Raw genomic sequence first — 71,121 nt, 5'->3', positions numbered from 1 at the left:
GCATACATGATGGGATTCCACACAGTTTCCATCTACAAAATTCACTCACAGGCATTAGGTAGCATAGAGGTATAGTAGAAGACACTTACCCAAGGTACCACAGAGTAGGACTGAACCCGAATCCCTGCTGTTGCGAAGCAAGCTTATTAACCACACAACCAGAATGTTTATCTCACGCATGGCTGTGGGGTAAGAAGCTTGCTTCCCAGCCACATGGTTCCGGGTTCTGTTCCACTGCGTGATACCTTGGGCATGTATCTTGTGAATGTATTTTGTAGCTGGAAACTGAAAGAAGCTTTTCATGTGTATGTGTGTTTGTTCCCCATCACCACTTAACAACCAATGTTGGTGTGTTTATGTTCCTGTAACTTAGTGGTTTGGCAAAAGATATCAATAGAATAAGTATTATTCTTAAAAAAGAAACAAGTCCCGAGGTCAATTCATTTGACTAAAAATTCTTCAAAGCAGTGAGTGTCCCAGCATGGCCACAGTCTAATGCTGGAAACAACTAAAAGAAAACGGTATAAATACCCCTCACCCACCCATACATATATGGATTTTATTTAATTGAAACTCAGACAGCTTGGAAAGCTAAATCTACTTTGGAATAGATGAGTATGGAAAAGTATCAAAGCAGATAATCCAATTCAAGCCATCTTACTTTCTCTTCCACTAAAGAGAGCATTTTATGCTTCAATGACTTCAATCTTTGTCCAAGATTTCCAAACAAGTCTGGTTACGCTTAATTCACAAAAGTCTCACACTGTGAAACAAGTGAACTATTTATAGTTTTCTTTTTAGTTTGTTCATTCATAAATTTTGTTGATCAAATTAACCTTTTCCTCTTTTTCTCGTTAATATACCTCATAATTAACTGAAAATTACTATTTAGTCTTGTTAGGTGTGGGACTTAGGGAGTGATACTAAATTGATTTATTACAAAATATGCCAAACCTGGGCGAAATACATTACTCACACCTTATTTCAATAACCAAAAGAATATTTGCATTAAATATTGATCTCAAATATTTTGGCACAAGGCCAGCAATTTCAGAGGAGGGGTAAGTTGATTACATCAACCACAGTATGCAACTGGTACTTAGTTTATCAACCCTGAAAGAGTGAAAGGTAAAGTTGACCTCAGCTGAATTTGAACTCAGAACATAAAAATGGATGAAATGCCACTAAGCATTTTGTCCAGCCTCCTAACAATTCTGCTAGCTGGCTGCTTTATCGGTGCTAAATATTAGCAAGCTCTCATGCCAGGAAAAATGCCTAGCAGTATTTCGTCTGAGTTCAAATTCCGCCAGGGTCGACTTTGCCTTTCATCGTTTTGGGGTTGATAAATTAAGTACCAGTTGCATACTGGGTTGATCTAATCGACTGGCTCTCTCCCCCAAAAAATTTGGGGCCTTGTGCCTAGAGTAGAAAAGAAAATTAAGCAAGCTCAAAACTACACACACCTTGCTAATTTGCATAAAATATTAGCAAGGGAGCTTCTATTTATTTCTTTATTTTACCTAAAATCCTCATCATCTAATATTCATTTTTCTTTTTCCATGCTGGCATGGATAGGATGGCTTAGTAGGACCTGATGAGTTGCATCATGCACCAATGTCACCCTTGGCATGGTTTCTACAGCTTGATGCCTTTCCTAAATAAATTATTTTAATTCATTTCTGTTCAAAATGTTTTATTTATTTCTACTAGAAAAATTAGGGCTTAAATTTATTTTTTATTCACAACAACATTCAGCATGTATATCTAGCACAAGTACTCTTAACTATAAAAACTGTTGTAATTCGTATTACCAGCCACTAGAACCAAACTAAGACTTTCCAGTTTCAGAATAGCTGCAAGTTGCTCGATTTGGCTGTACCAGACTTGCTCCTACTATGAGTAGCCGGACTTGCTCTGCTGAGTCTGCTAGAATATAGGACAGAGCTCAAATAGGTGTTTTAGTAATGTTGGTAATGGGGTCAGCCATCATTGAGCAGACCAATGGCATGTTGCTAACCAATGGAACAACCAAACGTGATCCACAAACTCATTTGTTCCAGGGCATATTGTGTTCCTCTCTAATGACTCAACTGAGGGAGCCTTTGTGTGGTCACTTGACCTGCTAGAAATAACAACTTTAGAAAAAGCTGGAAAAACACATTGAACAGAGATATATGGCTATCATGGTCATCATTTAAGGTCCATTTTTCATGCTCACCCACACAGAATGAGATGGTTTGGTCACAAACGGAAAGCGTCCAATAAGGATTCACTCTGCACTCAACACCTCACACAAAACCAGCATCAATACTAATCAACAATAACATCACCAACACCAAGTGGTTTCGATTCCCAGACCGGGCGTTGTGTGTGTTTATTGAGCGAAAACACCTAAAGCTCCACGAGGCTCCGGCAGGGGGTGGTGGCGAACCCTGTTGTACTCTTTCGCTCCAACTTTCTCTCACTCTTTCTTCCTGTTTCTTATCCCCGACTTCCTACGCAACCGCTGAGCCTGGATGCGCATTCATCCATCCGTCGATGCTCTCGGTGTCGGGGGTTGACCTGCTTTCTCTTCTGCGGGTCTTACGAATAGCAAAGGACCACGTTTCGGACTTCTCCCACTACAAGGACGAAGACCGCTTCGCTCAACAAACAAACAATCACCAACAACAATATTATCAAAACTGCCGATATCAACATTATCAACACTAACAGCACCACTATTAGCAACATTATCAACAATAGTGCGTTAAGCCAGTCATAAACTACGGCAGGTGTGAGTTGGATCCCGAAGCATTTTTGTCAAATCACAAAATTAACGCCCACGACCCAAACAACTACCATTTTGTAAACACATCCAGACCAAATTAAATAAATATACAACTTCAAAACTCTATGTTCAAGCTTTTCCCCAGATGACCCACAGATTAGGCAAAAATATCAAAATAAACATTCCATCAATTCCCTTTCAAGATTCATTCTCTTCTGTTGTCAACCAACGTCAATCAATGAAGACCGAAGAAACAAGACTCATCACCCAACCCCACCATGACAACAACGTTTGAATTCGCAGACGGAACGGATCAATTTGAACCTGCAGACATTCCCAGACAGCCACGCTGCACCTCTAAGGCGGCAGCATGTCGTGGTTCCAGACAAAACTGAAATCTGCCATATCCAAAGTGCTGGTTCGATTTAACTGACTTCATTCCTTAGATTGATCTGTTTTAAGCCAGTGCTGATTAGATTCACATTTCCAGCAAAAATACCACCACCATTATTACTACTACTACTACTACTACTACTACTACTACCATAACTAGGTTTGTGTGTAAAATATAAACTGTTAAAGACATGAATATCACAACTTCCTGTGTTTTCCTTCTGAGGATTTTTAAGCATAAAATACAATAATGGATGAGAGGATAGACTTATTAGGAGGGAGTTATACAGGCATGGGAAGTTGGAATGTTCATGCTTTTTCAAGGTCATTAACGACGCAAATTATAGACATAAAGAAGCCGAGCAGACAGTGAATGAGGAGAAAGCGGAGAGGGGGCCGAATGGAATAAAATAGGAGGAAAGAAAGAGAGGAAAATGAGAAGAGAAAGAATGAGAGGGTGAAAAAAAGAAAGAAAGCGAGCGGGGGGGGGGCAGGGCCAGACAGACATGAGGGGAGAAGGGAAGCCAAAAGCTCCATCATAACAAAGTGCAGACAACGTAAACAGTGGTGGATTCCTTTGCTTCGAATTTAATCTAGCAGTAGGCAAGTGGCGGCATTAATGGTAGGGTGGTGCTGGGAATCTATACAGATCAAAAACCATGTCTAGCTTGCATGGGAATATGGTGATTGAGTAATACCAAAACAGACAAGGGAACAGTAAGGGGGGGGGGAATACGTCTACGAAGCAATCACCATGGCAAAGTCAATAATAATAATAATAATAATAATAATAATAGGAAAAAATGGGGAGAGAAACAGTGTATATATATGTGAGGCAAGCAAATGAAGCAGACAGTTGATCGCCTTCTTTCGTAGCAGAATTTATTCAGACTTGTTATAATACAACATGTGACCAATGACTGCTGCAAGAGGAAAATAACAACAGAGACTAAAACATTGTATTAACGAACCGAGCAAGCCACTAATTTCTTTACTTCGTTCCCTGGAAATAGTAGAAGCTTTTGTTTTTGTTATAAACATGTAAATTATAAAGAAAGAAGAAAATAATAACAGGAAGGTTCTACAACATTGTCAGCCTGAACTTCCTTTCCTTGTTTAGTAAGGAATTGAGTTAATAAACGGGGAAATGCTGTAAATAAGTCCGTTTATTCCTTCTGCAACGAAGGAAAATAAACAGACACAAAAAAAAGTAGTGAAATATTATGTGGATGAGAGGGAAAATAATGAAAATAAGCAAACAAGCGAGATTTGAAAAGGAGGATTAGGATAAAAAGACGAAGTAACAATTCTCATGAGTAATGTTAGGCAGTGTTAGTAGGTTTATAAAGCTAAAGCAGGCCTTCGTTGCTTACTTGTAGACGAAAAGTAAATTAACACCCAAACAACAACCTTGGTTGGTTTTAGAACAGAAAAAAAAAACAGACAAGAAGAGGTTATGGAAGAAGAACAGTTGAATTAATGAAGACGGTGCGTGTTGGTGGCTCGTAATTTAAAACCAAAACAACATCAAGTTAATCCAAAACTGTAAACTTGGTCAACTGTAATTGTTATGAACATCAATGAAACACAAAATATATAGACGTGTAAATAGCTATATGCGTGCGTGCGTGTGTGTATATATATATAGTTACTTCTATGCAGTTTCTCGGTGTGCATACGAATGCAGTTGTGTGCAGATTGAAGTTGTTTTGTTGGAATCATCAGAAACATACATACATACTTGCTACAATTGATTATATATATATATATATACACTTACACATACATGCACAATATCCTTTTTTTTCTCTTCTTTTTTCAATCAGCTTATGCAAAAACATTTTGGTTCGTTGGGAAAACCACAGCCAAACATCCCTCAACCATATCTCCATGTGTGTGTGTGTGTGCGTGTGTGTACACAACGATGCGGTTGAAGGGAAATAAAGAAAAACAAGGAAATGCACGAGAATACAGAGAACATTTAGGAATCACTAGCGGGATAGCTACTCAAGGGTTTCTGGATCCACCGGAAAAGCCACTTACCTAAGGTGTCATACACATGCAACAACCAAATAACCAGCTGCACACAAAATACGTTAACAAAGTCCGCCATGATAGCTTACTGAAACTGGCGAAGGGTTCTCCCAGAATTCATTGCGCGGCTGCCGTGTGAGCTTCCGGCGTCGGCGGCAGCCATTCTTGTCAGTGTTTTGTGCCAGACACTCTTTTCATAGACAATAAATTAACTGAATATATTCCTAGGCAAGATACGTAATCTTAAAGATATAATAGAGCTGAAGAGAATAGCAGACATAGAAAGCAAAGTTGAACGTAATATGCTAATGCTAGCGTTCACCCTTCCCCCGTTTAATGATCCAGGTTTGCTAAGATATTGGAAATTTGTCCATATCTGAATAATAGGAAGCAAACATATACAGTTCTTATTGTTTTTGTATTATTTTATTGCATTTGTTTGTTGCCTTAAAAACAACTGTAGTTTTATTATGTATTTTGTTTCTTTTCCAGAGGATACCGAATGCAGTTTGGAAATGACAAATGTAAAACCATTTACTTTGATACCAATATATTACTGGTTACTCATTTTATACTCTTCAAAGAAAAATCATTCTATGCAAAATCTGAAATGTTCTACTTTTGCTATTTATAATTACCATTCTCTCCATGAATTTATCAACTTTTTCACTCACTACTGCCAGTTATCCTTTATAATCCAAGTTTTTTTGGGTTTTTTTACATAGACTATATTCCATCTAGTATCAATAAAATGATAAATAAATAAAAAACAGGATCTTTTCAATTTGATGGCCAGATTTTTTTAGTAATTTTTTTTAACTAAACATTTTGAAACTTCAGATAGTGGTAGAGTGTGTCACATAGAACAGGGTTTACTCTAACGTTTTTGACAAAATTTTGTATTTTAGAAGTTATTTCATGTTAAAGTCGTCATATTTGGGTAATTTTAACCAATCAATGACGTGTATTCAGCTGAAGAAAATTACTGCTGCTGTTTGCGAACAAGAAATTCCGGGCCCACTCCCCTAACAAAACCCTTCTTTAATTACCAGAGATGTTTTTATAACAACATAGGTTTGCTGTATCAGGGTTCATTTGAGGCTAAATAACAACAGAAATTATTATTGAGACAGAGCCTGTATGTGGTTGCATGACCTGCTAGAAAAAGTAGCCAAACTTTTTTTTATGTACAGAATAGGAAAGCCTCTATCCTGTGATATACATGTAGAGTCCAGTATGTTTAGGAAGAAAGACAGAATGGTCACAGTTGGGACGTCTTTGATCATATCTGTTCAATCAGATCCAACTCAGGACTAAACAACAAGTGACGAAGAGAACAAGACAAGAGAGCCTTTACCTGGTCGCTCGAGTTGCTAGAAAGAGGAACCAAATCTTCCTGACAAAAAGAAAAAGAAATTACCATCTTCAAAAAAAAAAAATAATAATGCAAGTTTATATTAGTTTATAATGTTCGCTTAATAATTCATAACTTCTAGAAAAGAATAAGACAAAGTGGTCATGGCTGGAACGCCTTTTCTCACAGATCCATTACAATCAGAGCTATCCTGTGGTTAAAACAATATTCTTCACTGAATGATGAAGCAGCTGAAGTTAGTTGAAAGAATAAAAGATAGCAAGAATCCATATTCCAAATATTGGGATTCCCTTGACTAGCGTAAAATTTATTCAGATTTTCGTATGAAAGGATTAGAAAATGTTTTGGGAACTCGGTACATATTATGGCTAATAGCCAGTGTTGTAGTTAACAATAAAAACTATAACATTAGTAAAAAAACAAAAATTTTTAGTCTAATCACAAAAAAAATTGCAACCAATATGCTTACGAATTTTCTTTAGATATAAATGTTATTGAAAATTTTGTTCAGTCCATTTCAGAGTCAGTTTTTACACATCAATAAGCTGTTAAAGAATTTCATTTCATCAAGTACTTATCTTTTAATTGTTTCAGTCATTGACTGGCCATGCTGGGGCATCACGTTGAAGAATCTTTAACCAAATGAATTAACCTCAGCACTTTTTTTTTAAACCTTGCTACTGATATCAGTTACACACACACACATACGACGGGCTACTTTTAGTTGCCATCTCCTAAATTTGCTTACAAGTCTTTGGTTGGCCCGAGGTGACAGTAGAAGACACTTGCCCAAGGTGTCACACTGTGGGACTGAACCCAGAACCATGTGGTTGGATAGCAAGCTTCTTTATGTCATGAAATTGGCCATGAAGGTTGTACATAGAGGGGACAGCACAAGGTGGGGACAAAAAACAGAACGAATGGAAAAGATGAATTGAATATAATGAAAAATTGGTATGAAGCCATTTGACCCCACCTCCGAGCGACTTCACTGAACCTGTTAATACAACCCTTTTTTTTTAAAACATTAATTTAACTACCATTGGCAATGTCTTTGTGACAGCTAGTTTCCACTTTTTGGGAAAATGTCTATGTCCAGTTCCTTTAAAATGTAAGCATAACTTACCCTTTTAGGTATTTTGCTGGTGTCCATTTTTGAACCCATCAATTGAAATCAGTTTCTTCTTTGTGATTTACCAATCTTGAGAGGTACTCCGGGTCCACCACTGCACAGCAAACATCCTCAGGCAACCCCTCCTGCCCTTGTTATGTCCGCTTCTATTGCTTTTTCCCATGTCTTTATTCCTGTTATATAATATAGCAAATTTATCCATGGGCCAGGATGGGGAAATTTGGGGCTCCTGTGTGTTTGTGTTTATGTCAGGTGGGGTATGGGGAGGGTTGTTGTCTGTAAGGGGTGGTTGGGGTAGAGTGAGTGTGGCTGGGAGCCAGGTGGGTGTGGGATGGGAGGGATCCTTTACCATGTGTGTCCTCTTTCTCCTCTTCCTTCTCTTTTTTTCCCACCGTTTCCCAGTTGGTGTTTACCTCCTCTTCCTTGACACTGGGACTGGTTTTTGTCTGTGGTGCTGCTTCACTCTCCTTCTCATGCTTTTCCTCAGCCTCCACAAGCAGTGAGGCACCAACCATCTTCTCACTCTCCTGCCTTTCCCTAGCATTCATAGGTGGTTGAGGACAATCTGCTCTAATGTGGCCTTTCAGGCCACATCTATAGCACCATGGAATCTTCCCTTCCACTCTGACTTTCAGCATCACATCTGCGACCGTGATTGTCTCCACCATACTTTCAATATCTTCTGGGTTAATCTGTACCACCATGTCCAGGCTCTGCCCTTGCCAGTTTCTGTAGGGTGTTCTGGTGGCCTGCAGGACCACCACCTTTTCCTCCATGCCTAGCAGTATAGCAGCAACCAGCCAGGCTACATACACTTGTGGGGGAATGTCTTCTACCCTAACCCTGGAAGCATGTCCGCCAAGGTATACAGGTAGAAGCACCACTTCTTTGGTTTTTAATGGTGTGGCTGAGTTCAGTCTGGCGGTAGCTATCTCCTGAAACTGCACTTCCACCATTCTGTGCTTTCTTCTTCTGGCAAGACAGGATATCTCTTGCCAGACTGGCCTCAATGCCTTTTCACCCTGTGCCTCCGACACCACTTCTGTTTTTCTTGTTGCCACCACATATGTCCTGTAAACAATCATTCTCTCTTCCTTATCCTATAACGCTTCTTTGGGTGGGGGACACTTTCACGTCGTTCCCCTCCCTTTTAAGTATTTCCTTGAACTTGCTCAGCTCTTCCAGACTTATGTCTTCAGTTTTTCCATTTGCCACTGCAGCATAAATCCTTGTTTCTATTGCTGCATCAATCTTGTTCAGACATTTCACCATTTCTTCCTCAGACACAAATTCTGAAGAAGAATAATTCAAATCCTCACGACTCATCACACAACGGCCCTCCATTGAACAAGAGGGAAAACGTCACACCCACCAAGACAGCAAAAAAACATGTGTGTTACAAAGAAAGGCAGCGGTTGAGCTAACCAAAACAGTAAACCAGAAGCATGCTTCTTACCACACAGTCACGTTTGCACCTATACTTGTGAATGTTTATATTTTTATGAACAAAAACGTTTAGATACAAAGTTTAACATCCACTTGTATAAACGGTACTCGTTTAGTTACTCTGAGTTTAAAAACAGTGGCAGTCCTAAAGTGAGTTTTGTGAAGGAATGGGTCTCAGTAATGTAAAATAGTAGCTCTCAAAGGGCATGGTTTAGCCTTTCATGAGATGAAAATATGAGACATCATCAATACTAGATGTATGGATTGCCCTTGTTGCTCAACTGACCTTCATCTTTCTTCCAGAGGAAGAAAGGCGGTACTTGTGATCTTTCCCAGAATTCAAAGACTAGCGGGTGAAAAACAAGAAATAGACCTTGAGTCAGTAAGAAACAGTCACATCCTGATGCCATGTGAGCCTCAGACCAGTGACCTGGTTCAAATGCTTGCTACAGAATAGACTTCACTAAGGGAACCCAATGAGGGAGGTGTTAACCTTTTTGATACCAACCTGTTTGAGACTTCCCCTGGTTCTACAATACACACACTTTATGTCTTAAAGTGATCTAAATTAAATTTCATTAGTATTTCATGTTAATAAGACAGCAAGGTGAGAGAACCATTAACCCACTGGGCAAAATGCTTAGCAGCATTTTATCCATCTTCATGTTCTGACTTCAAATTCTGCAGAGGTCAACTTCACCTTTTGTCCTTTTGGGGTCAATAAAATAAGTACCAGTTGAACTTTGGGGTCAATGTAATCGACTTACCCCTTCACTAAATTTGCTGGCCTTGTGCCAAAATTTGAAACGAATATTTCATGTTAATGTTCCAAACACCAGCTTAATAATGTCAAAGTTAATTTACTAAATTATTTTCATTATTTTCAAAATCAAGGGAAACAAAGATAGTGTATTTCAACAGAAGAGTGGTAATAAAAGGATTAAACAGGGCAATCGTTTAGGTCACTCAAGAACAAGTTCTTTTTAAAGGATTTCTGTCAAAACCTACACAAGATTTTAATACACTCATAAACCATTTTCATTTTTATGTTTTTCAGTACTTGACATCTCAATTTATAAATGAAATCAGGTTCAAAATGGACAATTTACTGAAGGACCACTGATCCCTTGCTTAACTGGAATATTAAATATTGCAATTAACCTTTCAGCATTTAAACCGGTCACATCTGGCTAAACTATTCTGCCTGTTTTATGTTGAAACTGATCAGATCTGGCCCCTTACACCTACTCCACAATGTCATTCTAAAAACAGATAATCCCATCATCAAAATCTCAAAGCCACAAGATGACTCAAGATTAATTGAAAGTAATGTGAATAAATAAGCATTACATTTGATAGGGTAATCTGAATGCTAAAGAGTCGGGATTAAGATAATCTGAATGCTAAAGGGTCTGGATTAAGGTAATCTGAATGCTAAAGGGTTAGGATTAAGGTAATCTGAATGTTAAAGGGTCTGGATTAAGGTAATCTGAATGCTAAAGGGTTAGAATTAAGGTAATCTGAATGCTAAAGGGTTGGGATTTAGGTAATCTGAATGCTAAAGGGTTGGGATTAAGGTAGTCTGAATGCTAAAGGGTTAGGATTAAGGTAATCTGAATGCTAAAGGGTTAGGATTAAGGTAATCTGAATGCTAAAGGGTTAGGATTAAGGTAATCTGAATGTTAAAGGGTTGGGATTAAGGTAATCTGAATATTAAAGGGTTAGGATTAAGGTAATCTGAATGCTAAAGGGTTGGGATTAAGGTAGTCTGAATGCTAAAGGGTTAGGATTAAGGTAATCTGAATGCTAAAGGGTTGGGATTAAGGTAATCTGAATGCTAAAGGGTTGGGATTAAGGTAGTCTGAATGCTAAAGGGTTAGGATTAAGGTAATCTGAATGCTAAAGGGTTAGGATTAAAGTAATCTGAATGCTAAAGGGTTAGGATTAAGGTAATCTGAATATTAAAGGGTTAGGATTAAGGTAATCTGAATATTAAAGGGTCGGGATTAAGGTAATCTGAATGCTAAAGGGTTAAGATTAAGGTAATCTGAATGCTACAGCAGCAAAGTAACTGATAATCTTGATATAGGATAAAATGTATTTGTCTTAGTGACCCTACATATTGGTTTCAAATTTTAGCACAAGGCCAGCAATTTCAGAGATGTGGGTGAGTCAATTACATGAACCCCAGTGTCCAACTGGTATTTACTAAATTGATCCCCTTGAAAGGATACGTGTGTTTGTGTCTGTGTTTGTTACCTATCACTGCTTGACATCTGGTGTTGGTGTGTTTACATCCCTGTAACTTAGCGGTTCAGCAAAAGAAACCAATAGAGTAAGTGCCAGGCTTAAAATTAAAACAAATACTTGGGTTGATCCATTCAACTAAAAATTCTTCAAGCTGGTGCTCCGGCATGGCCATAGTCTGATGACAGAAACAAGCAAATGATAAAATGTTTAAACGAAGGTAAAAGGCAAATAAAACGACGGATTTGGTTATGGCTGGTGAAGGCGAAACAACAGCCAAACTCTAATTGTCCTTTGTTTACAATGAAGGACACAACCAAAATGGTGAGTCTCTATTTTTCTTTGGCTTTTATTTCCTAATCTCTGTTTACTTCTGCACCTCTTCCTCTTCTCAATTTCTTCTCACTCATTACAGGAAAGGAATTATATCAGAAAAGTTTGGTGTCTTATCCGGACCCCAGCCTGGTGCCAGATATGGTGGACACCACAAACAAAACTACATCTGCTAATATTACATCATCATTGTTTAACGTCCGCTTTCCATGCTGGCATGGGTTGGACGATTTGACTGAGGACGGGTGAGCCAGAAGGCTGCACTAGGCTCCAATCTGACCTGGCAAAGTTTCTACAGCTGGATGCCCTTCCTAATTCCAACCACTCCGAGAGTGTAGTGGGTGCTTTTACATGCCACCAGCATGAGGGCCAGTCTTGCAGCACTGGCAACGACCACGCTCGAATGTTGTTTTTCAAGTGCCACCAGCACATGTGCCAGCAGTAAGTCGACGCTGGCAACGATCACTCTCGAATGGTGCTTTTTACGTGCCACCTGCATGGGAGCCAGTTAGCAGCCCTGGCAATGATCACACTCAGATGGTGCATTTAACATGCCACTGGCACATGTGCCAATCAGGTGGTACTGTCACTACTACTAATGGTGGTGAGCTGGCAGAATCATTTGCATGTTGAGTGAAATGCTCAGTGATATTTTGTCTGCCATTAGGTTCTGAGTTCAAATTCCGCCTAGGTCGACTTTGCCTTTCATCCTTTCAGGGTCGATTACATAAGTACCAGTTACACACTGGGGTCGATGTAATCGACTTAATCCCTTTCTATGTTCTCTTTATTGCCTCTTGTGGGCAATAAAGAAATATATATTACACCACTACAACAATCCAGGCAAAATGCTTCGAGGCATTTTGTCCAGATTCACATTCCAAGTTTGAATGCCATCAGGGTCAACTTTGCCTTTCTTCCTTTCAGGGTCTATAAAATAAGTACCAGTTGTGCACTGGGGTCGATGTAACTGACTTACTCGCTCCCCGGAATTTGTGCCAAAGTTTGAAACCAATATTACACTACTACAGATATAATCCCATCATAATTGTTAATGTCACACTACTACAGCAATTGTCACTCCTCTATCAGCACAACCATTCCAACTGATGAGTCATTACTGTGATACCACTGCCTCTTTGGCTGTCTTTGGCAGAGAAATTGATACCATTCATTATTCTAGCTACCATCATACGACCACAGTCACCCTTCCAGCATTCTACTACAGCAGTGGTTCCCAATCTGTGGTCCGCAGACCCCTGGTGGTCCACAAATGTAGTACTGGAGGTCTATGAACATGTTAAGCTGACAGACCTTTCAATATCCTCATTTGAATAAAAAGGGGTCCTTAGTAGTGAAAAGGTTGGGAACCTCTACTCCAGTAACCAGCATCTTATAACCACAAATACATTAAGTACCACCTCAACCACCTCATCTCACACAAAGTACCACACTCACTAAAATAACCTCACATAATACTACGACAGGTACTACAACAACAGAATTACAGTTGCTACCACACAACAATATCATAGACATTTTCATGTTTCTCTCGCATAACTAACTGATCATTACAATACAGCCAGGGGCCATCATCACTCTGCTACACGTCCCACTGTAACCTTTACTAAGATCATCCCAACTATTAACACACCACTACAGCCATATCAGAACATCCCAAACAGTACTACCACTGGCACTATATTCCCATATATACAACCACCAGTTTCATTCACAATACTGAGACGACCACTGCATTGCTACAGACAAAACTCTGCTCATCACTGGATTACTACAGTTCCCATCACAGTTTTATTTGCAACTGCAATTGTTGCCCTCACACTGCAGTCTCTGTCAAACATCTACAGTCATTATCACACAACAACTAAAGGTGGCAAGCTGGCAGAGTGGTTAGCACGCCGGGCGAAATGCTTAGCAGTATTTTGTCTGCCGTTATGTTCTGAGTTCAAATTCTGCCGAGGTCGACTTTGCCTTCCATCCTTTCGGGGTCGATAAATTAAGTACCAGTTACACACTGGAGTCGATCTAATCGACTTGATCCATTTGTCTGTCCTTGTTTGTCCTCTCTGTGTTTAGCCCCTTGTGGGTAGTAAAGAAATAGGTATTTCATCTGTCTTTACGTTCTGAGTTCAAATTCTGCCAAGGTTGACTTTGCCTTTCGTTATTATAAATTATAAATTATTAATATATTATAAATTATAAATTAAGTACCAGTTGTGTAGTTGGGTCAATCTAATCGACTTGTCCTCTCCCCCAAAATTTCAGGCCTTGTGCCTAGATTAGAAAAGATTGTCACACAACAATAGAAACTCTATACACTGTTGCTGGATCATGTAAACCACCAGATAACAGTGACCTAGCATACTTTTGATAGCCACTAATACCACCAGCACTACCAACCCATTTCTGTAGCCACCACCATCAAGAGATATCTCTGCAGTTAATCACGAGAAAGAAGTAACAGTGGCCCCGGCCTTTTCAGCCCCCCATTGGTGGTGGGAGAGGGTGATTGGGACAACTTGCTGAGATTAACTGTTCTTCCTTTGCTTTAATTAATTTTGGAAATAACGAAGAATTTAGTAAAATAAAAGTCATTCGTCTGCTTGTGCAAAGTGGTGTACTGGCAGAATCATTGCTGCCGAGCAGTTTGTCCATATTTACATTCTGAGTTCAAATTCCACTGAGATTGACGTTGCTTTTCATCCTTTCAGGGTCAAAGTGCCAGTTGCGCACTGGGGTTGATGAAATCAACTGCCCTCTCACCTGAAATTTCAGGCCTTGTGCCTATAGTAGAAAGGAATTAGTTGGTGTTTTGGACATAAAATTAACGTGAAATTTTAATTTACATCGTTTTAAAACAGGAAGATTGAGTCATAGAAGCAGTGGGTGGGTGGGTGAGTAGGTTGATATCAAAGGTGGGGGTTAAAGTAGTGAATAAGTATTTCTAGGGGCTTGTAGGAAAGATCAGGGAATGACTTTAGGAAACTGCTGGAAAGTGAGATACAGTGGGAGCAGGGAAAAAGGTGGGGTATCAGGAAGACTCAGGAGTACTCTAGTATAAAGTATAATGGTTCCATGGAATTATATTGACAACAATTGAAGGATGTTTCTTGCCAATGTGACACAAGAGATTCATTAAGTAAAGACAATACTTACACACTTTATATTCGTTGATTTTACAGACTTATGGAATAAATGGTATGAGTTATTACTGATGTGACTAAACTCAGAAGGCTGAAAGGCTAAGAACTTCATAAGAAAGGGATGTGGTTAAATACCACGAAGGATTTCATCCACACGCTTCCCCTTATGAATGGTCCATAGCTGTTCTCTCGATCTGAGACTTTTCATATAAAGCATGGATGGGTGGTTAAGAAATTCACTTCCCAACCACATGGTTCCAGGTTCAGTCCCACTACATGGCATCTTGGGCAAGTGTCTTCTACTATAGCCCTCGGCCAACCAAAGCCTTGTGAGTAGATCTGACAGACAGAAACTAAAAGAAGCGTCACAGGTTTGTTACAAATGAACATCATTGTCACACAAAAAGCGTTTCTCGTTTCCTATCTTCCACAAAAAATATAAGCAGCCATGAGAAATATAAGCTTGGAATCAGGTATGGGATGGTAACTGAAGGAGATTTAGTCATAGAAAAGTCTGCTTCAATAAATTCAATCTGATACAAACGTGGAAAAGTGGACATTAAAATGATGATGATGATGATGGATGAAGTAGGTAGCTAATTTCCATGATGGAGCAGATGTTTAGATTGCAGTTCCAGATGACCACTTCAGACCAATTATCTAAAAATCTGTTCTTTTGTTTCTAGGTTTCAGTTATGTCTAAGGTTCATCATCATTAATATCTGTTTTCCATGCTGGCATGGGTTGGACAGTTTGAAGGGAGCTGCACCAGGTTCCATAGCCTGCTTTGGTATGGTTTCTATGGCTAGATGCCCTTTGTAAGGCAAACCACCCCACAGAGTGTACTGTGTGCTTTTTATGCGACACCAGCACCAGTGCTTTACACGTGGCTCCAACACTGACAGGATCAACAAGTTCCCTGCAAGATAAGAACAACTGGGAGTAGGGATTAGTGTTGAGGGGGTGTGGTTTTGTGCCAGGTTTCATATGCATAATGAAGACTCTCCTGAAGATGATGTTTGTGAGTGACACAATCGAATAGTGTTATCAGGTGAGAGTGTTGGTGGAAGAGATCAGTGATGGTCCATCATCATCATCATCATCATCATCATCATCATCATCATCATCATCATCACCACCACCACCACCACCACCACCACCACCACCACCACCACCACCACTTAATGTTCATTTTCCACAGTATGTAGCACCTTGGGCAAGTGTCTTCTACTATAGCCCTGGGCTGACCAAAGCCTTATGAGTGGATTCAATAGATGGAAACTGAAAGAAGCCTGTCATAGTTATGTGTGTGTGTCTTTATCTGCCACTACCACTTGACAACCGGTGTTGGTGTGTTAGCATCCTTGCAACTTAGCTAACTTAGTGGTTTGACAAAAGGAACTGATAGCGTAAGCCCCAGGATCGATTCACTTAACTAAGAATTCTTCAGGGCAGTGCTCCAGCATGGCTCCAATCTAATGACTGAAACAAATAAAAGAGTAAAAGAAAATATTGAAACCATCAACATCAAAATAAAAATCAAATGGAAATTGTAACTGTGATCCCCGTGCCAGTGGCACGTAAAAAGCACCATCCGAATGTGGCCGATTCCAGCGCCACCCTGACTGGCTTCTGTGCCAGTGGCACATAAAAAGCACCAACCGATCGTGGCCATTGCCAGCCTCCCCTGGCACCTGTGCTGGTGGCACATAAAAAGCACCCACTACACTCACGGAGTGGTTGGCGTTAGGAAGGGCATCCAACTGTAGAAACACTGCCAGATCAGACTGGAGCCTGGTGCAGCCTCCTGGCTTTCCAGACCCCGGGCGAACCGTCCAACCCATGCTAGCTCGGAAAACGGACGTTAAACGATGATGATGATGAATCTCCAGCTAGTTTGCTCACCTTCTTGCTTTGCTTATATTTCTTCGCTTCCCATTCTGTTGGTTGCAAGAACTAAAAGTGATCGAAATCTGTGGTACAAGGCCAGTCGTCAAGTGATAGAGAAACACTCATGAGTTTACTCTAGTTGTAAAATGTGCCACTCGTTGGGGTCCACCCCTGAGGGCTGAGTCTATAACCCAGAAAGTCATGTAGACTTACTCACAGAAATTTATTATAGATTATGTTAAAGCAGCGAGCTAAACCGTTTAGCCTCCCAGGGTAAAATGCTAAGAAGCATTTTGTCAGTCTTTATGATATTTATATATTAAATGCAAAATGCTTTGTATAATGTCATAAGGTCATCTTCATTGTGAAAGAGTCTGACCAGTGCCTCCCTTTCCAGAGTCTAATGCTGAAGAGGAGATAGAACTACTCTGAAATCCATGTGTCCATCTCTCTAGGTAGGAAGCATACCAACCTGATCTAGTGTGTTTACACCTATTTGTCAACAGCAAGAATTTTTCTCCATGACAAAATACAGAGGCTTTCTTCTTCTTCATTTAACATTCACCTTCCCTGCTGGCGTATGTTGGACAAAAGGTTCAAATATGTATCAAGCATATTTGGACGGGTAACAAGTTTATATTTGTGCATATCACTGGTTAATGCTTCTAATCTGAAATTTTTTGTGTCATATTAACAAAATTTATTTTTGTGCAGAAAGTGTTTATTTCTAAATATTTTCACCGAGGAGGACTTTTACATTTCACCACGAAACAGAAATAATAAAACGAATGAGTCTGCTGAAGACGAGTGTCTTGGATGTTTATTTCTAAATATGATGCTTGGAACACAGATAAATAATGCTGTTTCCTACTTTTATCCATGTTGTTGCTGTCATCATTACTGGGTTTTTTCTGAGAACATTTTTTGAACCAATCCTATGACTGGCACCCGGCAGATGCCAGGACCCCTGGACTGGTGGTACATAAAAAGCACTATCCGAATCGTAGCCGATGCCAGCGTCGCCTCGACTGGCTTCCGTGCCAGTGGCACGTAAAATGCACCAATCCGACCATGGCCGTTGCCAGCCTCGCCTGGCACCTGTGCAGGTGGCACGTAAAAAGCACCCACTACACTCTTGGAGTGGTTGGCATTAGGAAGGGCATCCAGCTGTAGAAACACTGCCAGATCAGACTGGAGCCTGGTGCAGCCTTCTGGCTTCCCAGATCCCCGGTCGAACCATCCAACCCATGCTAGCATGGAGAACGGACGTTAAACGATGATGATGATGATGTTGTTTGCTGGTGTTTATTCTTTTACTTGTTTCAGTCATTTGGCTGTGGCAATGCTGGAGCACCACCTTGATTGTACATTTTTCTTTTTCTTTTTAAATTTGCAAGACCCTTTCCTTTAAAGGGGTTTCAGAACCTGTTTCATAGCTTCTCTGACAGCATCCACACACATTAGGAGAGATTTTCATGATCTGAACACAAACACAATCCATATCACATTCAGTATTAAGCTTATCCTGTATCTTTTATCTTTTACTTGATTCTGTCATTAGACTGTGGCCATGCTGGGGCCCTGCTTTGAAGAATTTTTGGTCAAATGAATTGACCCAGTGCATATATTTTTTGTAAAACCTGGTACTTACTATATTGGTCTATTTTGCTGAACTACTGACTTATGGGGATGTAAACACACCAACACTGGTTGTCAAGTAGTAGGCAGAGTACAAACACATATACAATGGGCTTCTTTCAGTTTCTATCTACCAAGTTCACTCACAAGGCTTGGGTCAGCTCAATGCTATAGTAGAAGACACTTGTCCAAGGTGCCATGCAGTGGGGTGAACCCAGAACAATGAGGCTGGGAAGCAAGTGTCTTACCACACAGCCACACCAACACCTACATATTTAAATATTTTTTTAGAAAGATTTGGTTGAAATCTCTTAAAGGCCAGGTTACAGTGTAGGATTCTTTGCACTTGGTATTTAAATAATACAGCTAACAAAAGAGGTGACGTAAAAAAACATCACTATGAAACTCTGCTTATATCTGTGGTCGAAAAAGTAGACAGGAAAATAAACTGGCTTTACTTTGGTTAATATCTTTGTACACTGACGAACATGAGAGTTCTCATGAAGAAGAAAAAAGTGCCTGATCTTAACTCAAACAAGCAGAGATTGGGTTCTAATGGTCCAACTGCCAAGTGCACCTTGGCTTTTCTTTCTTCTCTGCACACAAGCGCCACTTCTTTTGCCATTTAGTTCATTACATCCTTCACTCATCTAAAAATCACTTCATGCACCAACAAACTAAGAAATTAACCAACAATTTTTATCTACAATAACTTCCATTTCTAAATAGAACTTATTTTCACTTTTCCTCACCGTTTTACATACTGAAAAAAATTTTCTTTTTCAGAATCGTCATCTCCATATTTTTAAGGGTGGAATCTCCCACTCCACCCCTCACATTTTTTTTTCGAAAAATAGTTAAACTGAAAATTTATAAAGCTTTTTTCTTTGGCAAAATTGAAATATCTGATGTTGGAAACCTTCAGTTTGTGATCATAGACCGAAAGATTGCCGTGTACTGTATACACACTAATAATTAAAGTTCACACAAAAAATATTAAACAATATATATTATTTAGCAAAGGTCTTCCAACCATTTGGTAACCAAATTTGTTAACGTCAACATCGTTCAATATATTTACTTAGACAAGTCACAACAGGTAAACTCGAAAGTCTATCATTTCAATGAAATTTTATTAAAAATTTCGGTGATGCTCATTTTCGTCTTCACCAAAACAATTTTACTTTTTACAGTTGAACTTCAGCTTTGTCAAACCCCCCTGCCCCCACCCAATAGAGCTACACGTCGCTTTTATTTGGACAATATTTCGTTAGAATTATTTCAATACTTTTTTAAAAATAAACGTTTAAGAGTTATCTCAATAACTATTTCAATAATTAACGCTTCTATATTTCTTTAAAATGTCTATTCTGTACCATCCTTTGAAGGATATTCGGCTGCCATTTCTAGCAGGTCAAGACCTGGAAGTAGGCGTTAGACAGGAAAAAAAAAATTTAAAAAAACGGAAAACGAAATGGTTTCAAGAAAGTGAGACCCTGGACTAGGATCAAAATTTCAAGGTGGAAAATTATTCACAGGATCGCATGGTTGTTACCCATTTTAATAACACAATGAAATGGTCCAGAACTGAAATATAAAACTGATTTTGGAAACGGATTAACACAAACGCAGCCAGTGTGTGTTTACATAGGTCCATACATAATATACACACACAGGTGTACGTTCTCACTAGAATGTAGCACTACTTACCTATCCAAGAAATACGCCAGATTATCAATAGAAAGTGGGGGTTTTTTTGAGGGGTCTGAAGGGGTCGCGCCCATAGCTTCTACATGCCTTTTACCTAATCTAGACCAATGCTCCGCAACCGGTATGCCGCGGCACAATGGTGTCACGAGGCGATGCTATGCGCGCAGCAGTGTAACCCGAATATAGTTTTTCCTCAGTTCAGGGGTGCCGCCGAACTTTGAAAAAAAAAAAAAAAAAAAAAAGTTGCGGAGCACTGGTCCGGACCACTGAAATTGATAGGTTATTGAACTTCGATATCAACACCTACTGGAAAGACAGAGATCTGGGCATACTGGATCAGTGGTTGGCCAAGAGGGTTGGAGTTGGACACAAGGCCAAGAGATTAAAAAAAAAAAAGACTGACACTCCGTCGGTTATGATGACGAGGGTTCCAGTTGATCCGATCAACGGAACAACCTGCTTGGGAAATTAACGTGCAAATGGCTGAGTACTCCAGAGACGTGTACCCTTAATGTAGTGCTCAAGGAGAATCAGCGTGACAAGGCTGGCCCTTTGAATTACAGGTACAACTCGTTTTTGCCAGGTGAGGGGACTGGAGCAATGTGAAATAAAGTGTCTTGCTCAAGGACACAACGCATCGCCGGGAATCGAACTCACGACCTTACAATCGTGAGCTGAATACCCTAACCGATAAGAGAGTTGAAAGGGATGGGAATGGCTGAACGGGAGGGGTGCGAGCCCAGCTGGTTCCGTGGAGCAGAGAGCATTAGAGTAGTGGTTGTGAGAGGAGACAGAGCTAATCCGCGGGGGTGAACGGCTGGAGGAGGTTTTTTGAATTATTTCGTACCAATCGGAAAGTTGATCCCTTTGTGGATGCGGTTTTGGGGGCCTACGCACAATAGCAATACTATCTTAGATATGAAAGAAACACTACGTTAAGGGCCTCAGCTGACCTTTGGAGAACATCCATATTTGCTGCGAATTTAAATGAAAAGAAGTGAAATAGAAGCAGAGCTTGTATTATTGGCACAATGAGCCTCTCGGAATACAAAGCTTGTCAACCCACAAGTTCACATTAAGAATCTTGAAAATTTAGAAACAGATTTAACGTCGTTAGGGACCTAATACCGTGTCCCTTTGGAGTATGTGATTTATTAATTTTAAAGCGTTTGTTTTATTCGACGATGATCTATCAAGGACAAGGCTTCCCTTTTAAAGGAGTTTTAAGAAATTTAGCTGCCATTTTATAGGTCAAATGTTTGTTCTTGAGCCAAGAATGTGGTGTTTCTTAGACTTTCATTTAATTTCCTTTACTGGACAATCAGACTGTCTTTAGGACTCAGCTGAGGGAAAGGGTTGCTAGAAATAACAGCCAAATCTCATCTATCACACAATGCTGTTTTCAAACGCAGGACAATTGAGCCGGGATTAGTTTGCAAAAGCTGGAACCAAGGGTTGAAATGAAACTGGAAAAGTTCCCTTTAAACAAGTTTGGCCAAAGGAGAATCACAAGAAACCCCATGGTTTCTGTAAAACCAAGTGTTAAATTCTACCAAAACAGAAAAATTTATAAATTTGAATGCGAAGACAGATTTAACGTTTAGACTTTTTTTTTTTTTTAAATCTGAAATTCATTTCAAATTTATGAACCGTTTTTCTTTTCTTTGTCTTTCTGACGCAGATTACAAGTTCAAACTTTTCTTATTAGGAAACTACCAGCTTCACAACTTTGGTCTTTATTTCAGATATCTGTAGGTCAGCAAGTCTAAGAAGTGACCATCACGGTCAAAAATATCCATTTTGTACACCAACCGAGAGCAGAATATATACTGCTTTCAATCCCATATTAAGATTTCCGAGACACTTTTAGGGCTCAAAAAAGATATCTAGGGTAGAGTTTTACTGCTATTTCTAGCATATGCAAGTTTCACACCACTAAATCTACTCTCACAAATTACCTTTCATATCTATAGCAGCACTGGCTTACAGGAAAACCCGGTTCGCTACACACAAGTCATTAACAGACCAGACTTATTTATTGAAGGCTAATGTTAAGAGATCAGTAATCATTATTTGTACTATTTTCACCGAGGAGGACTTTTACATTTCACCACGAAACAAATAATAAAACGGAGTCTGCTGAAGACGAGTGTCTTGGATGTATATTTTTTGTGGTCAACTTACACATCTCAATATAATTTTCTAGTAAGATCTGACCTCCCTAAAAACACCTTTCATTACAGGTGAAACAATGTTCTTTAAGTAAATGAATTTAAAAGTTCAGCGTAAAATACACTGAAAAGCTGAGTTTTTCTAAATTTTTGTTCCTGGCTGAAGATCTTTATATTAACCGATAAATAATATTAAGGTTGAAAAATTCAGTTTTTAATTAAAAAAAAAAAAAAAAATGTTAAAATCAAACTTCCACCGCCAAACACATTCACAAACTATTCTTTTAGGGTTTGAAAATAGATTTACAATAAGTTTTAATTTTCACTTCCTCAACTTTGTAATTTTTTTTTCCTTTCATGAAATTCCGGTGGATTATCAAAAAGGTGTGGACGACGATTACAGGTGAACATTTTTTATTAATAATAAAAAAAAAAGCTGAATGATGCAATTTATGAAAAATTAAAAAAAATTCTAGCCTATTACATATCAATTTTCATAATATTGATGAAAAAAAAAAACCCCAAGAAAATATCGTTTCATTAAATCGCGAATAATTGATGGCATAGACTGGCTTTAATAAAAAAAAAATTCGTTTCACTAGTAACTCATTAAAGACAATATTTCGATTTAAAACAAGACCATGACAAACCGAGGGAGGGCTGTTGTAATATATATATATATGGTTTGATAGTGAAAGATAAACTAGAATGAAATATAGAACAGTTATCTTGTAAGGTAGCCAAGATAAATTATTAATATCAATTAGATTATTCTAGATATCTATCTATAGGTCGAACCACCTTTAATCAGAAATCTCTTATAAATATCTCCGTATATCATTCAAAAAGAATAAGTCACACGAAAGCTTTTTTCATTTTAGTTCAGCACTGTAGAGATATTTTAACAGACAAACTAAATGTGAAAAAAAAAAAAAAAAAAAAAAAAAAGGGATTTAAGGATAATGAATCAAATGTATTAATCATTTATTGACGGGTTTTAAATAACGAGCACAGAGTCCGTCTCCTCTAAACAGAATGGAATGAAAAATCGTTTTATTACAATATTTTATGTTGGTTATTTACAAAAGAGACCTTCCTGTAAATATACATTCAGAAATAAAGTCATTGTTCACACATGAACGTCTCTCTTACCTCCGACAGACGGAGTAATTAGTTCTATCTTTAAGCGATGGAATTATTCTTCCTGCGACTCCAAGAGTCGTTCCACAGACCAAAATCATTCCTCAACTACAAACGCATAAATCAACTCGAGATCGTCCATAAATACAGATGGTCCTAAAAAAAGAGCCAAATATTCGATATGCTGTAGTTCCAAGGGAGAGATTAACTGGAAGCCTTCTGGGTCTTCTTGGGGAGAAGAACAGCCTGGATGTTGGGAAGAACACCACCCTGGGCGATGGTCACTCCAGACAAAAGCTTGTTCAATTCTTCGTCGTTGCGGATGGCCAACTGTAAATGACGGGGAATAATTCTGGATTTCTTGTTGTCTCTGGCAGCATTTCCTGCCAATTCCAACACTTCGGCAGCCAAATATTCCATCACAGCAGCCAGGTAGACTGGGGCTCCGGCACCAACACGTTCAGCATAATTTCCTTTGCGGAGAAGACGATGGATACGTCCGACAGGGAACTGAAGTCCAGCACGGGATGAACGGGTCTTGCTCTTTCCCTTCACTTTACCTCCTTTACCACGACCAGACATTTTCTATAGAGATTCAATGATGTAACTAAACGGTACGAGTAATTACGAATGAAACTACCACGAAGCTAGCAACAAGAAGAATACTGCCTACTTGGCTTAAATAAGCATAAAGTGGCTCAACTCGCTATCTGTTACGTCATCACTATTTTAACCAATTAAATTGAAAGCTACAATCGGTCACATGATATCATTTATTGGTGTAAGACGTTTAGCCAATAAAATTGCTTTGTAAGAGTAGACTCGTCTGGAGCCTACCATAGTTTATATAAATACTGAGAGAAAGCTGTTGACAATATATAACTACAATGCCACCAGCACCAGCTACCGCTTCGAAAGGAGCCAAGAAGGCTTCGAAGGCCAAAGCTTCACGTCCCCCCGGAGACAAGAAGCGCAAGAAGAAGAGGAAGGAAAGTTATTCCATCTACATCTACAAAGTAATGAAACAAGTCCACCCCGACACTGGCATCTCCAGCAAAGCTATGTCCATCATGAACAGTTTTGTCAACGATTTGTTCGAAAGAATCGCTTCTGAAGCCAGCCGTTTGGCTCACTACAACAAACGTTCGACCATCAGTAGCCGTGAGGTGCAGACTGCTGTCCGTCTGCTTCTCCCTGGTGAGTTGGCCAAACACGCCGTCTCTGAAGGTACCAAGGCTGTCACCAAATACACCAGCAGCAAGTAGATAAAACTATTCTGTCTTTGACAACGGCCCTTTTCAGGGCCATTTAACATTTCAAAGTTAGTCGACTTGGTCTAATTATCATTATATGAGCTGAGCAAAGTCCGAAATTTTTTAAAGCTATTTGAACATTCATCTATATTTGTTTTTTTTCCATTCCTGAAATGTAAAATATTTGAAACCAATAATCATAAAATTTTATTCATCTACAATGAATTCAGATCATTTTAAATGCTATCTTCAACGTAGTCATAAAACTGAATCTATCATTGGAGCGTTTTCTTTATTTCCTGGCCTTTCACGTTTTGAGATCAAACCCAGCTGTGTTCGACTTCGCTATTCATACTTCTGGGTCGATATAACGAACTGTTCTATCCTAAATTTTTCATCTCGAATACTTTTTTTTATGTATAAACTGAATCTTAGTGACTGAAAAAAACTATTTTTCTATCGATGTGATAAAACTTGATGTATCTGTGCAAAGACACTCCTCACTTCTTCTGAAAAGTTGAATAGCGATGTGGATAAAAAATAAAATTGGAGGTATTTTTATCTCCTATTTTAACTTACTATTTTTGTTAAGTTTTCATTTCTATAAAGCATTTTCAACCACCAGTTCCCTCAACCCGCTGCAATAATGAAGAAATGTCTAGCAACATCACGCCGGAATATAGACGGCAGTGGAATAATTACTTTCATTTTACAAATTCTCTACATAAATATAGGTGTAAGTGTGGCCTGACACTACAATACCTTCGCTAACCTTAATACTGGCAAAATTCTAGAACTGTTAATATAGAAATCGCTTATTTTAATGACGTTTGTATATATATTTTTTCCAATTGAATCTGGGATTACTATGTGCCCTCCACCCAACCGGTTACTTAATAACTCTGACATGTTTTTTTTTTCCAATTTTCGGTTGAGTTTCGGATCAGGACACACTAAGAATTTGAATTTTTCTCCGTTTTGACGGATTTTTTCATCCTTATATGAACATTTTAACTCCATCCTCTTCTGGGCCAATTATTTTGGCACTACATACTTAAAACCATCTAAATTTTCAAGCGAAAAGGTGTGATTTAAGGGAGATTTGGCTGTTGTTTCTAGCACATCCCACGACCACTTCCTCGTTTCTTTGTTACTCTCACATGTATTGATGTTTTTTTTATATTTTTCAATATTATGCCTTAAATTGAGCATTATCTCGACTCCTACCCCTCCACCGTTTTTTCTCTAAATATTCCAGACATTCAAGTTGAGCTCTTGACATGCTAGGAATAGCTAAATTCCACTCAAATTGTTCTGTCTTGAGATATTCCTGATAATGTAATCTAAGTTGTAGAGTTCCTGAAAAAGTCAGTTTGAATGTCTTTGAAGGCAACTTGGTGCTAAATAACTACAAGTGGAACAGTATACTCGGGTTTCCTTTTTTTGGGAGATGTGATAAAAAAGATATGCAGACCTGTCTTCAAAGCATCCAAGGTAAATGTTGATTGCATTTTATCAAAGCCAAATAAGGTTTGAGCACAATATGTAATGTTGCCAGTGACCGAGTTTGATATTGGCTGTAAAAATAAAGCGAAAACGAAGCTATGAACGCTGCCAGCCGCCTGAGAAGAGGATCTCCAATAAAGGACTGACTTGGACAACCTGTCAAACCTGGCAAAAAGGGAATATGAAAGTTCTTGAAGGTGATTTGGCAATATCTGGCAGTTCCAACTTTTGAGTTTAAAACCTACTGAAGTCAACTTTATTTTTCTTTTAAGGAAAATAGATTTTAACATTTTTACAGGAAGAAAAAATATAAGCATTAAAAGTAAGATTGAATTGTTAAACAAAAAACCCCACCAAAGAAAAAAAAAAGGGTGGGGAATTAAGCAGTGGAAGATGAGAGCAATGGGTTCTACACACTGGAACAAAGGGTTAATAAGCCTACCATTCCAAGGTCTTGGCAGAGTGGTAAGAATTTCAGACCAGATGCCTTACAGTATTTGCTCTGGTGCTTTGTGTTCTGAATTGAAATGCCACCCTGGGATTATTTCAGTGATAAGTTTAATGCCTTGGATACTTTTAGCAGAGCCCCCTCAGTTGCAAGTGGTTCTAATATGAGGAAACTGCCTTCCATCTCAGTCTTGGAAGCTTGAACAGGTGAAGGGACTATCACTTTTCCTCTTGACTAAAAAAGCTTTCCTGGAGTCATAGTTTGCAGTAGAGAGGATTCTTTTGTTTTTCAAGTCCCTGAAGAAGAGCTTACGAATAATCCAAAGAATTTGTATTTATTACTAAAATCACAAAAGTAAACTTTTTACATTATAATATTATGATTCCAGTTGAAGATGTTTGTTGCTGCTGCAGATGAAGTTATATTGGCATGTCATGGCTAGTTTTCTGTATTGAGAAAAATATTACAATTTGAGATAAAATTTTGGCTGCAAAACTGTAGACTTTGAAGCATAATCAGTTCTGGTTGAATGGTAAAGTATAAAACTGCAAACATGTACAATGACTTTTTGGCAAAGAATGTGAAAACTAAGGCAAAATCTTGGAAGATATTCTAATGCTGCTGTATTATATGAAATCACAGTGTTTGCCAGTATTTCTGACATACTCTCATTTATGGAAGGGACCACAGGGTGATGATTACTTTACAAATACTAAATTGGAATAAAAATGTCTAAGACAAGGGTAGAGCTATAGAGACAGTTCGATACACTTAAAATATTTAAACCACAGATTTACTTTGACAACACTGGTTGGATCATCATCATTGTTTAATGTCCATTTTCCATGCTGGCATGGGTTGGACGGTTTGACTGGGGTCTAGGCTGCACCAGGGTCCAGTCTGATCTGGCAGTGTTTCTACAGCTGGATGCCCTTCCTAATGCCAACCACTCCGAGAGTGTAGTGGGTGCTTTTTACATTCCAGGCCAGAGTGGGCTGGCATTGAACACGATTAGTTGGTGCTTTTTACGTGCCACCAGCATGGGGATCATGATGACAATTTCCATGTTGCCCTATGATCCAAGGTACTTTTCAGTGGGCTGGTTATGCGACACTGGTGTAGGTTACAGCTGTGAATTCACTTTATTTGCCGGGTCTTCTCAGTCACAGCATACCTCCAGAGGTCTCGGTCTCTTGACATTGCCTCTGTGAGGCCCAATGTTCAAAGGTCATGCTTCACCGCCTTATCCCATGTCTTCCTGGGTCTCCCTCTACCCCAGATTCCTTCCACTGATTGGGAGTGGCACTTCTTCACACAGCTCTCCTCATCCATCCATAGTACATCACCATACCAACGCAAAAGTCTCTCTTGCATGCCACATCCAATGCTTCTTATGCCCAACATTTCTCACTGTATGACAGTGAAACATATATACATGACAGGCTCCTTTCAATTTGTGTATCAAACCTAGACACAAGCCTTTTTTTGGTTGGCCTGGGATTAAAGAAGGCACTTGTTTAATGTGCTATGCAGTGGGACTGAACCTGAAACCATGTGGTTGGAAAACAAACTCAACACACCTGCACCTATTTAGCATAATTATGTTGTAGCTCTGAACTGAAAAGGAAGACTAAGAATAAATTTTTCCACAGTGATGACTGAGCTCAACCAGTTCACCCAACTGAAAGCAGGCTTTTCTTTGAAAGGACAGCCTGATCTCTGAAAAGGAGTTTCCATAAAATTTCATGTAACAAATGCCACAGCACTTTGAGAATTCTTTGATGTCTGAAAAGCTATTCATTTAGAGTATATTAATTGAGAGGAATTAACACAGAGTAGAGATGAAGATAGCCATAGTGAAGAATCTTTTGATACCACTCTTGGGTTTTATGATACCAACTTCGTTTTGAAGTGGTTTGAAAACCTTTCAAAATTTCATGCTAATTTGTTCCATTCAACATTTTACTAAATTCTTCATTTTCAAATTGAAAATGATGGCATTGTATTTCAGCAAGTGTAAATCTGCAGTCTTTTTTATAAAGGAAGGTGAATGCTGATTCCATACAGAAGGAATTTCTTTTGTAACCCCCACCTCCCAGTTTGTAGAAACAAGAATGAAGGCAAGCAATTCAGTGGGTCGCGATTGTAAGGTTGGGAGTTTGATACGTGATGGCGTGTTGTCTTTAAGCAAGATGTCATTTCACATTGCTCCAGTCCACTCGGCTGGCGATAACCTGTAATTAAAAAAGCAAGCCTTGAGAGAGTCTGTGTTATGGTGAATCTCACTCAGAACTGTTGAGGATACACATGTCAGTGGAGTATTCAGCCACTTGCACGTTAAAATCACGAGCAGGCTGTTCCGTTGATCAACTGGAACACTCGTCGTCGTAACCGACGGAATGCCAGTTTGTTTTTGTGTTTAAGAAACAAGAGAATCGATCTGCAAATTGACTCAAAGTGAATTCCAAATCCGACTACTTCTCATAAGTTAACCTATTTGGATGACATAACTCCTGGAGATGGGAAATAACCTGCAGAAGTGTTAAGACCTAATTACTAAAACTTTTCATCCAGTTTTCAATGAGCCAAATTGTAAAAATGCAGAAAACTGGAATCCTTGTATAAGAAAAGTGGTTTGGAGAAAATGATTAAATAACTCGGTTCTTTGGTGGTTTTAAGTGAAAGGGAGAGCAACATGAAGTATTTTAAACATAAGCGCAACTAAAATAATTAATTTTGAATTGTAACAACTTCGATTTTATAAGAAACTTTGAAAAGCCATATAAATGGTACCCTTATGTTGATGTAGACAAGGTCTTCATTTTGGGAGATGGTCAGGTTACCTACCTCCCACGTGCCCAGCCTAATCTCAATTATGAGATAATCTGATGGCTAGCAGGCTTAAAACTGGTTTACTTGTTCACTAACATGGATCGGTATTACATTAAACTGCTCAACCAAATCTATTTGAATCGTTTTACTTTTATAACATTTGGTGATTTGCTTATGTATTCACCACATCAACTATTGAAGTATGAAATTCAGTCGTATTAAATGGCGTTTTATCCAATCTAAATAAACTAACCAGCAGCTCTTGTTGCTTTCATTTAATTCACGGCGAATTAAAAAGAGTTAAATTAACCCATTAAGTCCAAGAATAATTGGCCAACATGAAAAATAATTATTAAAACCCGGTGCCATATAGTAGGAAGTTTACTTCGCAACCATGGTTCCAGGTTCAATCCCTCAGCACAGCACATTCGGGTAAGAAGGCGGACGACGGAACTAAAACCCGCGAAATGTCTGTCTAGTTACCTCCCTTTAAAGATGGCAGTAATGGCTTCTGCAGCTGGAATCGACTTCGTTCTTTGACGTTTAGTTTCTTTTATTTGCCTCACATGAAATCCAATCGGGTCGATCAGATAACTATTGCTAATATATCCAATCACGGTACTACGTGAGAACAGTGCTCCCGGTGCGCGCACTCGTGTAAGCTAGTCGATCCTACAACGACTACCTAGCAAGGTAAAAACACAAAATAAATAATTTTTTACAAAAACACAAAAAAGTAAATAATTTTTAAAACAAAGTAAAGATCGACTAGTCATGACTAGCTGGCGCGCATGCGCACCGGGACCACTGTTCTCAAGTTGTACCTCCAATCACTTCAGTTTTAGACGTTATCTTTACAAGCATTGTTTGTGCGTAGAAGAAAGAAATCGGTAACTGTTGACCCAATGCTCTCACAATTATTTAATAATGAAATTTCCGGGTAAAGGAGTTGGATATCAGCTGAAAATGTTGCACTGTCGGAATATACAAGAATTGTCTGCAGCTTGGACATCTTTGGCTGTCCAAGTGTTTCGGGTTGGAATCCACTGAACCAATCTATACAAATAACGTTTTCGATAAGGTTTTGGGAGATTGAAACAAGACATTCACGTCCGAACCTGCCAGGACAAAACGAGAGAAAAAGTATCGATCATGCTCGAAAATTAAAAAACCTATTACATCATATTATGATTTGATGTTTTTGCGGTCACTGAACCTGCTAGAAACAACAGCCACATTTCGCATATTTAAACAGAAAACAGACCGGTTCATGTATCGATAGAGACGCATTTAAAGAGAAAACTAGGATCGTCACCGAGGAATGACGACCTTCTTTTTCTAATGAATCATTTGAATGAACCCAATATACAGCTAAAACGATGTATTTACTCCGAATACCGGAAAATAGGGTTCACAAGAAAAGAAAAATTATTCTAACGACATACAAAAGCATACCACGCATTTTCATCAGCCACATTTTGTACATAGCAAAGGAAAAACAACGGTTAAGGAGACTCAAGTTCATACAGAAAACCAGTCCATAATAGACATTAAACGGAAAGAAAGAAATGTCACGAAAGATAAGGCCATCCTTCCGTTGAGGTTACAAAATAAAATAGTAATAAGCATATCGAAGAGGGCGAGGTGGCTTACATTAGGATATGAGTGGCCCTGAAAAGGGCCGGGATTTGTCGCTAGTGACGACCACGAAGTTGGAAAAACTTGCACAGTTTAACCTCCGAATCCGTACAGAGTTCTGCCTTGTCTCTTGAGAGCATAGACCACATCCATAGCGGTGACAGTCTTCCTCTTGGCATGCTCGGTGTAGGTGACAGCATCACGGATGACGTTCTCCAAGAACACCTTCAACACACCACGGGTCTCTTCGTAGATCAAACCAGAGATACGTTTCACACCACCTCGACGAGCCAGACGACGGATGGCCGGTTTGGTGATGCCCTGGATGTTATCTCTCAACACCTTCCTGTGACGCTTGGCGCCTCCTTTTCCCAAACCTTTTCCTCCTTTACCACGACCAGACATATTCTCAAGTATTAAACAATACTGTAATGACGTGTAATTTTAGTCGCAACTATATATATATACAGTGCGCAGACGTAGCAGAGAACACTACGACTTAGAGATCACGTGATTAAATTAGCGAATCACAGCAAAGCGTTCAGCAGCAGCAGCTGTTGTTTGGCGTTTTCTCTTTGTGTTGTGTAAGAATTTTCTTTAAACAGGATACATAATTTCTTTATTTCCCATAAAAAGGATACATAGAGGGGACAAACGAGGACAGACAAGGGACATATAGGGGTCAGACGCACTCGTTGCACAAAATTAAGCGAATGGGTTTAATGGATAATATGAAAATAAAAAATATAAATGATAATTTTTTAACTGTATTTTTTCGGGTTAGTGACCTAACCCGCTACTTGCTTTCCTTCTGCTAATTATTTTCATCCTTCTATGTCTGGACCGACCGGCTCCTTACATTCTCACCTTTCTTACTACTTCCGTCCGTCCATCAACTCCTCACACTATACAAAGGCGTGCGTAACCGTTTCATTGGCTCGCCCGCACCTCGGACATGTGGGGGAGGTGTCAAAACCATGCCTTGACAACCTTTCTCGAACCTGTAAAGCCGATCGGTAGCACAGCCAGGTCAAGGATTTCTGGTATTTATCCAGAAATCTCGACCCGAAAGTCCTTTTCAGGGCCTCGAAACTTATTTCCAAAGTTACTTCGTGTATACTGGACAATGACTTTTTTTTTATGTGCTATTCAACCCATTTCATGTCCATGAGAAAGCTGGACAGTAAAATACACGCTTGCATACGTATATTCATTGTCTTAAGTTGAAGTTTTGAAATGCCGATTTTTTTTTCTGTAGAAAAAAGGCAAAAGAAGAATCGTAAGTGGGGTGCGGTCCATGTGCTATACATCGCCATGTTAATGTGAACGCAGGCTATGCAAAAACATTCTACAAACCTGATGTGCGAGCTATGAAGCCATCGGCCAATCTTTATGCACCATTTTACATTGCTAAAACAGTTCATGTTTGAAGCTGAAAACAACTGATGCGTTGGCCGGCTCAGGGTCCTGACCTATCCCCAAATATCTTCCGTAAGTTTTCAATGGAATAAAACTAATGGAATATACTTGGCGAGTCCCGACCTGCGAATGACAAGATTTTGTGGGAAAAACTTCAGAAAGAATGGAATAAATTCTGTGGATGGAGATGTGCTAAAGTTATTAAGAATAAAGGAATGTACACTGATAAATTGTAAACGTTTCAGGCAAAACTGTGATAATTTTGTCCCATCTTTTATTTTTCAAATAATGTTTCCTATTTATAGATCACGTCCTACAAAATTCCTTGTAAATAACGAACAAACTATAAAGCATAAGGAAGCACTTCCTTTTGTAACCCACCCACTGGGAAACATTCTTTAATTTTCGCCATTACTGTATGTATAAGGCCTGTGAGGGTTAGATGGGACGTTATGTACAAAATACACCCCTTTTCAGTCAGCGACTGGGGGTACGTTTTTTACCGATTCTTCTCCCCATAAAAATATTCGGTTAATATAAAGAACTTCAACCGGAAACAAAAAAGAATAAACCAGCCTGGTGGGTGCTAACAAGAATGTAGAAAACGAATATGAAAACAATGCGCGCTGACTATCCCTGGGGGTGGGAAGAGGACTTTCGGAAAATTCACAAGATCCGATTTTTCCGTCATAACTTCCGCTAAAATGGATATATATATTGATGATTTTTTTACGGAATCCCACGTTTTTGGTTATGGAGGATCCGAGTCTGAAAAAAGTTTTCCAAAATTTCAATTACCCTCTCTCTTTCATTTTTCACTTTTTGCGAAATACGTAGAAAAATTCGAAGATTACGATTCTGAAAGAAAATCTATTTGTAAAATTTCAATTTTTCAACAAGGATATATATATATATATATATATATATATATATACCCTCAGGCCTTCTAGCATGCTAGAAATAAGTCAAATCTCACAAAACTGCGATAACATACTCAATCCGAAATAGGTACCTTTTAGTTTTCATATTCACTTTCCGCACTTGTCTTTTTGTGTCAAACTAAAGGGTTTCATTCAAACAAAAAAAAGTGAAATAGGTGTAAAACAACTTGCTCTAAACGAATATGAAAAAAAAATGCGCGTTCACGAACGGGGGTGGGTGGGGGAAAGGACTTGGAAAGTTCACATCATGAATGTTCCAAGTCGTCTCACCACAGCCAAAAACAAAAAGTGTAATAGGTGTAAAACATGTAGTAAACGAATATGAAAGAAAAAAAATGCGCGCTGGCGAACGTGGGTTGCATATTTATTTTCCCATTATAGATTGATGGATATGAGATCTGAAAGTGTAATATGCATGGGGGAAAGAGAATGATATAAAATGACATTCATAAAACATGGGAATGGAAATAAATTTGACAGGATCATAGTCTAGTGCACGTTTCTGAAATCCATAAAAGCTATTTGTGCTATGTCGCCAACAATTCTTGTATATCAGAGCTACCATACATATTAGGATATTTAGCCTTAATGAGACTCCATACTTTCCACTGTGAATTGACAGAGTTGGGATCAACAAAGCTCACACTGGTCCCCACTTCGAGGGTGTGGCCGGGCGTTTTTAGGAAGAAAATGTATAAATAATAACAATGTACATATTACTGGCGGTATACAGTAATACCAATTGTAAATTCAGAATGAATATAGGCGGGGGTGGCTGTGTGGGGTTCAATGCCACTACGTGGAACCTTCGGCAAGTGCCTTCCACTATAGCCTCGGGCTGACCAAAGCCTTTGAGTGGATTTGGTAGACGGAAATTGAAAGAAGCCCGTCGTATATATATGTGTGTATGTGTTTGCCCCCAATCGATGGTGGTGTTTACGTTCCCTAACTTAGCGGTTCGGCAAAAATTGCCGATAGAATAAGTACTAGGCTTACAAAGAATAAGTCCTGGGTCTATTGCGGTGCTCCAACATGGCCAGTCAAATGACTGAAACGGATAAAAGAATAAAATGTTTTGGTGGATAATATACTGTTATTTTGGAAATTAACCAAACTGAAAATAAAGACAAATATATAAATTTCATTTCTAGAGATAGCTATACATAATTGATGACTATATACATAATTGATGACTATATACATAATTTGTTCTTCACAAAACATCTTCTTCGATTGCCCCAGGCAGTTTTTCTACTTTTCTTCTTATTCTTTTTCACCTGGTCTCCTCACTACATTCTTTCATAAAGCCCTCGTAGCATTTCCAAAATAGCAGGGACCAAGTTTTAAACATTGGTGGATATTTTAAAGTAGTGGTACTACTTGAGAAGCGCGCACTCGCTAGTCGATCCTACACCTAGCAAAGTAAATAAAACAATTTTATTTTACAAAGTAAATAAATTTTTAAACAAAGTAAATAAAACAAAAACAAAGGATCGACTAGTCATGACTAGCCAGCGCGGATGCGGGCACCGGGACCACTGTTCTCAAGTAGTACCAACAACGTTGTGTCAAAGAAAACACATTTACCGACTGAAAACCCATGTTATCGAAATTAAATCACACGGCAAATTCCATCACTAATCTTCTCGGGTTTTCCCAATATTTTAAAATTATAAACAGAAACAAAAGGGTGTGAGAAAAAATAAAAATCAAAATTTCAATTTTTATTTCTAATAGCATATAGATGTTGAAAAACATCAATGTGATAGTAACAGGAGTGGTTGTAGGAATTGCTAGAAACAACTGCTAAAGCACCCATATTCCTGTGAAAATTAATTTCGGTCCCTTCACCAAAAAGGCTTCTCCCATCGATTTTTAAAAAGTGCCTCCAAAAGGGAGAAACTCAATCAGTACTCATTTTCCCCCAATTTATATACATTTGAGAATGGAAAAAAGCGGCCTGTACCCTTAATTGGCAATTAACATCTTGATTCGAGGTCTTCCACTACCCAACCCCATTCAAAAATAAAAAAGCTTGACAAGTTTTATGACTACACCCACTATACACTCGTCTGGTTTGCGTTATGTGAACCCCTCGCTATCTGTGGCTATGCACGACCCTTATGTAAGAAAACATCGCAGATCAATAGAAAACCAGAAGTTACAATCAAGAGAATATGGATGGCCCTGAAAAGGGCCGTTGTCAAATAGACGAAGACTAGAATAGATTTACTTGCTGCTGGTGTATTTGGTGACAGCCTTGGTACCTTCAGAGACGGCGTGTTTGGCCAACTCACCAGGGAGAAGCAGACGGACAGCAGTCTGCACCTCACGGCTACTGATGGTCGAACGTTTGTTGTAGTGAGCCAAACGGCTGGCTTCAGAAGCGATTCTTTCGAACAAATCGTTGACAAAACTGTTCATGATGGACATAGCTTTGCTGGAGATGCCAGTGTCGGGGTGGACTTGTTTCATTACTTTGTAGATGTAGATGGAATAACTTTCCTTCCTCTTCTTCTTGCGCTTCTTGTCTCCGGGGGGACGTGAAGCTTTGGCCTTCGAAGCCTTCTTGGCTCCTTTCGAAGCGGTAGCTGGTGCTGGTGGCATGATGTCTCATAACGACCATCCGAACCTCCACTCTATTTATAGTTGTCAACTAGGCTCAGCAGAGGAACATTTTTTTCTAAATCCGCGCCCTTCATTTTCATTGGTTAGAATTTGACAAGTGTGCCACGTGACAAAAGCCCGCTCATTTTTCACCTGCTTAGTGCAAATCTCCGACTGCTGGAGCCCCCTTGGCGGTATTTAAAGGCGAAAGGCGCCTTTTATTTCATTGTTCTCTCTGTTTCGTTTCTGATTAGTATCAAACTCTGAAAATGTCTGGTCGTGGTAAAGGAGGTAAAGTGAAGGGAAAGAGCAAGACCCGTTCGTCCCGTGCTGGACTTCAGTTCCCTGTCGGACGTATCCACCGTCTTCTGCGTAAGGGAAACTATGCCCAACGTGTTGGTGCCGGAGCCCCAGTCTACCTGGCTGCTGTGATGGAATATTTGGCTGCCGAAGTGTTGGAATTGGCAGGAAATGCTGCCAGAGACAACAAGAAATCCAGAATTATTCCCCGTCATTTACAGTTGGCCATCCGCAACGACGAAGAATTGAACAAGCTTTTGTCTGGAGTGACCATCGCCCAGGGTGGTGTTCTTCCCAACATCCAGGCTGTTCTTCTCCCCAAGAAGACCCAGAAGGCTTCCAAGTAAGCGCTTTCGGTGATTGTGCTTGGCTTAATCCAACGGCCCTTTTCAGGGCCCCTTATTTTCTACAAATAGTCTTCTTGTCGACTTTGTTTGCGATTCTTTAATGTGAGAGTGAACGTATGTTCTTGGCGTAACGAGTGGAACTCTGTCTCTTTCTCCCCCGCATCCATTTCATATGCACGTTCGTGTCTTAAACTTTCTCCTCTTTCACAGTAAAAGTAAGAAAGAAATGTAAATAAAGAAAAGATACGGATGACAGTTCGTTGAGAGGTAATAAGGGAAAGCCAAGTTTTTAATTGTGTGAAGTGTGTTTATGGGATCAGGTACTGAAATGCATGTCGGTGTCAAAGAAACACGGTATGTGGTCATGGAAGGTGCTGGTAGCAACAGCCAAGATCTCCCTGAAATTACCTTTTCGTCTAAGGTTTTTTCCATTGTTCATAAGTGCGTCGTGGCAAGAATATTGGTAAAATTACAAGACTTCCTTTTGTACCCACCAAAAAACCCCCTCTTAAAAAGTTTTTTTTACGTTTTCGGCTGCGGAGATCAGCATTTTTGAAATTACCCCCTGATTTCTTCATTTTAAGAAATTTTTTTTTCAAAATGTGCTGCAAAACACGGAGATTCTGAAAAACGTTTTCAAAAATGTTTGCTTAGGGTTAGGGAAAAAAAGTCAAATGAAGATATTGTGGGTGGGGACAATTTTCCGGAATCTCCGCATCCGCAAACGGGTTTTTTTTTGGCAAAAATATAATTTGTCAAGAGGAAGTCTTCCAAAATTGCTCCGGTGGGTAAAAAAGTTAATTCATAAGATAATGCCCACCTCCCATAATTTCGAACGCCTTGAAAAATAAAAAAAAATCCGCCAAAACTAAGTAAATTCCACTTATGTGGGCCTCCTGGTCCGAAAGCCCGGTAATTAAACTCCTTTCATTATATATTTCACGATTTTATCCTTTACTCGTTCTGGCATTAAACTGCTTTGGTTCAGTCGAACAAATAAACTCCAAGACTTTAAGGCTGGTACTTTGTCAGTCTCTTGCCGAACTGCTAGGTTACGGGAACGTAAACCATTTGTCATGAGGTGGGTGTATGTAGGGCACACACGGGGGCGGACGTCAGGGATAAGATCGCCCACATCAGTTGCAATTACTCTCTTTTGACGGGGAGTTTCCAGATTTTTTTTCACGATGCCCTTGGAAATAATCTAAAGAATCTTTCTAACAAAGATAAAAGTCGAAGGTTTAAAAAAAACTCTTACTCTCTCCGGATCGATTTTGGTGGCACTATGCTCCAGAAAAACTACAAGCCTTTTCGGTAAAAAAGAATTTGATTGAAGGGAGATTTGGCTGTTGTTTCTAGCATATCCCATGACCACCTTGTTTCTTTCTCACTCCAACAAATGTCTTTCAATATTTTCTCCCTATTAGGGTGGCGAGCTGGCAGAAACGTTAGCATGCTGGGTGAAATGCTTAGCGGTATTTCGGCTGCCGTTACGTTGTGAGTTCAAATTCCGCTGAGGTTGACTTTGCCTTTCATCCTTTCGGGGTCGATAAATTAAGTACCAGTTACGCACTGGGGTCGATGTAATCGACCGTTTGTCTGTCCTCTCTGTGTTTAGCCCTTTGTGGGTAGTAAAGAAACAAGTATTTAGTTTGTCTTTCATCCTTTCAGGATCGATAAAGTAAGTACCAGTTACGTATTGAGTCTCCCCCAAAACATCAGGCCTTGTACCTAGATTAGAAACGAACATTTTCTCCTCATTAATAGCATAAATTGGTTCATGCTATCTAAATTTTCTTGAAAAGTTACAATTTTTATCTCTTAAAACCTTCTATGCTAGAAACAACAGCCAAAATGTCCCTTAAATCACATCTTTTCGACTGAAAATATGTACTTCTTTTTTGTGAAAAGGTTTTTAAGTGTGTTGTGCCCACATAATCGGTCCGAAGAGGGAAAGATGGTGGATTTACAAAAACACCATTTTGCGAAATAGTTTGATTAAAAAGTGCTCCAGATCTTTTTAAGCGGGTGACAAGTACTTTTTTTTCAAGAAATTCTTCCACTTTGACCCAGTTGTTATTGAGAGTGCTGATAGAATATCTGGATAATTTTTGGTGTTTAAATATTCTTTTCTTTGGATTCTAAATCAATTTTTTCCCCACACTAAAATCTAATTTGATAATTTCCAAAAATTCAAAAAAGGAGAGGCTAAAATGGGGTAGAATGAGTAATGTTCAAGAATTTCTCCTCTTTCACTGCATGGTGATTAAATATATGAGAAAGAGAGACTCCAGCAGATCGTTTAAGAAGCTATAGAGAATATTTTAGTCGTCTTTCGTTAATTTCATACCATGTGAGTGTGTGTGTGTGTATGCAGGTTTTTTTTTTATGTAAGCATATGGACATGAAAATAAAGAAATGAACACAAGAACAGACACACGCAAATGGAGACTGAAACACATGACCATAGATACACACACACTTTGCTCCACACAAGGACAGATATGGGGACACGGGTTCACACATACAGAGATGCACATCCATCCATACAAACAGGGTACATAGATGCATAACACACACACAAGGGGACAGAGGTGCACACATATACAAACACACGCTCACACACACAGATACATAGAAAATACACAAACACGCAAGTACATGAATATGCAGAATACATACATACAAATGCACACACACACATATGTACATGCATGCATAGGCACAGACACACAAACAAACAAACAAACAAAAGGGAACGCAGTGTAAATAAGGGACCGAGTCAAGACATGAAAAGTTTGCAAGACGCAACGAAAATTTTAGGGAAATATGAAATAAGTGGAAATTTTACTGGTGAGTGTTACATTACAAGGCACAAAAAGAAAATGGCTCTCCCCAGACACAACAGAATATATATATATACATATGTATATATATATTTGAGGGAATATTATTCCAAACTTACAGGGGAAAATTCAATTTAGAAAAACTAAATCAAATTTCACAAAATATAATATATATGTATATATATATAAATTAGGAAAAAACCCCACCTTTTATCAATTCAATGATGAAAAATTAAATTATACCATTTAGAAAAATTACATATTATAGAAAAATTACATATAAGATAAAACATATAACAATGATTAAAAAATAATAATAATAATGAAATTATTGTATACAGTGCTCAGGTGCACCACAACTTGTCAGAAAGTGCGTATAAAGTGTATGCAGTAATGTAGAAATGTCTGGAAAGCAAACAATGTATGAGTCAGATACATGCTTGCGTGTGTATGGAGGGGAGAAAATCAGGTGTACGAGGGGCGTTCAATAAGTAATGCCCCTGACTCACTTCCCATAGCAGTAGAGCAACGAAACTTGGCACAATTATTAGTCTTTTTCTACATAGGAACCACCCAGACTTATGTATTTCCCCCATCGTTTGATGCAGTTCTGGAGACCGTTTTTGTAGAAGACCCCAGCTTCGTCCTCCAACCACGACGTGACTTCAGAAATCAAGGCTGCATCATCTGGGAAACGCTTTCCTTTCGAAAACAACTTCATGGCTGGGAAGGGGTGAAAATTAGAGGGTGCAAGGTCAGGAGAGTAGGGGGGATGGGGGAGGAGTTCATAGCCGCACGCCTGTGCTTCTGACCTGGCGAAACGTGAGTTGTGGACCGGAGCGTTGTCCTGCAGAAGGAGGATGCCTTTTCTGATCTTGCCCCGCCTCTTGATTTTGATAGCTTCTCTTAATTTCCTCAAAAGTGAAGCATAATAGGCTCCTGTAATTCTGGTACCCTTTGCCAGGAAATCTGTCATCACTACTCCGTCCTGGTCCCAGAAGACTGTGAGCATGACCTTGCCAGCGGAGGGCTGCACCCTTGCCTTCTTTGGAGGAGGTGAGTCACGGTGCTTCCACTGCATTGACTGGGCTTTGGTCTCTGGATCATAGTGATGGACCCAAGTTTCATCCTGTGTAATCAGTCTTTTGAAAAATTTTGGCACATCTCCAAATTCATCCTCGAGCAATCAACGCGTTCTTGCTTCTGGAAAGATGTGAGCAGCCTGGGAATCCATCTTGTAGACACCTTTTGCATATGCAAATGGTCATGAATGATAGTTTCCACAGACCCAGTACTAATCTTGACCTCATGGGCTATTTGGCGAATAGTTATGCGTCGATCTTCCAAAATGGCAGCCTCAACTTGACGGACAGATGCCTCATCAATGGCAGAAGGAGGCGACCAGATCTGGGAGCTGTTTCCACAGAGTTCCGACCATGTTTGAATTCACAATGCCAGCGTTTTAGAAGGTCATATGATGGGGCATCATCTCCATAAGTTACTTTCATTTCATCAAAAGTCTCCCGTGGTGTGCGTCCTTTCAAATACAAAAACCGGATCACTGCTCGACACTCAACAGGCTCCATTTCACACTTGACTCAGTTCAAACACCTGTAAATCAGAAACCACAATTAGTTCAGAGCTGTAATTTGCCACTTAATCTATAGAGACATAAATAATTGCACAAGCAAAATTTCAGCTAGATCAAACAACTGCAAGTGGGCCAGAGGCATTACTTATTGAACGTCCCTCGTAGTGTTGGCGAATCTTAGAAAGCATGGAAGTTTTGAAGGATGCAGTGCTCCGACAACTAACAACTGATGCCGGCAGTTTGTTCCATGCTTCAGCAACTCTCAGTGTGAAAAAATGTTTCCGAAAGTCATGGAAGGAGCTGTGCTGTTTTCTTACTTTGTAAATATGTCCACGGGTGGTGTTCGAAAAGGTGCTCAGAGTTATTGTTTGTAAGATGGTTAATAATTTTATGGGTGTCTGCCAAGTCAGCTGCCAGACATTGGAGTTTCAATGTGTCCATGCCCAGGGAAATAAGGCATTCAGAATATGGCAAATGCCTGATGGAGGGTATTCTTTTGGTTGCACGTCGCTGAACGGCTTCCAGACGATTGATATCCTGGGCAAGATAGGGGTTCCAGACTGGTGATGCAAATTCCAGGTGAGGTCTTACCATAAGTAATGTGCAAAATAATAAATAAAATGTATATATTTAATAACAATGATTAAGTAATGTGCAAAAACTTAAATAAAATGTGTATATTTAATATATTAAATATACACATTTTATTTTTTTGCACATTACTTAATCATTGTTATATGTTTTATCTTATATTTAATCTTTCTATAATAGGTAATTTTTCTAAATGGTATAATTTAATTTGTCATCATTGAATTGATAAAAGGTGGGTTTTTTTTTTCTAATTTATATATACATATCTTAGGGTATGAAAGGTATTGGTATCAGGAAGACCCAAAATGTATCGGGTAGTTGCTAAGTAAGAGCTATGGATAGACACCATGGTTAAGCTCCACGCTCGATAATGATACGAATGAGGAGTCCAACGTGAGTCGTGTATTAACTGACAGAATGAGATAAAAAAAAAACCAAGGCAGTAAATTGATTTCATAACGTTTATCAAGAAAATATCTTACAGCTGTTTCCGGGATGTTTTATATATCCCTTCATCGGAGACGGTGCTAGAAAATGTTTGAGTATTAATTATTGTAGAGAAGATATGAAATGCAGAGGGAAATAAGTGAATGAAAATAGAAGTGAGATACAAAAGGATATTGTATTTGCAGTTCCATTATTGAAGTAGAGTGGTGGAAAAATTGTTTTGGTGAAGAAATTTTCTTGTGTCTGGTGTGTGAGTTCCAATGGTGGTTATATTTGGTCATTCCAAGCATAGAGCCTTGTAAACAGTGTTGGTCGATCGAGGGTTTTTTTGTGTGAATTAAAATGTGTTGATAGTGTTAATGGATAGGTAGAGGGAGGAGAGATGTGTAGGATTAGAAAAAAGGAGATGGGTCAAATCAAAACCAGGAAGAGAGAATGGGAGGAAAAAGAGAAGAAAAAAGGAAATGAAGAGAGAGGGTGTGTTAGCTAAGGAAGAAGGGAGAGGAAAGCATTGGGCCGGTGGATTTCCAAGATATAGCCCCCACCCCAGATCATCACAGATCCTCCTCCATGTTTAACAGTTTGGAAGAAGGCAGTCTGGGTCAAATGCTTCTTTTGGCTGGTGGTCGGAAATAAGGTAAAGGATGACTCGTCCAAGAAAATCACATTCTTCCACTGCTCTAGGGACCAATTCTGTAGGTTTTTACTCCACTTTAAATGCTTTGCAACGTTTCTTTTTGAAAGTAGTGGTTTTCTGATTGCAGCCCTCCTACAAAATCTGGCTTTGTGCAGCTCCCGGCGAACAGTTTTTGTGGAAACTGGGTTCTCGAGGTGGTCATTAAGTTTGCAGTAATTTTGGGAGCTGTACTTTTGTGATCCTTTCTAACAGTTCGCATAAGAGCCCGACAGTCCATATCTGAAAGTTTTGGCTCTCTTCCAGAGTTTTCTTTCAACGAGGAGGTTTTTCCCTCTTTCTCAAAGGCTGTCATTACTTTCAAGACAGTACTTCTTGATGCAACATTTCACTTGTTTTCATTACGCTAGCGCTTGCCATACGAGCACCAACAATTTGACCTCTTTGAAAGTTCAATAGATCTTGTCATTTTAATGAATTATAATTGCCTTTTTCTGATGATATCTGAAAAGAAACTGCAATTTTAGCAAAACATATTAAGCAACACTAATAATAAATAAAAAAAACTTAAAAGTAAACAAGCTTTTGATGGTTTTGTAGGTATTTCAAAATTGTGATGTTTTCATTATTTTGTCCAAGCCCTGAGTCTATAATTGTTAAAGAGGGAAACAAACATTAAGGCAAAACAAACAAGTGAAATACACTATTATTATTGGGGAAAAAATTCAAAGGCTTACAGCTGTTTTTGTGATATCCCCGAGAATGGGGATCGGTTACAGCACTTACCTAGCGTAATTAATCGTTTAGATCAACCTGTGAACTAACCCCACCCCCATATCTTGTATGTATGTGTGTGTGTATATATATATATATATAAGTGATATTTTCCACTAACATAAGTAATCTATTCATGAAAAATGCATCTTGGAGTTAATTCAACTGAGTATTTGTAATCTAATTTGTGAACACCTGTTTGTTTTAATCCCTTACTCAGTGTGTCTTGGCATGATTTGCGCAGGTTACCCGATGGTTAATAAGTTAAAATCTATTAAATCATTTCATTTTGAATATTTGAAGATTTGCTTTCAATTTACCATATCAACCCTCGAAACATTACACTCAGTTGCATTAAACATTTTACCAAATCAATCTATACTTCTCTATTGTATTTCGAGATGGTCATTTTTATTTATTTATTTTGCCAAATAAACACACGCACTATATATTTGTTCTTTACTCGTTTATCAATGTTTTTTTTTCTTCTTTTTAATTTTAACTCAATGGTCCGGAAATCTTTCGTCACACATTTGTGACCTCTTCAGCGACTTTTCGCTTTCGTGTGTGCTCTTGCTCCACTTACTCCAATGACAAAGTACCTGCGTATGTCTGCTGCTCTTAGTTAATTCCACGGAGAAACTCGGAAATATTTTCAGCATCCAAGGATTAAATTAAAAATCCAAAGTTTAAAATAAAATGGAAAACTGAGAATGAAAGCTAATTAAACTAATGAGCTGAGAGTATAGTAGACGATTTAGAGTCATAATATATATTTTCTAGGTGTGAGGGTTTACACAGCTGTGTAGTAAAAAGCTTACTTCCCAACTGTGGTTCCAGGTTCAAATGCGGGACAGGCTGGCGTGAGTCCGGGACTTGGTGATTGCAAAGCAAACATTCCATGAAATTAGATTTAATCGTTGTCTCAATAACGGTAGAGGGGAGATAACTCAGGAGTATACAACCCAACGTTTTAATGGCTGACATTCTGGAATATCAAAAATATTTGCGTCTGCTTTGATAATTTTATGAATTTGAGGCCTTGTTCTGTTCTAAAATATTGATGGATTTAAACAAGGAATAGATAGCAAAAGCTTTATAGCAGATTGTAACCATTACAAAAACTGCAGTAATGATGTCTTTCTTCCAGTTGGTTGTGAATCTTCCGCTAGTCCTAGTCAAAGCGGATCGAGCAGACACATGGTCAAGTGTTTTGTCCACCCAGTCTTTTCATGGCCATTTAAGGATATATTTTATTATATTTAATCCTTTCCTTTTCATGACGGGAGAATGTGGTTGATTTGGTTGTTCTCAGCAGGCCGAGAGGCCACACACAGATCATCCCTCCAATCACCAACTATAATCATTTCGGATGATGTCTCGCAATCTGTTGCTCTACCATTTTCATTTCTTCCCAAGAGATTAATTCAGAAGAAACACTACTCATTATTTCTAAAATCGTCTCTCATTTACAAAATCGTGATTATGCCAACACTAAAAATATTTCTTCGCATCGCACTTCTGAATGTAATATTTAACTTGGAGTTTATCGCTAATATGATGTAGATTCAGAAAGAGTTCCCAGGTTTCCTTATCTTTGTGCGCAATTTTCCAAGTCTAGTGGGGTTTTTTTCTGTTCGAATATGGATTAGGGTTTACCTCAATATTAGATCTTCATTATTGCGTTGAAGCGCTGTCATTGATATCAGCAAAGCATTTAACTGTCAACTTTTCTCGTATATAAACTTCGTTCAACTCTGCCCTCAGTAATATTGCCCATTTGCCCTGCCTCTTCTACACTAATGACCTGTTTTTAATGATTACTCTCTCTCTTTTACTCTTCTATTTGTTTCAGTCATTTGACTGCGGCCATGCTGGAGCACCGCCTTTAGTCGAGCAAATCGACCCCAGGACTTATTCTATCGGTCTCTTTTGCCCAACCACTAAGTTACGGGGACGTAAACACACCAGCATCGGTTGTCAAGCGATGTTGGGGGGACAAACACATACATATATACGACAGGCTTCTTTCAGTTTCCGTCTACCAAATCCACTCACAAGGCTTTGGTCAGCCCAACGCTATAGTAGAAGACACTTGCCCAAGGTACCACGCAGTGTGACTGAACCCAGAACCATGTGGTTGGTAAGCAAGCTACTTACCACACAGCCACTTCAGTCGCTATTTATACGGTAGATAGCTTTCCTTTAGGTTCAGTTTTGGGGCTGTTCATGTGAAGTAGAGATTTACCAAAAAAAAAAAAGTCCATTGAAAGGATGGAGTGAAAATGAAATTTCCGGAAATTTTGTTCATAAAAATGCCATCATTCCGAACAGGAAAAATCCGTAAAAAACAACTTATGTGGGCGTCCTCATCCGAAATGGCGACTTCATTTGCTTTTTCCTTGTAAATAAATAACTACAAATGTTTACATTAAGTTGAGGTTGAAAGGTTCCAGTCAACGATGAAACCAATTGTGCGCGAGTTCCTCGTATATTTAGGACACCGTCCCACATAATAGCGTTCAGCAAAACTTCTTGCGGGTAACATACCGATTCTCATCAATAAAAACATACAGACCGAAAGCCAAATGAATAAATTGTCGGATTTTGTGCGACCGAAGCAGAAAGATCAGGGATCCGATTAATAAAGGGGATTCTATAAATATGAAGTCACGCACCCCACGCAAAAATAGAAAATCCGGTTAATATAAAGACCTTCACCCGGGATGTTAACAAGTAAATGGAAAACAGATAGGAAAAAAAATGCGCGCTGACGACCCTAGGGGTGGGGAGGGGACTTTGGTAAAATTCACAAGATCCGAATTTTCCGTCATAACTTCGGGTAAAATGGATACATTTTTACAGAATCCCACAATATTGGTTATGGAGGATCTGATTCTGAAAACTTTTTTTCAAAATTTCAATTTCTCCCACCTACCCACCTCACTTTCCCCGGAAATTCTAGTCTTAGCGAAATACGTAGAATACGGAAAAAAAAATACATACCGTCAAGCAGGCTATCAACATGTTAGAAAAAACAACCAAATCTCACGAAAATGCGATAACAAATTTTGAAATGCTAGCAGTATCTGTCAAACAGACGAAGAAAAAGAAATTGAGAAATTCCAGTAGGCGGGGGTGGCTGTGTGAGGTTCAGTCCCGCTGCGTGGCACTTTGGGTAAGTGTCTTCTATAGCTTCGGGCCGACCAAGACTTTGGGTGGATTTGGTAGGCGGAAATTGCAAGACCGTCGTATATCTGTCTTCTCCCATCCACATTGCTTGACAACCGATGCTGGTGTGTTTACGTCTCCGTAACATAGTGGTTCGGCAAAAGTTGCCGATAGAATAAGTCCTGGGTCTATTTGCTAGACTAAATGCGGTGCTCCAACATGGCCAGTCAAATGACTGAAACGGATAAAAGAATAAAATGTTTTGGTGGATAATATACTGTTATTTTGGAAATTAACCAAACTGAAAATAAAGACAAATATATAAATTTCATTTCTAGAGATAGCTATACATAATTGATGACTATATACATAATTTGTTCTTCACAAAACATCTTCTTCGATTGCCCCAGGCAGTTTTTCTACTTTTCTTCTTATTCTTTTTCACCTGGTCTCCTCACTACATTCTTTCATAAAGCCCTCGTAGCATTTCCAAAATAGCAGGGACCAAGTTTTAAACATTGGTGGATATTTTAAAGTAGTGGTACTACTTGAGAAGCGCGCACTCGCTAGTCGATCCTACACCTAGCAAAGTAAATAAAACAAAAACAAAGGATCGACTAGTCATGACTAGCCAGCGCGGATGCGGGCACCGGGACCACTGTTCTCAAGTAGTACCAAAAGTAGTTTACTTGTACTACACACTTTAAACCAAGCAACGTTGTGTCAAAGAAAACACATTTACCGACTGAAAACCCATGTTATCGAAATTAAATCACACGGCAAATTCCATCACTAATCTTCTCGGGTTTTCCCAATATTTTAAAATTATAAACAGAAACAAAAGGGTGTGAGAAAAAATAAAAATCAAAATTTCAATTTTTATTTCTAATAGCATATAGATGTTGAAAAACAATGTGATAGTAACAGGAGTGGTTGTAGGAATTGCTAGAAACAACTGCTAAAGCACCCATATTCCTGTGAAAATTAATTTCGGTCCCTTCCAAAAAGGCTTCTCCCATCGATTTTTAAAAAGTGCCTCCAAAAGGGAGAAACTCAATCAGTACTCATTTTCCCCCAATTTATATACATTTGAGAATGGAAAAAAGCGGCCTGTACCCTTAATTGGCAATTAACATCTTGATTCGAGGTCTTCCACTACCCAACCCCATTCAAAAATAAAAAAGCTTGACAAGTTTTATGACTACACCCACTATACACTCGTCTGGTTTGCGTTATGTGAACCCCTCGCTATCTGTGGCTATGCACGACCCTTATGTAAGAAAACATCGCAGATCAATAGAAAACCAGAAGTTACAATCAAGAGAATATGGATGGCCCTGAAAAGGGCCGTTGTCAAATAGACGAAGACTAGAATAGATTTACTTGCTGCTGGTGTATTTGGTGACAGCCTTGGTACCTTCAGAGACGCGTGTTTGGCCAACTCACCAGGGAGAAGCAGACGGACAGCAGTCTGCACCTCACGGCTACTGATGGTCGAACGTTTGTTGTAGTGAGCCAAACGGCTGGCTTCAGAAGCGATTCTTTCGAACAAATCGTTGACAAAACTGTTCATGATGGACATAGCTTTGCTGGAGATGCCAGTGTCGGGGTGGACTTGTTTCATTACTTTGTAGATGTAGATGGAATAACTTTCCTTCCTCTTCTTCTTGCGCTTCTTGTCTCCGGGGGGACGTGAAGCTTTGGCCTTCGAAGCCTTCTTGGCTCCTTTCGAAGCGGTAGCTGGTGCTGGTGGCATGATGTCTCATAACGACCATCCGAACCTCCACTCTATTTATAGTTGTCAACTAGGCTCAGCAGAGGAACATTTTTTTCTAAATCCGCGCCCTTCATTTTCATTGGTTAGAATTTGACAAGTGTGCCACGTGACAAAAGCCCGCTCATTTTTCACCTGCTTAGTGCAAATCTCCGACTGCTGGAGCCCCCTTGGCGGTATTTAAAGGCGAAAGGCGCCTTTTATTTCATTGTTCTCTCTGTTTCGTTTCAGATTAGTATCAAACTCTGAAAATGTCTGGTCGTGGTAAAGGAGGTAAAGTGAAGGGAAAGAGCAAGACCCGTTCGTCCCGTGCTGGACTTCAGTTCCTGTCGGACGTATCCACCGTCTTCTGCGTAAGGGAAACTATGCCCAACGTGTTGGTGCCGGAGCCCCAGTCTACCTGGCTGCTGTGATGGAATATTTGGCTGCCGAAGTGTTGGAATTGGCAGGAAATGCTGCCAGAGACAACAAGAAATCCAGAATTATTCCCCGTCATTTACAGTTGGCCATCCGCAACGACGAAGAATTGAACAAGCTTTTGTCTGGAGTGACCATCGCCCAGGGTGGTGTTCTTCCCAACATCCAGGCTGTTCTTCTCCCCAAGAAGACCCAGAAGGCTTCCAAGTAAGCGCTTTCGGTGATTGTGCTTGGCTTAATCCAACGGCCCTTTTCAGGGCCCCTTATTTTCTACAAATAGTCTTCTTGTCGACTTTGTTTGCGATTCTTTAATGTGAGAGTGAACGTATGTTCTTGGCGTAACGAGTGGAACTCTGTCTCTTTCTCCCCCGCATCCATTTCATATGCACGTTCGTGTCTTAAACTTTCTCCTCTTTCACAGTAAAAGTAAGAAAGAAATGTAAATAAAGAAAAGATACGGATGACAGTTCGTCGACAGCTTTGAGAGGTAATAAGGGAACAGCCAAGTTTTTAATTGTGTAAAGTGTGTTTATGGGATCAGGTACTGAAATGCATGTCTGTCAGAGCCGCTTTCGGTGATGGCGTTTGGCCCCTCATTTTCTAGTCTTTTTGCCGGATTTATTTGCGACAGCATACTGGGAAACAGTGAAACAGTCCGTTGCTCCTTTTTAAATCTAGATTACTGAAGGGATCTTATCGTGGCCACTACAATTTTTATTTTCCAACAGTTATTTCTTAGATGCTAAGAATTTCAGGGGCAGGGGTCGTTGCAGTAACCCGATACGGCATCAATGGAGAGACAAGCGTTGCAGTGACATGGACAACGTTGTACCTCCCAGCTTGTCCAAATTGCGCAGCCCCTCCTGGGGTAAGCCTTTGTCCCCTTTTCGCGCCCACATCAGTTGCACTCAACGGATTTTACCAATATTTTGTTCACTACCGATTTAGGCCCCCTTTTCTTTTGGTACGGTGGGAAAGGGCTTTTCAAGTAAATATTTCTAGTGAGTTAGGGTTAGGGTTAGGGTTAGGCTGTTACTAAGCCCATGCTTCGTTTCTTTGTCCCTCACGTGCATTGATGCCTTTCAGCTGTAATTTAGGCAGACGAAAGGAAAATTTTTTCCGAGGGATAGGGAGAAAAGTTTCGGATCAGGAATACTCCGGACTAATTTTAGGCAATTTTTGGCACTTAAAAACTATGGGAGAAACCTTTTCGGTAAAAAATTGTATATATTTTCAGAGGAAAAAGTGATTTAAGGGAGATTTGGCTGTCATTTCTAGCACATCCCAAGACAACCATCGTCGTTTCTTTCTCGCTCTCGCATATATTAATGTTTTTCAATTGTTTTCCAACCCCACTCCCCGCCCCTGATTGTTTCTGTTCATAATTTAAAATATTGGAGAGCCCGGGGGGTCATTTCTGGCATTTATCCAGTGATTTTTTAAAAATAGGTATGTATAAGATAATTTTAAATAGCCTACTTTTCTGTTCTTACACCCGGCTTCGGTTAATGAGGGTGGGGGTAAAAGTTAATTATCCCACCAATGGAGCACGCGTGTGGTTCATTGATGTCATCACTAAGGGGGGATGAGAGTAAAAAAAAAGTCCATTTTCCAAAGTATTTTTTTCATAAAACGATGCTCTCCATCACTCCGAAGGCTGTTGTGAAAAACAATTGGAAAAATCCGCGTCAAAACGGAGAAATTCTAACTTCTGTGGTCTTCTTGATCCGAATCTCCCCGCCTTGGAAAAAAATTCTCTCCCACAAATTTCTTTATAATCATAATCTATGCCGTTGAAAAAGTATTTGCACAAACTTTCATGTAAAAGATGCCCATTTTCCTGAAAGTTATGAGGGAAAAATTGGATCGTGTGAATTTTCCGAAATTTTGGTTTTCATATTCGTTTTCTACACATTTTTTTAAACACGTATTAGACTTTTAAAATTTCTTTTTGGTGACCGGGAGGGATCTTTTCATTTCCAAGGCCTGTTTTTTCAGATTTTTCCTACTTGACCAAACAATTTGAAACTTCGTATACTGGTAGAATGTGTCAAAAGAACGTTTTCGGTAAAAATTATTTTCAGACGAAAAGGTGATTTAAAGGGAGATTTGGCTGTTGTTTCTAGCATATCCTATGACCATCTTTCTCACATTGACAAGCATTGATGCCTGTCAATATTTTTCTTCCCATTAATTGCAAAAATTCGTTTTATGCTTTTCGAAAATGTTTTTGAAAATTTATGATTTTTATCAACCTTAAAACACCGGTCATGGGATATGCTAGAAACAACAACCAAATCTCCCTTAAATCACTCACATTTTCGTCCCTTTTTTTTTTCACCGAAAAGGATTCTATAGTTTTTAAATGCCCAAAAAATCGGCCCGGAGAGGGAAAGGTGGTGATGGGTTTACAAAAAACCATTCTGAAATATTTTTTGTCAAAACTATGCTCTAGATCATTTCCAAGGGCAACGTGAAAAAAAAGTTTGAAAAATCCCCGTCAAAACGAAGAAATTGCAACTTATATGGGCAATCTATCCCTGACGTCCACTCACACACAATGTGTGTCTGTATATATATATATATACTTTATTTTAAGCAGCAGAAAATTCAACAAAATCTGTTACTCTGAGTTTCTCGTTGCCGTTCATCAGACAGTTTTTGCTAGAATGGCAAAAACTGTCTGATGAACGGCAACGAGAAACTCAGAGTAACAGATTTTGTTGAATTTTCTGCTGCTTAAAATAAAGCATATTACTCTACCACTGGTATTTGAGTACTCTTTTTTCCACCTTGTTTCACATTTATGTGTTTACTCCGGTCTATATATATATATATATATATATATATGTAGGCGGGCTACAGAATTAGTAACCGGGATAAAATGAGTAATCGCTGATTTCTCGTTATTTTCTCTGCCTGTTTGAAATCATTGCATTGCATCATTGTTTTGTGTGGCTACTTTATGTTTAGGAGTAAAAATTGGTCAGAATAGTTGTTGAAAGTGAAAGTTCGAAACATAAGTCACGAGACAGGCACTTTTTTTTCAAGAAATTCTTCCACTTTGACCCAGTTGTTTTTGAGTGTCAATAAAATATCTGGATAATTTTTGGTATTTAAATATTCTTTTCTTTGGACTCTAAATCAATTTTTCCCCCACACTAAAATCTAATTTGATAATTTCAAAAATTCAAAAATAAAAAAGTCTTAAATGGGGTAAAATGAGTAATGTTCAAGAATTTCTCCTCTTTCACTGCATGGTGATTAAATATATGAGAAAGAGAGAGACTCCAGCAGATCGTTTAAGAAGCTATAGAGAATATTTTAGTCGTCTTTCGTTAATTTCATATCATGTGCCATTTTCCCCTGACCCTCTTTCATTTGACCTAAATATTTATTGCATTTCTGATGGATATTGATGTGTATGAGTCTGCTTTCTGACGACTGAAGCGGCAAATTTACCTTATCTAATCTTACTCATTTTGCCCCAGCCAAATTTGTCTTATGTGCTCAAGGAGGACGGCGATAATTTTCTGAAGTAGTGATCAGATAATGTTATAATGTTTTCAGTGCATTCAGAGAAGGTCATTTGCTTAGGTGATATAGATTTTGTAAGGTAGCGAACATTTAAGGAAAATATATTTTGTTTCAAAGTCAAAACTGCAATAAAAACTTCTCATTGTGCTCGCCCTATATATATACACATACATACATACCTCTGGATGTATGGAAGCCAGAGAGCTGCTCTGACAGTGATCCCGCTCGGATGGAGCAGTTAGCGGTCCACTGGCACGGGTGCCAGACATCGAATTTGGTTCATTCGACTATAAGCACAAGGCCTCAAATTTGGGGAAGGGAACGGTCGATTACATCGACCCCAGTGCGTAACTGGTACATAATTTATCGATCCCCGAAGGATAGAAGGCAAAGTTGACCTCGGCGGATTTCGAAATCAGAACGTAGCGGCAGACGAAATACCGCTAAGCATTTCGCCCAGGGTGCTAACGATTCTGCCAGCTCGACACTTTAATAATAATGGTTTCAAATGTTGCCCCAAGGGCAGCCATTTTGAGGGAGGGGATGAGTCGATCACATCAACCCCACAGTTCAACTGGTACTTATTTTTTCGACCCCGAAAAGATGAAAGTCAGACTCACCCTCGTAGCGACGGGCGAAATACCACAAAACATTTCGCCCAGCGCGCTAACGATTCTGCCAGCTCGACACTTTAATAATAATGATTGGAATAAAATTCGGGCAGAAGGTAAAATGCACAATGGAAAGGCCCCTTGGATTGATAGAATATCTGACTTAGACTCCTTAGAATTGAAGATTAAACCTAATTAAACTAAAGAGCTGAGGGTATAATTATACTTTTGAAAGTCATAAATATATTTTCTGAGTGTGAGAATTTACACAGCTGTGTAGTAAAAAGCTTACTTCGTAACTGTGGTTCCAGGTTCAAATGCGGGACAGGCTGGCGTGAGTCCGGGACTTGGTGATTGCAAAGCAAACATTCCATGAAATTAGATTTAATCGTTGTCTCAATAACGGTAGAGGGGAGATAACTCAGGAGTATACAACCCAACGTTTTAATGGCTGACATTCTGGAATATCAAAAATATTTGCGTCTGCTTTAATAATTTTATGAATTTGAGGCCTTGTTCTGTTCTAAAATATTGGTGGATTTAAACAAGGAATAGATAGCAAAAGCTTTATAGCAGATTGTAACCATTACAAAAACTGCAGTAATAATGTCTTTCTTCCAGTTGGTTGTGAATCTTCCGCTAGTCCTAGTCAAAGCGGATCGAGCAGACACATGGTCAAGTGTTTTGTCCACCCAGTCTTTTCATGGCCATTTAAGGATATATTTTATTATATTTAATCCTTTCCCAAAGGGGGTGCGATCCATGAGCTTTACCTCTGCCAACAAATGTATGCTATTCAAACAACAAATCTTATCTGCCTTTTTTTAAAGATCACTGCGACCTTAGTCAGTCTCTCCAATATTTTAAAATTATGAACAGAACGAATGGGTTTTTTAGCCGAAAGAGCTTCATGGTTATTTTTAAGTGGTTTTACTATTCTGCGATGCACGCGTAAATTGTGTTGTCCCGTATCCCAATAGAAGGGGAAACCCATCCCTCGCCGATCTGCTCGATCGCTTTCAGCTGGCAGACCGGTACAGGCTAGAATTTCCGGACTCTCCAGTGTGGACATGGACGAACAACGACGGATCTTCTAGATCTTATCTCGACAGGATTTTAGTTAGACGTAAGAATAAGAACATAGCTAGTTGTCCACAGTTCCACTATGTCAGCTACAGCGATCACAAGCTTGTCCTAGATAGGATATGTAGACAAGGTCCCGGTTACTGGAAACTCAACAAGTCTCTTTTGACCTGTGAGGAATACAGGAACCGGATTAGTGAGTCAGTAAAGAGGGTTCTGGCAGGCGCCATTATTAACAACAAATGGTGGAGAGCCATCAAAATTGAGTCAATTAGATTTAGTAAAGAACTAGCAACTAAGAAGACTAGAGTAGAAAGGGACTTAGTTAAGGCCCTAGAAGAGGCATTGGAGAATGGCAATGCATCCCAAGTGTTGGTCGCGAGATTGGCGCTCAACCAACACCTCGAGACTAAACACGAGGGATGCATTGTCAAGGCTAAGCTTTGTGCAATGGGACGAGATGGGATTGGCGCTGTGAGATGGCCCCGTGCGGTAGAAGCTCAACATGGTAACGATGTCAAAATAAGATCTATGACAAACAATCAAGGGCAATTGGTAAACGAACCCGAGGAGATGTGCAAGGTTTCTATGAGCATTTTGGCCAGCTTTTCGGGAGGAGCGATGGACCGGAGCGCAGGTTGAACCCTGCGGACTTCCTCGCCGGTGTGCCGCGTGTCTCGGGGCGGGAAGCGGAATGCAGTGAAAAGCCGATCACAGCTGCGGAAGTAGAAGACGTCTTGTCGGATTGTTGTGGGGACAGGTCGTCAGGACTAGATGGTCTTCCCTACGAATTTTATTATAATATGCCAGAATTGTTTGGGTAATTGCTGGCTTGCGTCTTCACCAACTGGCAACAGAACGGGTTCATACCGAAATCTGTGAGCTAGGGAGTGGTGATGCTGCTAAGGAAGGACCCAAAGGGGATCTAGTGAATAACTTTCGGCCCATCACTCTGCTTAACACAGAGGTGAAGATTTTGGCCAAGGTATTAGCAAAAAGATTGGTGCAGGTCGTGGGTGGACTAGTCGCGGAGACACAAACCTGTGCCATCCCACGCCGATCCATACACGACAATCTCCATCTTGTACGCTATACCTTAGAGCGGGTTAATAGGATAGCTGGCAAGCGTGGGGCGCTGGTACATTTAGACCAAGCTAAAGCTTTCGATAGGGTCGACCATCGGTATCTGGTGGCGGTTCTTTCGGCGATCGGGCTGGCCCAATCTTTCGCGGTTGATCACAGCATTATACGGCAACATCGACTCGATCGCTCGAGTGAACAGTTTCTTTTCGGAACCGTTTCTTTTCGGAACCGTTCTCTATCAGGCGGTCTGTTCTTCAAGGATGTCTGCTCTCCCCACTTCTGTATGTGCTGGCTCTTGAACCCTTACTGCGGAAGTTGGAGGATTTGAATGGCGTCCCGCGAGATCTAGGTTGTGGAAAATCAGAGACAGCGTACGTGGATGACATCACCACCATCGTATCTGATGCAGACACCTACATTGGGTAGGTGAAGCCGTTAAAGAATACGAGGCGGTGGCAGGAGCATTGATTAACCGGGAAAAGTCGGTCAGCTTGCAGCTCGGCACCTGGAGAGGCAAGTCGATGCTGTGCAGCAGCGTCGTGGGACGTTGGACGGACAGACCGGTGAAACTGCTCGGAGTCTGGTTTGCGCCAGACCTCCAGATATAGAAAAATTGTAGCGAGGTCACGAGCAGGGTGGCCCATCTAACCCAGACCTGGTCTGGGCGATTGCTATCCCTGAAAGGCGGGACGGAGGTCGCAAATGTGTTTATCGCATCTGTGATCATCTACCGCCTAGCCGTAGTACCTTGTCCCGATTCGTGGCTAAGCAAGATGGAACGATTGCTCTTCCGCTTTTGTGGAAGGACAGAGGACCTCTTGTAAGGCGCTCTATCTGTTGCCAACAACCGCTAAAGGGTGGGCTAGGGATGCCGTGGCTGATGATGCGCAAGCTCTCGCTGGTAAACGGGTGTGGTCTTCATTCGTTAAACTGTTGCTTCCTAGGTTCACTAATTTTAGTCAACTAGAACCATGGATCAAACGTAGACCAAAGTTGGGTGCTTGGCAGGCAGAGTGTCACAAGGCACTGGTGCTCTTTTGCCGCACGGGCAATGCTTGTAGCGTGGGTTCCACCTCATCATTCTATACAGGGTTAGTAGAGGCCAAGTGTGATGACGCTCTGGGAGAAACCCTGGGCTTCGACGAAGGCCAACTAGCCAGCCTGTACCAAAGGACATTCGGGCCGGGAGCCCTGAACAACTTCCTGAGGTCCCTAACCTGGCAGTGTTACCGAGGAACTTTACCAGTTCATGATAAACTTGCAAGACACGGTGCCTCATGCTCACTCACCTGCCCAAGATGTGAGGAGGACAGTGAAACTCTTCCGCACGCACTTGTGCAATGTTCGAGAATTTCAGAGCTGTGGGTTTACGTCGAACGACTGCTGTCACGTCTTGGAAGAGTACACGGGTTTTTTCGGAACTGTATTCTTCTTATCAGTCACAAAGTGTAAAAGAGTTTGATTTGAGAGAATATCGGCCGTAGTCCAACGAACGTCCCTCAGGTTGTTCCACCTCTCAGAAATAATCTGAATAATGTCGTCAGTAAGGTGAAGACAGGTGGGGAGAGGATCTAAAATAGTTTCATTAGAGATAAAATGGTAATAAGCGATCGCTGAACCTACTACATGTAACCATAACAATGTCCTTGTCATCAGCGAAGCATTTAACAGTGTTTAGAACGATATTTTCTGGCATGCAGTCGTCGTTCACCCCGCTGCCCGAAAACTTGATAATGTTACCCAGGTACACGTAACTGATACCACATTTGAGTCATCCTTTCGTAATCCTGTCTCAATATATTCGATGCCCATATTTCCTGCCTTGGAGAACACAATTCAAATTCTCATGACTTCAAAAAGCTTCAGAAGATCTCTCTACTTCACATGAACAGCCCCAAAACTGAACCTAAAGGAAAGCTATCAAGCGTATAAGTAACAACACACGAAGCACGGTCTCCTCGAATCTTGCATTGTTAGTCCGAGTCTCTGCTCATCGGAGATATCTACGTGCACATCGCTGAAATAAAACCATCAAAATTCTTGGCCAATCATTAAAAACAGGTCATTAGTGTAGAAGAGGCAGGGCAAATGGGCAATATTACTGAGGGCAGAGTTGAACGAAGTTTATATACGAGAAAAGTTGACAGTTAAATGCTTTGCTGATATCAATGACAGCGCTTCAACGCAATAATGAAGATCTAATATTGAAGTAAACCCTAATCCATATTCGAACAGAAAAAAACCCCACTAGACTTGGAAAATTGCGCACAAAGATAAGGAAACCTGGGAACTCTTTCTGAATCTACATCATATTAGCGATAAACTCCAAGTTAAATATTACATTCAGAAGTGCGATGCGAAGAAATATTTTTAGTGTTGGCATAATCACGATTTTGTAAATGAGAGACGATTTTAGAAATAATGAGTAGTGTTTCTTCTGAATTAATCTCTTGGGAAGAAATGAAAATGGTAGAGCAACAGATTGCGAGACATCATCCGAAATGATTATAGTTGGTGATTGGAGGGATGATCTGTGTGTGGCCTCTCGGCCTGCTGAGAACAACCAAATCAACCACATTCTCCCGTCATGAAAAGAAAGGATTAAATATAATAAAATATATCCTTAAATGGCCATGAAAAGACTGGGTGGACAAAACACTTGACCATGTGTCTGCTCGATCCGCTTTGACTAGGACTAGCGGAAGATTCACAACCAACTGGAAGAAAGACATCATTACTGCAGTTTTTGTAATGGTTACAATCTGCTATAAAGCTTTTGCTATCTATTCCTTGTTTAAATCCATCAATATTTTAGAACAGAACAAGGCCTCAAATTCATAAAATTATCAAAGCAGACGCAAATATTTTTGATATTCCAGAATGTCAGCCATTAAAACGTTGGGTTGTATACTCCTGAGTTATCTCCCCTCTACCGTTATTGAGACAACGATTAAATCTAATTTCATGGAATGTTTGCTTTGCAATCACCAAGTCCCGGACTCACGCCAGCCTGTCCCGCATTTGAACCTGGAACCACAGTTGGGAAGTAAGCTTTTTACTACACAGCTGTGTAAACCCTCACACCTAGAAAATATATATTATGACTCTAAATCGTCTACTATACTCTCAGCTCATTAGTTTAATTAGCTTTCATTCTCAGTTTTCCATTTTATTTTAAACTTTGGATTTTTAATTTAATCCTTGGATGCTGAAAATATTTCCGAGTTTCTCCGTGGAATTAACTAAGAGCAGCAGACATACGCAGGTACTTTGTCATTGGAGTAAGTGGAGCAAGAGCACACACGAAAGCGAAAAGTCGCTGAAGAGGTCACAAATGTGTGACGAAAGATTTCCGGACCATTGAGTTAAAATTAAAAAGAAGAAAAAAAAACATTGATAAACGAGTAAAGAACAAATATATAGTGCGTGTGTTTATTTGGCAAAATAAATAAATAAAAATGACCATCTCGAAATACAATAGAGAAGTATAGATTGATTTGGTAAAATGTTTAAAGCAACTGAAGGTACCAAGGCTGTCACCAAATACACCAGCAGCAAGTAAATCATGGTCTCAAAAAAAAAAACCGGTCCTTTTCAGGACCACCTATATTTTCGTGATTGTAAACCTTCGATTTTCAATTGATCTGCGATTTTAGTTATTTACGTGATCGTTCCACTCCTGGACGTAGAAAAGCGATCTTTTTTGATAGTCGAGTTTGCGTAAGGAGAATAAAGGACATTATGGGCAAGCAACGACTGACAACCACAAAGGACATTATAGGCAAGCAACGACTAACAACCACTTCCCAATGAATCATACATTTTTCCTATTCGAGTTCTGGGTTCGCCCGATCCCGTCTTTCTGTTAATTTATGCTTTTACAACAAACGGAACCCTTGGCAAGGACTTCCGCCCCACCCCAAGCCATCCTTAAATTCTTTTCGGCTACGGGAAATACGAATCTGCTAAAATTTTGGCAAAAATTGACATTTCTAAATTATCCCACCCTATTTCCTTCTATTCTTAACTTTTTTCAAAATTCCTTTTCATCCCCACCCACCCCAATTTCATATTTTTTCATTTATTCTGGATATTTTTTTTTTTTGCGAAAATATAGAAATTGGATTCTGAAGAAAAAATTTCAATTTCTACGTTACCTCGATCCCCTCCTCCCGATTCTACGGCCTTGGACTTGCAAGCAGGCTTATTCACATGCTAGAAATAACAGCAAACTCTTGAAAAAAAGGAGTGTTCATTCATATTGTGTGTGCAAACACGTTTTACTTGTAATAATGCCGTTTGTTTTTAAAAAACCATTATTTTCTCGAATTTTAATTTCACTTTGTCATATTACTGAGGGAAATTACCCAGAAAGGTGAGTAGAATTGTCATCGTAGTTTTGTGAGGTTTGGCTGTTATTTCTAGCATGTGAATAAGCCTGCTTGCAGTCCAAGGCCGCAGAATCGGGAGGAGGGGATCGAGGTGACGCAGAAATTACAACTTTTTTTCCATGAATGACTCTGAAAGAAAACCTTTGCAGAAAGGTGAGTAGATTGATTTACATACTTCCTACATTGTCATCGCAGTTTTGGCTGTTGGTTTGAACGACTGTTTTTAACAGTTTCCAGGTAACTAAAAAATTGGCAATCTTTCGTCTCTAGTAGACCTTTCCGTCGATTTCCGTAAAAAATTTTTTTTTTACATATGGGCTTGCGGGAACTTTTGAAGTAATGAGAGCGAAAGAGACTAAGAGAAAGCGATTGTATGATGAGGGAAGTTCTTTTGAAGTTACCGTGCATGGCAAGCATTGATGTACATGTGTGTGTGTATTTGATGGGGTGTGGGAGACAGACAGTATGTTGTGTAAGTGAAGTGCTTCTGTTAGTGTGTGTGAAGAGACAGAGAGAGTAATGTGTGGAAGAGAGAGATAACTGAAAGTTTTTACTCGGTGTATGTGTATATGTATGTATATTACTTCAAAAGTTCCCGCAAGCCCATATATATAAAAAAAAAAAATTTTTACGGAAATCGACGGAAAGGTCTACTAAAGACGAAAGATCGCCAAAAAATGTTAAGCTTCGTATACTGGACTTGAGAAAATTCTATAGTTAAGATATTTGTTTTTTCATCAATTTCAACCAATCACTGACCGTATATTGAGGTGAAAACATTCTGTGCCGTATGAATATGTCCCTCGTCAAAGAATCAGATCTTGTAAAAAATTGAAACATTAAATCTTTTTCAGAATTATAATATCTTCGTTGCGGCCATGCTGAAGTACCGCATTTAGCCGAACAGATAGACTCCCCCAGGACATTCTATCGGTCTCCTTTGCGAAAGCCGAGCACTCTCACGGGCATCACCTGAGACCCCGGTGAGGCGAGCTGCCAACTTTGACAAGAACTTTGCGGTTAGTGACCCAGCATCTCAAACACCACAGGCCTGGAAGCGATAGTTCACTGTCAGGTTCCGTTCGGCTACGGAAGCAGTAACCCTCCCACAAAAATAAGTAGCATGGTAATAGCCTGGCTTGTTCAGGTCCATTTCTTATACCTGTGCCTTTCGTTGCAAATTCTACAAGCCGCGCCAGCCAAATCATGTCTTACGTTTCGTTAGTGCCTTTTCAATGGGCAACCATTTAACTGAAATAAAATTTACCACACAACTAAAAATAACATTTTCGTTCTCCTATCGTAAAAAGTGCACACTAGTCGCTACTTTACAGAAAAAAATGAAGCAGGAACCCCTAGCCACTTACACAAACATACAAAAATGAATATGAATAAGTACTGGGCTTACAAAAAGAACAAGTCCCGGGGTCGAGTTGCTCGATTAAAGGCGGTGCTCCAGCATGGCCGCAGTCAAATGACTGAAACAAGTAAAAGAGTATGTATTTATGAATGTACGCTGTGGGGAAAAAAATCCATCAAAACAGAGATGTCCTTTATACGAGGGTTTTAAGTAGAACTTTACGAAAAAATTTAGAGGCCCTGAAAAGGGCCGTTGGTCTAAAGCAGTAGCTTATTTTCAATTTAGGCTCTCTCACCACGGATACGGCGAGCAAGCTGAATGTCCTTGGGCATGATGGTCACTCTCTTGGCGTGGATAGCGCACAAGTTGGTATCCTCGAAAAGACCGACCAAGTAAGCCTCGCTGGCCTCCTGTAAAGCCATTACGGCAGAGCTCTGGAAACGAAGATCGGTCTTGAAGTCCTGAGCGATCTCACGGACGAGACGTTGGAAGGGAAGTTTTCTGATCAGAAGTTCAGTGGATTTCTGGTAACGTCTGATCTCTCGCAGAGCTACGGTACCAGGCCTGTAACGATGGGGTTTTTTCACACCGCCAGTTGCTGGGGCACTCTTCCTGGCAGCCTTAGTGGCAAGTTGTTTACGAGGAGCCTTTCCTCCGGTAGATTTACGTGCTGTCTGCTTTGTACGAGCCATTCTGATACAATCAAACAATAAAGCGCCAACAACTGGCCCGCTTTATATACACTCCATATCTGGGCGCTAAAGTGTTATATACAACAAGCGCCAAAATGTTGACACATATCCTCTCACAACACAAAGAGAAAGCGCCAAACGACAGCTGCTGCTGCTGCTGCCGAACGCTTTGCTGCAATTCGCTGGTTTAATCACGTGATCTCTAAGTCGTAGTGTTCTCTGCTACGTCTGCGTTGTGTGTATATATACTTGCGACCAGCATCACACGTCAGCTTTTTTTGTATTGTGAAATACTTGGGAATATGTCTGGTCGTGGTAAAGGAGGAAAAGGTTTGGGAAAAGGAGGCGCCAAGCGTCACAGGAAGGTGTTGAGAGATAACATCCAGGGCATCACCAAACCGGCCATCCGTCGTCTGGCTCGTCGAGGTGGTGTGAAACGTATCTCTGGTTTGATCTACGAAGAGACCCGTGGTGTGTTGAAGGTGTTCTTGGAGAACGTCATCCGTGATGCTGTCACCTACACCGAGCATGCCAAGAGGAAGACTGTCACCGCTATGGATGTGGTCTATGCTCTCAAGAGACAAGGCAGAACTCTGTACGGATTCGGAGGTTAAACTGTGCAAGTTTTTCCAACTTCGTGGTCGTCACTAGCGACAAATCCCGGCCCTTTTCAGGGCCATTCATATCCTAATGTAAGCCACCTCGCCCTCTTTGATATGCTTAAATAGATTTAGTTTAAATTTCAGCTTCGTTTTCAAGGAATTTTTTATTGTCCCTTTCTATGGGCCCCTCATCTCCTTACGTGCGACGTACCTTCATTAGATCGCAATATCTGGGATTGGTAAAAGGCGGTGATTATGGTAGAGTTATGAGGCACGCCCGTGCGAAATGCTTAGCGGCTACGTTCTGAGTTTAAATTCCCTTGACTTTGCCTTGAAACACGAAACTATTCATCTAGCCCTCCCCCGAATGCTGGCCTTGTGCCAAAATTTGAAATTAATAATTTGATACACTATGTTTGAACTTAGTCAATTTTATCTTGGAGCATTGCGTGAACTGTTTACAATTACTAACAACTCCAGGATCTCCAATATTCCAAATAGCTGGAAAACAACCGGTTCGACTCCGAACTCTGGAGTGTATTTTACCAAATTTTACCTGAAGAATAGCAATTCTTTTTCACTGCCGAGCTTTCAACTCCTCATTTCGTTAAAATCCTTAAAAATATTTTAAAAGCTGGTGGTTGCAGGTGGGAGCTACTTCAGTTTCGCACAAGACAGTATTTATGCTAGAGATAACAGCTACATGCAGGCTCCGAGTGTGCGAACATGGAGAGCATGTACGAGAGCTACTTGCTAATAAAGCATCTGGACTGCTTCTCGACTCGGATCCACGCAAGCAAAATCGTATGAATTGGGGACCCACAGCAGTATATTAAGGGTCCAACCCCTCATGACATTTCTTTGGGGGAATTTCCATAACTTTTTGTCAATGTTTGTGTTGTACACAGAAATTCATAGGCTTTCGGAAATTTTTAAATCCCGTTTTAAAAATACGGAGTTCGAATCTGCAATTATGTTCCCTGTTTAATTTCTAAAAAAACTTTTGGACTCCAAATTAAAAACTTTAAAATTTCTGCGCGGCCGATTTGGGGTTGAAGCAGAAATCATGTAACAGGTCAAAGCTTTTGATATTTTATCGAAAAGATAATTCATTTAATAGAATGCTTTTTCAGTTAGCAAACGTTGGTACTACTTAAGAACAGCGGTCCCGGTGCGCGCAAGCTAGTCATGACTAGTCGATTCTTGGTGTTTTTACTTTGTAAAAAATTTATTTTGTGTTTTATTTACTTTGCTGGGTAGTCGTTGTAGGATCGACTAGCTGGCACGAGTGCGCGCACCGGAACCACTGTTCTTTAAGTAGTACCCAAATGTTTTCTTAGGCACACTCGCTTGGAGCGGTGGGGGTGAACATTTCAGTTACGTCCGAATCAAATGTTTGGGGAAAGAATATTGAAAAACATCAATGTTTGACAAAAGAAAAAAACGTGTAAGGTGTGAGATGTTTAGAAATGGCTAAATCTCTCTTAAATCACAGCTTTTCATCTGGAAATTAAATAAATTGCAGGTTCGGACTGTCTGTATCTTAAACCGATGACTTATATTTTCCAAAAGAGTGGAAATTCTAGAATTTATGGGGTGGGGGTAAAAATTGGCGGACGTCAGAGATAGGAAGCACACATAAGTTGCTATTTCTCCGTTTTGACGGATTTTTCAGTTTCTTGGAAATGATCATTTTAGCAGAAAAAAGAAGAAATTCTCGAAAATTGTTTTTTTAACCCCACCCCCTCCGGACCGATTATGTGGGCACTAACGCACTTTAAAAACTATAGAAACCTTTTCGATATAATTAGAGAACAACTACAAATTTTCAGACGAAAGAGCGAGTGATTTAATAGACAGACATTTGGCTATTGTTTCTAGCACATCCCATGACCGGTTAGGTTGATAAAGGCCAAAAATTTCCCCCCAAAATATTTTTTTTAATAGCATTTGAGTTTCTGCAGATAATGTGGAAATGGGGAGAAAAATATTGAAAGATATCAATACTTGTCAGTGAGACAGAAACGAAGGAGCTGGTCACGGGGCACGCTAGATACAGCAGCCAAATCTCCCTTTAAATCCCACACCTTTTCGTCTGAAAACATTTTTTTACCGAAAGGGCTTCTATAGTTTTTTTAAGTGCGTAGTGCCCACAAAACCGATCCGGAGAAGGGGGGTAAAATCATTTTTCCAATTTATCTTTTTGTGAAAAGTTTATACCGTGGGAAAAAAAATCTGAAATCCCTGTCAAAACCGATAAATTGCAACGTAAGTGTGTTCTCGTCAGAAATCTTAGTTTCATATCAGGACATCCAGTTTGAACGGAAGCAAAAAACTAAATCCCAGTCTCTCCAATATTCTAATTAAACAATGGGAAGGAAAACTTTAATAGCACGAATGTGTACAGAGGGCGAAAAATACTGAAAAACATGAAGGTAGTCGTGGGATGTGCTAGAAACAAAAGCCTTCTCCCATGGTTAAGTGCATTCCAAAATCGGTCCATGGAAAAATCCGTGAAAAAACGGAGAAAATCCAAATTGTTCGCTAAATCGCATGAATTCCAGTGTCGTGAAATAAAATCGAAGGGCATATGGTGTGCTTGGATCAGAATTCCACAATCCCGATATAAAGATTTCATTACTGTGATTTTATTTTACGTAACCTTTTCCGACAAATTCTCCAAAACAAGTGAGAGATCCGCTTACAGACCTTCCCACTCAGGGTCAGTTGCCTAAAAACCATGTACTAAGTTGTGCTGCTGGGCAACTCTTAAGCAAGGTGTAGATATTACAAACCACGAATCTGTAAATCTAGCTTTTAAACATTGAATAAGCTAGAGGAACTCCAGAATACAATAGTAAACGAAGGCGTCCAGAGATAAAAACGGTTAAGAATCTATTTCTTTATTATCCATAAGGACTTACATAGATGGGGACAATACAAGGATTTGGGCACTCGGCTATACCCATAACCTTATCTACGGAATGACGCCTTTTATGTCTTGCTATTAAGAATCGAATCGCAAATAAAATAAACGGTAAGCAGACTAAAGTTAAGATGTAGTGGGCCCTGAAAAGGGCCGTTGGATTAAGCCAAGCACAATCACCGAAAGCGCTTACTTGGAAGCCTTCTGGGTCTTCTTGGGGAGAAGAACAGCCTGGATGTTGGGAAGAACACCACCCTGGGCGATGGTCACTCCAGACAAAAGCTTGTTCAATTCTTCGTCGTTACGGATGGCCAACTGTAAATGACGGGGAATAATTCTGGATTTCTTGTTGTCTCTGGCAGCATTTCCTGCCAATTCCAACACTTCGGCAGCCAAATATTCCATCACAGCAGCCAGGTAGACTGGGGCTCCGGCACCAACACGTTGGGCATAGTTTCCCTTACGCAGAAGACGGTGGATACGTCCGACAGGGAACTGAAGTCCAGCACGGGACGAACGGGTCTTGCTCTTTCCTTCACTTTACCTCCTTTACCACGACCAGACATTTTCAGAGTTTGATACTAATCAGAAACGAAACAGAGAGAACAATGAAATAAAAGGCGCCTTTCGCCTTTAAATACCGCCAAGGGGGCTCCAGCAGTCGGAGATTTGCACTAAGCAGGTGAAAAATGAGCGGGCTTTTGTCACGTGGCACACTTGTCAAATTCTAACCAATGAAAATGAAGGGCGCGGATTTAGAAAAAATGTTCTTCTGCTGAGCCTAGTTGACAACTATAAATAGAGTGGAGGTTCGGATGGTCGTTATGAGACATCATGCCACCAGCACCAGCTACCGCTTCGAAAGGAGCCAAGAAGGCTTCGAAGGCCAAAGCTTCACGTCCCCCCGGAGACAAGAAGCGCAAGAAGAAGAGGAAGGAAAGTTATTCCATCTACATCTACAAAGTAATGAAACAAGTCCACCCCGACACTGGCATCTCCAGCAAAGCTATGTCCATCATGAACAGTTTTGTCAACGATTTGTTCGAAAGAATCGCTTCTGAAGCCAGCCGTTTGGCTCACTACAACAAACGTTCGACCATCAGTAGCCGTGAGGTGCAGACTGCTGTCCGTCTGCTTCTCCCTGGTGAGTTGGCCAAACACGCCGTCTCTGAAGGTACCAAGGCTGTCACCAAATACACCAGCAGCAAGTAAATCATGGTCTCAAAAAAAAAAACCGGTCCTTTTCAGGACCACCTATATTTTCGTGATTGTAAACCTTCGAATTTCAATTGATCTGCGACTTTAGTTATTTACGTGATCGTTCCAATCCTGAACGTAGAAAAGCGATCTTTTTTGATTGCCGAGTTAGTGTAAGGAGAATAAAGGACATTATGGGCAAGCAACGACTAACAACCACTTCCCAATGAATCATACATTTTTCCTATTCGAGTTCTGGGTTCGCCCGATCCCGTCTTTCTGTTAATTTATGCTTTTACAACAAACGGAACCCTTGGCAAGGACATCCGCCCCACCCCAAGCCAGGATCTTTTCCTTTTGAATGGCACTAGTTAACTTTAAAACTTCGTATACTGGTAGAATATGTCAAAATATTTTTTTTCTCTTGGCTTTCTTGGGAAAATTGTAATTATTTTGTTTTTCGAATTTTAACCAATGAATCGCCTCTAAGTGAGCTAAAGTCATTTGCTGCGTCTGAAACAGACAACGTCCTGTCACTAACCCTAACCCTAAATTTTAGCCTTCGTATTTTTTTTTAGAAAAAAAAAAAACCAAAGGCTGAAACTAAAGCAATGGAAAATAATTTTTATACACGCTTTCCGTACGTATAATACATAACGATAGAAATTGTTGACATGTGTCGTTCAAAAGGAAACGATCCCCAAGCCATCCTTAGATTTTTTTTTTCGGCTACGGGGAAATACGAGAAAAAAATCGACATTTCTAAATTACCCCCACCCCCACCCCTATTTCCATTCTTGACTTTTTTCACGATTTTTTTCTTCAAAATATGCGGTAAAATATGGAGATAATAATTCTGATGACAATTTCAAAAACGTTAAGAATTTTTTTTTATAAAGGTGAGGAAAAATACAGACATTTCAAAATATTTCTGTACTTACGGTTGCGGTTTTAGGGTTAAGTATGGGGTGGGGATTTCACAATGCCGATCTTTGATAATCTTCCGGAACCTCCGTATCCGAAAACGGATTTTTGGCAGAAAAAATATAAAAATAAACATTTGAGAGAAATTGGGGGTGGGGGACGGGCGGAAGTCGTTCCTTTCCAAAATTTCAATCTCCCCCCCCCCCCAATTTCATATTTCCCTCCTCCCGATTCTACGGCCTTGGACTTGCAAGCAGGCTTATTCACATGCTAGAAATAACAGCAAACTCTTGAAAGAAGGAATGTTCATTCATATCGTGTGTGCAAACACGTTTTCTTGTAATAATGCCGTTTTTAAAAAATCCATTATTTTCTCGAATTTTAATTTCACTTTGTCATATTACTGAAGGAAATTACCCAGAAAGGTGAGTAGAATTGTCATCGCAGTTTTGTGAAATTTGGCTGTTATTTCTAGCATGTGAATAGCCTGCTTGAAGTCCAAGGCTGTAGAAACAATTGTTCCTATTCAGAATCATAATCTCTTTGTACGTATTTCTCAAAAAAAAAAAGTGGTATTTTGGGGGACGGGGACGGGCAAGAAGTCTTGCCACCGCAGTAATATGACAAAAGTGAAATTAAAAATGTTGAAGCAGTTTTATGGATTTTTGGAAAACAAACGACATTATTGTGTTTGCACACATGAATGAACATTTTCATTTCACTTTGTCACACTATTCTTTTGCTATTTTCACTTTTCTTTTCTCAAGAGTTTGCTGGCTGTTATTTCTAGCATGTGAATAGCCTGCTTGCAGTCCAAGGCTGTAGAATCGGGAGGAGGGGATCGAGGTGACGCAGAAATTGCACTTTTCTTTTCAGAGTCCAATCTCCGCACCTTTGTATTTCGCAAAAATAAATTTCCAGAATAAGTGAAAAAATATTAAATTGGGTGGAAATTCAAGTTTTTAGACCAAAAATTCCCCAGCCACCCCGCTGTCTAAAAGTGAAACTGAACGGTTGTTATGTCTATTTTACATGAATTACTCTGAAAGAAAACCTTTGCAGAAAGGTGAGTAGATTGATTTACATACTTCCTACAATGTCATCGCAGTTTTGGCTGTTATTTCCAGCATGTGAATAGCCTGCTTGAAGGCTTGAGGGTATATATTTTCTTTCGGTTTGTACGGCAGTTAACATAATTTCGGTTAATATAGGGCGTTACGATTATCAGAAAATCAAAAAAAAAATGTGTGTAATAGGTGTAAATCAACTTCCTATGAACGAATATGAAAAAAAAAATTCGCGCACGCGAAAGGGGGGTGGGGGAGAGGCCTCGGAAAATTCACATCGGGAAGTTCCGAAAGCGTCTGAGGGGCTAACCCGGGCACCAAAACAAAAAAAAAATAGTGTAATATGTGTAAAACAACTTGCTCTAAACGAATATGAAAAAAAAAATGCGCTCTCGAGAAAGAGGGGTGGGGGACACACTTACATACAAACAGTCACGCATGCATAATACAGAACGGAACACATAAATGAAGGATGCATTACTTAGTATATATTACATCTAGAGAATTTTGATTAATAAGTCAAATATGCAAATTATAAAGATAATTAATTGCTTTACTAAACAGTGTTGTAAAGGTGAAAAAATAAATTTGGGAAAAAAATACACGCCAAAACTAATTAATAAAGGATAATTAGGGAAGGATTGACACAAAATAATAATTTTTTCTGTCTCTTTTTTTCTGATAAATGCATCTTAATAAGTGAGAAGAATTGCATATATCTGAACTATTTCAAAGAAAAGCATAAATTTAATGTTTAAAATAGCTTTAACCAAGGAATGAGATCCAACATTTCTTCACTTTTTCCAGAATTTCTTCTCTTTATTTTTTTTTTGCGAAATACGGAGTTTATGATTCATGTGTGAGTGTGTGTTCTTGATACTCGTTTAGAACAAGTAGTTTTACACCAATTACACTATTTTTTCTTAGTTTAAAGGCCGTGGACTGAAGATGTGAAATTTCCGAAGCCTCTCCCCCACCCCCCTTTCGCGAGCGCGCATTTTTTTCATGATAGTCGTTTAGAGCAAGTTGTTTTACACCTATTACGCTGTTTTTGTTTTTGTTTTTGTGCCCGGTTCAGACGCTTTCGGAAATTCCCGATATAAATATTCCGAGGCCTCTCCCCCACGCCCTATATTAACCTTTTTCTCTTGGCTTTCAGAAAATTCTATAGTTTGTAAGATATTTGTTTTTTTCTTCAATTTCAACCAATCAATGACCGTATATTGAGGTGAAAACATTCTGTGCCGTATGAATTTGTCCCTCGTTAAAGAAACAGATTGGGTTTATTTACATTTCTGAAGAAAAGAAAGATACCCTTCCCCCACCCCTAACCCTAAAATAGATCGATCGATACATGGGTGACAATTTCAGAATTATATCTTCGTTGCGAGCCGAACAGATAGACCCCCCAGGACATTCTATCGGTCTCTTTTGCCGAATGTTAAAGTTACGGGGACGTAAACACCACCATAGGTTGTCAAGCGATGTTGGGGGACAAATACAAAACATACGACGGGCTTCTTTCAGTTTCAGTCAACCAAATCCACTTACGGCGGCTCGAGGCTATATAGTAGAAGACTGAACCCGAAACTAAAGCATATCTGATTTTTTATTACCCACTAGGGGCTACATAGAGGGGACGCTACAAACATTGGGGACATAGAACATCACAATTACATAGATATGGGCAAAATGAAATATGAAAATGATATATGAAAGTGGTGTCAACGGCCCCATTCGCTAGCATCACTTACCTGTCCTTTGATCCCACACAAATGTTCCTTGTTCCGTTCCTATACAAAATCCTTCCATCTCCATCCTTTTTTCAAACGTCTCTTCCAAATCCCACATGATTTTTTCAACAATTTTCACTTCCCAATCCTCCCTTTCACATACCATAAACTCGTCCATTTCCAATTACTGCATACCTGATCTTTCCCCTGTCACACCATTGATACTCATCCATTTTCTTTTCCCGTCATACATACAATGTTCGGCCTGGGTTCATTTTTTGTGTCTTTTCTTTTCTTGTTGGAGGGGAGCGGGTGGATTGAAAGAAACTAAAGCATATCGAAGAGGGCAAGGTGGCCCTGAAAGAGCCGGGAAGGAAATTAATGTCCAACACATTTTCACAATTCTTTCTGTTCATGTGGTTGTATGTATATTTCTGAAGTTGCCGAGCCACATTTCAAATCATACTTGGCTGAAACAAGAAATTTAATGCATAAATAAACGATCGGAGACGAGAGCATAAAACATACCACTATTTCGAAGGTTAGTAGGACTTTACGAAAAAATTTAGAGGCCCTGAAAAGGGCCGTTGGTCTAAAGCAGTAGCTTATTTTCAATTTAGGCTCTCTCACCACGGATACGGCGAGCAAGCTGAATGTCCTTGGGCATGATGGTCACTCTCTTGGCGTGGATAGCGCACAAGTTGGTATCCTCGAAAAGACCGACCAAGTAAGCCTCGCTGGCCTCCTGTAAAGCCATTACGGCAGAGCTCTGGAAACGAAGATCGGTCTTGAAGTCCTGAGCGATCTCACGGACGAGACGTTGGAAGGGAAGTTTTCTGATCAGAAGTTCAGTGGATTTCTGGTAACGTCTGATCTCTCGCAGAGCTACGGTACCAGGCCTGTAACGATGGGGTTTTTTCACACCGCCAGTTGCTG

The 71,121-nt window shown here is 39.7% G+C and overlaps 10 protein-coding genes and 3 pseudogenes across 11 annotated transcripts in view; 5 read left to right on the top strand and 8 right to left on the bottom strand.

The window, feature by feature from the left end:
- Positions 1–5,280, bottom strand: part of LOC115215699 (TGF-beta receptor type-1-like) — a 75,351-nt gene extending 70,071 nt beyond the window's left edge. The window contains exon 1 of the mRNA XM_029784981.2: positions 5,207–5,280. Coding sequence (XP_029640841.1) covers positions 5,207–5,276 — 70 coding nt within the window. The 5' untranslated portion in view covers positions 5,277–5,280. The remainder of the gene's footprint in view (positions 1–5,206) is intronic.
- Positions 5,281–11,385: 6,105 nt separating this feature from the next.
- LOC115215909 (histone H2A-like) lies at positions 11,386–36,745 on the top strand. 2 transcript variants are annotated; one of them, XM_029785259.2, is made up of 2 exons: positions 11,386–11,413; positions 36,352–36,745. In XM_029785259.2, the coding sequence occupies exon 2, from the start codon at positions 36,357–36,359 to the stop codon at positions 36,732–36,734; it is 378 nt and encodes a 125-aa protein (XP_029641119.1). In that variant the 5' UTR covers positions 11,386–11,413; positions 36,352–36,356; the 3' UTR covers positions 36,735–36,745. The 2 variants fall into 2 exon arrangements, with proteins under 2 accessions (XP_029641119.1, XP_036361620.1); XM_036505727.1 differs by lacking the exon at positions 11,386–11,413 and adding an exon at positions 17,671–17,685 and having other exon boundaries at positions 36,349–36,745.
- On the bottom strand, positions 23,271–24,163 carry LOC115215634 (histone H2A). Its single transcript, XM_029784885.2, is given in 2 exon segments — positions 23,271–23,684; positions 23,687–24,163. Coding segments are annotated over 2 exon segments (483 nt in total). The 5' UTR covers positions 24,026–24,163; the 3' UTR covers positions 23,271–23,540.
- On the top strand, positions 24,310–25,274 carry LOC115215559 (histone H2B, gonadal). Its single transcript, XM_029784758.2, has one exon. It carries the CDS (start codon positions 24,331–24,333, stop codon positions 24,706–24,708), a length of 378 nt encoding a protein of 125 aa, XP_029640618.1. The 5' UTR covers positions 24,310–24,330; the 3' UTR covers positions 24,709–25,274.
- Positions 30,453–31,540, bottom strand: LOC118764758 (histone H4). Its single transcript, XM_036505729.1, has one exon. The coding sequence runs from the start codon at positions 31,523–31,525 to the stop codon at positions 31,214–31,216; it is 312 nt and encodes a 103-aa protein (XP_036361622.1). The 5' UTR covers positions 31,526–31,540; the 3' UTR covers positions 30,453–31,213.
- Positions 35,610–36,087, bottom strand: LOC115215902 (histone H2B, gonadal-like). Its single transcript, XM_029785254.2, has one exon. The coding sequence runs from the start codon at positions 36,085–36,087 to the stop codon at positions 35,710–35,712; it is 378 nt and encodes a 125-aa protein (XP_029641114.1). The 3' UTR covers positions 35,610–35,709.
- An 11,317-nt stretch (positions 36,746–48,062) lies between the features above and the next one.
- On the bottom strand, positions 48,063–48,551 carry LOC115215905 (annotated as a pseudogene).
- A 241-nt stretch (positions 48,552–48,792) lies between these two features.
- Positions 48,793–49,201, top strand: LOC115215908 (annotated as a pseudogene).
- Positions 49,202–61,273: 12,072 nt separating this feature from the next.
- On the bottom strand, positions 61,274–61,863 carry LOC115215901 (histone H3). The gene has a single exon (XM_029785253.2). The coding sequence runs from the start codon at positions 61,734–61,736 to the stop codon at positions 61,326–61,328; it is 411 nt and encodes a 136-aa protein (XP_029641113.1). The 5' UTR covers positions 61,737–61,863; the 3' UTR covers positions 61,274–61,325.
- A 130-nt stretch (positions 61,864–61,993) lies between these two features.
- LOC115215912 (histone H4) lies at positions 61,994–62,515 on the top strand. The gene has a single exon (XM_029785261.2). It carries the CDS (start codon positions 62,039–62,041, stop codon positions 62,348–62,350), a length of 312 nt encoding a protein of 103 aa, XP_029641121.1. The 5' UTR covers positions 61,994–62,038; the 3' UTR covers positions 62,351–62,515.
- A 2,919-nt stretch (positions 62,516–65,434) lies between these two features.
- On the bottom strand, positions 65,435–65,830 carry LOC115215907 (annotated as a pseudogene).
- Positions 65,831–66,077: 247 nt separating this feature from the next.
- LOC115215903 (histone H2B, gonadal-like) lies at positions 66,078–66,511 on the top strand. Its single transcript, XM_029785255.2, has one exon. The coding sequence runs from the start codon at positions 66,099–66,101 to the stop codon at positions 66,474–66,476; it is 378 nt and encodes a 125-aa protein (XP_029641115.1). The 5' UTR covers positions 66,078–66,098; the 3' UTR covers positions 66,477–66,511.
- Positions 66,512–70,749: 4,238 nt separating this feature from the next.
- LOC118764757 (histone H3) overlaps positions 70,750–71,121 on the bottom strand; it is a 590-nt gene continuing 218 nt past the window's right edge. The window contains exon 1 of the mRNA XM_036505726.1: positions 70,750–71,121. This exon is cut by the window's right edge and continues 218 nt beyond it. Within this exon, the coding sequence (XP_036361619.1) occupies positions 70,802–71,121 (320 nt within the window). The 3' untranslated portion in view covers positions 70,750–70,801.

Source organism: Octopus sinensis, linkage group LG9 (assembly GCF_006345805.1).
Source record: "Octopus sinensis linkage group LG9, ASM634580v1, whole genome shotgun sequence".
Lineage (NCBI taxonomy): Eukaryota > Metazoa > Mollusca > Cephalopoda > Octopoda > Octopodidae > Octopus > Octopus sinensis.
This window is presented reverse-complemented; position numbering and strand designations above follow the sequence as displayed.

Excerpts from the sequence above, each read along its gene's own strand:
- LOC115215902 (XM_029785254.2), bottom strand. The coding sequence starts at position 36,087 with ATGCCACCAGCACCAGCTACCGCTTCGAAAGGAGCCAAGAAGGCTTCG.
- LOC115215903 (XM_029785255.2), top strand. The coding sequence starts at position 66,099 with ATGCCACCAGCACCAGCTACCGCTTCGAAAGGAGCCAAGAAGGCTTCG.
- LOC115215559 (XM_029784758.2), top strand. The coding sequence starts at position 24,331 with ATGCCACCAGCACCAGCTACCGCTTCGAAAGGAGCCAAGAAGGCTTCG.
- LOC118764758 (XM_036505729.1), bottom strand. The coding sequence starts at position 31,525 with ATGTCTGGTCGTGGTAAAGGAGGAAAAGGTTTGGGAAAAGGAGGCGCC.
- LOC115215912 (XM_029785261.2), top strand. The coding sequence starts at position 62,039 with ATGTCTGGTCGTGGTAAAGGAGGAAAAGGTTTGGGAAAAGGAGGCGCC.
- LOC115215901 (XM_029785253.2), bottom strand. The coding sequence starts at position 61,736 with ATGGCTCGTACAAAGCAGACAGCACGTAAATCTACCGGAGGAAAGGCT.
- LOC115215909 (XM_029785259.2), top strand. The coding sequence starts at position 36,357 with ATGTCTGGTCGTGGTAAAGGAGGTAAAGTGAAGGGAAAGAGCAAGACC.